Below are 72,089 nucleotides of genomic sequence, written 5' to 3' on the forward strand. Positions count from 1 at the left end.
AAAAACAAAAAAAAACGATGCTTTAATCTAAGTCCCGGTCAGGCGCCCCTGCAACCGTGGCGCCCTGTGCGGTCGCACAGGTCGCACACCCCTAAGGCCGGCCCTGAACCCATCTTATTATTAACAATATCCAACATAATCACAGCTTGAAAATGTTGTTAGAAACAGAATAAATCTTAGATTGTAAGCGCTGTGTAAATTGTTGGCGCTATATAAAGATAATTTTACATTTGCCAGTACACTGATTAACGCATGCCCATGATCTATTTTAACACAACAGTGACCCCTAGTGGTCACGCAGGATCATACAATACAAATGTCATGCAGTATGTATTGTCAACTTTAAATTAGCTCTCAAGTCCTCTACTGGCAATTTCCTAGTATGCTGGACATGCAATTGTATGCCAGTTTCTAAACAACCTGCACTCTTTATTTTCCTTATCATTTCCAGGTAGCATGTAGTAGGAGATGGCTCCTCCTGTCCAGGTAGAGTAGAAAATTATAAATTATTGACTCCGGAGGGGAACAGTTTGGGTAAGATACCTGATATCTGTTTGGAAGTTTATGGTATATACAAGATGTTTTAGCCAGGAACCAGTCATCAAGGTAAAGAATACTTTATATGTCTTCTTTCCTAATCGCTGCTGAAAGGAGTTTTGTAAAGGCACAAAGTGCTGATTTGAAACTAAACGGAAGCTCCTGAAATTATAAAGAAGCTATATAACGATACATTAAAAAAATTCATAAAAATGTATGAACGGCAAGTTTTTGTTCTGAATTTTATCATTACATAAGTTATGGCGAGGCAAAAGGTGATAATTGTTGACCTTATTTGCATGCGCCTACCCAGAATCCCTTGTGGTTGTGGCAGCACCATGATATTTCTGAGGGAAAAACAAGCCTACTGGCTTGTCTAGTGTCTGTAGATGAGCGTTTAATAATGCTTCTACTACCCCAGTAACTTTATCCAAATTCCTCCCAAGGCCCAGGTCCGTACCATCCCTATGCCATGTAGGGGCTTTTGGTTTCCCTTCAAAATTAACTTACCGAGTGTCTAAACTCATTAGGTGATAACCCAATAAACAGCTTACACTTTACCTAGAGAAAACTATTTTTTCATGATGAATTCAACTATTCTAAGATGCCTAGTTTAATGTAAACCGTGCTTCTCATCACTTAATATGATACAAAATGATTATATATATATATATATATATAATCACATATCACAGGCTAGATCTTTTTACCCCATATTCAGCATTAGATTACATAGGCAAAAATACTAATTACACATTTTTGCAACCCTGCTCTACAGGTTTTTGAGAGCTCAAGAAACCCTGCGACGTACAAAAACTTTACCTTAAGAATATTCAAGTCAAAAGGGGCTTCTGCCATTGCTCTTTATTCAAACAATTCATTGCAATGGTCTTCCTCAAAAGTAGCGCTGCCAATATAAGCAGTTTAAGCAGCTGCTTGGGGAGCCCAAAACTCTGATTGTATTAAATGTTTTACATTTCTTAACCTATTTGTCACCGAGTATATGAAATGTGACACTGCCCTTGGTTATATATGTTTAAGACTTTACTGCCATGTATACACACACATCAGCGTTCACTCCTCACGATGTGACTGATGAGAAATGAAGAGACAGTAAACGGCCATCCATAAATAATAAAAAAAAAAAGTTTATTTTCACTTCATTAGTTAGAAATACTATAATGTTTCAAATACCACAGGACACACACTTATCCAAATGGATATCTTATCACTGTTTCCCCAATACTGGATTTTTACAGTGCATTTAAAAAGATACCATAGACAAAGTTCACAAATCCACCATATGTGCCACTTCGGTGTATGTTCTGGTTTTCCGGAAAAATAAAATGTAAGCCTTTCAACCCTCCCATAAAAAATGGCAATTAAATGCACATATTTGGTAGGTTAATAGAAAAAAAACAACATTGTTTCAGTGTGATTAGTCTCCATTTGGAACAGCGAGGCTGCTTTTTAATTGTCAGCAGCTTTTATATTCAGTCGTTTCTTCCATGTGACCACATTTAATGTTACATCATAAAATAGTCTCTGGAACCCACTAACAACATACTGTGTTAGCCCTGTCCAATGTGCCTTAATACCACAAATTTCTGGACTGCGTTCAGAAAAACATTATGTTCATGTAGCTTTATACAAAGGAGCAGGCAGCTTTGACAAAGCAAAGTGCAAACTCTTGGAGTGATTGAAACAAACATATCCTTCATACAACTTATATGTTAATAAATAATATTCCAAATAAAATAAAACTACTGGAAAAATATTCATGGCAGTTCCAGTAACTACTAGAGAAAAAAAACAAAAAACTGTTTGCTTAATATAATAAACTAAATATTATAATAATGTTTAAGGAAGCATTTTCCTTGGAGGCCATTACATTTTAAATCCAATGATAAATTTAGCAAAGCACCATACATGTGTCTAAATACAGGAAGGAAAGAAACAAATAAAAAAAAAAAAAAAAAAATTTAGAGTAATTTTAATTTTTAAAGACAGACAAGCCTGTCCACACTTTGAGCTGATAAAACCAAGATTTAAACACTTAACCACAACACAGCAGGCTGAGCTGAGAACGGGAAATTCCAAGAACCATGGCATTAGAGAGCCCAAGACGGTGGGCAAAACTTTCCATTCCAGAGCAACTTCCACCTAGCGTGCAAACTCTGGACAAGGAAAGACAATTATTACTTCCCATACTGACCCATGGGCTGACGCTTTGCATATAAACACAGCTCTGAAATAGAAGTTCAAAAACCGGAGCTTTCCTAGTGATTGTATTGCAGAATGCCAAGGTTCTGCCATGTCTGACAGAGAGAAGCAAAGTCAACAACAACGAACATGAGGCCTAGGTGGAGGCAATTCTGGTGGGACTTCAGGTTCTGGTTGAAGAGACAGAATACTGTTGGATAATTCACTCCGCATCAGTTCCAGAGGCATCTGAATAAAGAATAAATCGTGTAAGGATGGCATGGCAGTGGTCAAACCCAAATTTAATTTCCCACATGGACATTTTTTTTTTTTTTTTAATAAGAGATAAAGTAAAGCTGTGGTCAGAACCTGTACTGACTTTGCACATTTCAGCACAGCAATCTACTTTAACATAATTGTATAAAAATAAAATAAATTATACACACACACACAATTTTACCTTTTTTAATATGTCATCAACCAGTTTCAAAAATATTTCATCAACATTGAAATTGTCCTTGGCACTTGCTTCACAGAAACGCATCCCACTGATCTGTTGTGCAAACTGTGACATGACATCAAATTATAGACTGAAATGAATGGTTTAAAATTTAAAACTTTACAAACAAAAAAGAAAAAGAAGTAAAGTGGATCTTTTGCAGGAGAGTTGAGGGTTTCAGCTCTTTGGTATTACCTTTTCTCCCTGTTGCCTTGTAACTTCCCTGTCAATTTCACAGTCCAGCTTATTGCCTACCAGAAGAAGTTCTGCTTCTTCTGATGCATACTAGGAAAAACAACAAAAGATTTAATACAAATATTACCTCAGGCAGCTACGAAAACAGAAAATGCATTTTTACAACAATAAGATCTGAAACTGAGATATGTAAAAATATAATTTATATAAAGATATGTACTTTTATTTTATTATATATTTTTGGAAAAAGCCAAAAAATAGCATCATTTGTTTTTTTTTCTTTTTTTGGATCTAGCAGGAAGGATAGGTAGATGGGTAAAAAAAAAAAAACTGTTAAACTGTGGTTATCTGGTCAGTTTGGAGAACTAGGCATCACATGCATTCATAAACACTGGAAGTACGTGTTCAGGAGTGAGAGCAACTACATTCTATATGCATGGTTGTGGTCGTGAAGTTAATTGTGAACAGCACATTCTAATGAGACCATCCAAAACACACCTTGTCAATCATCTTCATCCATTTGGGTAAATCCTCAAAAGTCTCCCTCTTGGTGATATCATAGACTAAAATGATACCCTTGGCACTCCTGTAGTAGGCGGATGTTATGCTATTGAATCTTTCCTGGCCAGCTGTGTCCCTATAAGACACAAAGAAGAAACGGTCATTTACAAATATGGATAACACCACGAGTAAAATCCCCACGCATCCCATCACAAATCAGAACAGCGGTTTACATCATTACACCTACAGAAATTGTTACACAATGCATGTCTGTACAGCCACTACACGGAACCGCTCGAATATCTCTGCGAGGCATAGGAGGAAAGAATCCTATGTTGTGCAGCCTACTGCATATTCAAAAATTAGTACGTGTGGGTGTACAACTGCCTCAAGAACCCCCGACTACTATAATTACTACCAGATCTGTAAACACAAACTAGCTGCTACAACAAGAGCAAGGGTTAATCAACGTACAACAAGGAACCTGGATATAAAACTATAATGAAAGCTGAATGAAAATAATAATAAAAAAACAGGACATTTAACAAAACATTTCCATACTGACCTGTGAACATTCAGATTGCTTATCGATATAATGTAAACCTATGTGGCATAAAATGTGCTGTGCCATAATTTTTTTTTAGGAATGACGCACACAGGAGCGGAAAGGTCTCAGATCAAATATATGACTGCTGTTATTGCCATTAAAACCCAGTTCTCATCGACACCTGAGATTCCAAATTGCTATTGTAAAGTTTAATCATTATTATTATTTATTACTCTATTTCCCAACATGCCTTTGATAAAGTATCAAGAAATGTTTGGGATAAGCTTCTATGAGCATGCCCCCCCCCCATGCTGCAATGGACAGCACACTGGATACCTTAACCCCTTCACGACAAAGCCCGTACATGTATTTGTGACAACCATACACAACTTCAACGATTACCTCTCTCTCTATGCATTTAGCACTGGTCCCTACCCACCAGCCGCCATCCCTTGCAGCGGAAGCATTTGCCTAAACTCATCTCCTTGCTCAGGACTACATGTAAGGCTCATCTCCATTAGCGCTCGCACAAGATTTCCATGGGGGTAAAATGAGACCCCCACATGCATGTACCATTGGCCACACCCACCGCATGGATTTTTTTTTTTTTTTTTTTTTAAACTACCACAGAAATAGAACATGTATATTAAAGTACCTACCGAGTGTTTTAATATGCATTTATGTCTGGGGAGGCTGTTTAGGGCAGTAGACTGTCCCTTTAATAACCATGTTGTAACCAGTATACATAACCCTCTACAGCACTAGTGTATAATATCCTGTATAATAAACACAAAAACATAGTGATAATGTTATTTGCATGCTCTGTAACAGTCACACAGAGGTTAGATGGAATGAAATGTCATATGCATGGATTTACCTCCTTTTTCTGCCCACGGTCTCTCCTTGAAAGTGATGTTAGACAACCAGGCATGAAGATGCAGCTTTCCAAACAAGGACACAAAGATGACGGACCAAGACACGCCACATGCACTCAAGCTATAGATGAATGATGAAGCCACTGAGTAAGTGCCACTTAAGTTAATCGGAAGCCAAACAAGCAAACAGGAAGATGAAACAAAAAATATGCACAGTGAGTGAATGAAAAAGGAGCGTTAGTGAATGAGATGAACTATATAGACATTAGCTTTCAAGAGATGCATTATCTGGATTAGTTATAATGTCATACAATGCAAGACAGTGGGTGATACACACAACACTTACATGTCGGCAAAGCATCTCTACTACTTTTATGTTAATTACAATAGCATTGCAAAAGCCAGTATCATCAGTGTCATGCATAGTTAAAAATAAATAAGGACATAAAATGTAGCCCCTCCAGCATTAGATGATCTCATTTTGGCTTATCTTAGTAGTAAATAACTGTTTTGGGTTTTATCTCAGGATGACAGTTCCTCTTATCATTGGGATAGCAGGTGTATTGCTGGCACAAGCTACTCCCCATCCAATCATTTATAAATAAGTGCCTACTACCCAGTGTAGATCTTAATATGTCCGGAAGGAATGGAATGTTCCACTAAAGTAGAGGGGTTTAACACACAACAAGTCTACTACAGAAGAGAAGTCGAGGACACATTTCCTAATGGTCAAAAAAAAACTCACAAGTACTTTGCAGTTATGCAACAGGCAGATCAGGTAGCTTGTTTTCTTCTTATTTAGGAGATTTGTTTTTTTTTTTATATATATAAAAACCGATTACTCCTTTCTTGTTGTCTCAATATCAAAGTAATGTATCGCAAAGAAAGAGACTGACAACCCAGCAGCGTTCCTTCATAAATCTCACAGAGGACATGCAAACTGTTTAAAATAAAAAAAAATGGGGCTGACTGTCCCTTTAATGTTAGTTTGGACACATGAGATTATCTCCAAGCCCATGTTGGAAACAAAAGACAGTAATATAACCCAAAAGATTCCAGCAACATTTAGGATTCCATCCCAGCTTACCTACCTTTGTAGGCTCAGGAGGAGACTCTTCCCTTGTGGTCCCACAAACAAAATCAAATACAATTATGCAAATAAGATCATTTTCACTATATACTTACCATATCTGTAATCTAATTTTCTTCCCTCTTAGTTCCACAGTTTTTATTTTAAAGTCAACTCCTGAGGAAAAGAAAATACAAAAAATTAAATAGGAATGTTTATACTTAGACTCTATGTAAACATCATATAGCTATAAACCCTACTGTTTACCAAGCACAGGTCCACTGCACATACCGTATTTTAAAACGTAGCAATAATAGTTTATTGTCTACCAAAACTTGGCGCCCATGATGATCGGGATCATCATCTTTTCAGACATGTTTTAAATTGCTTTCAGATAGCTTTGGATTATTCCACATTAGCGACAAGCAGAGCAACATGCAATAACAGAAACGTTACTCTTCCACAACCTCAAAGTGTCCTGAAATCTGTTCATGAATACACTCAGCTTGTTGTGGCATCAAACCTATGGCATTACTGGTGTACAGCGTGAAAACCATCTCATTATTTAAATAGAACTACTATATACAATATATTGCGCCCAGCAATCAGAATAAAGGTGATTGCTGCCAGAACAAGGATTCTTCATATTAATACCAAGCATAATGATGGCAATAAGGGTTCAAACGTTGAGAGCAGCTTAACAGAATTAGGAGAGCAGCAGGAGGATATTTAATAGTCTAGAACAATGATAGGAGCTTCTTATGACTATTTGTCTCTTTAGAAGCTGGCAGAAGTTTGAATCACATAGCGTGGTATTTGTACACATTAGTCTCTTGCTATATAAATCTTTTTTTTTACTGTAAATATTTTTATAGAAAAAGTGTTAAATCACACACAGGAAACCCAGACAAAATTCAACATCCAAGTATGATGATTCCAGAGGCGTCTTATACCGCGAGAATCACTTTGTGAATTCTAATTCCCTAGATATACCTAATCAGGTACGATGGACCATGTGCAGGGGTAAAGTACCTTTAACTTTAATATGATACCATCTAAATTAGTAGATCTGCTCCTGTATTATTATAAAGCCCCTAATTCTAATGTTTCATAGAACCATAATGCAGACAGATGCTGTTAAAAAGACCACATTGTTGACCGTCCGACAAACTGAGCTGTAATAAACTTCAATATTTTCTAGTGCAGAAGATCAATTATATGAAGCGGATCCTACCAGTAAATGAACTCTCTACATTTCTTCAATTTAATTACAGCTTAAATGAATGTAATATACCGTACTCATTAGGACATTATGAATGACACATACCATATCTATAGTACACTAAAGCTCAGCAAGGGTTATCTATTACCATTCAGATTCAGACTTTATTGCCCTGAATGTCTCTACACACTTTACTCATGGCTGCTGCTGAAAGGAGAGTTTCATCCAAGTGGGACTGAGAAGGCCGTCATGCACGGGTAGCAGTCCTTCAGAATCTCAGAGCGCTTCCTTTACTCTAAGCGCGTCTCCATTCACTATCAGCTGGGACAGCCAAACCGTTCTCTACGGGGAAGCAATTCTCCCCCCACAGGAAGCAGCATTCCCCATTCACAGCAGCAGCATGAACGCCTTCTATTTTAAGCACATAATACACAAGAGGGATTCATTGTATGAAGACGGAGCACACCACTCATAACTTGACATTGCAGGCTGCTCCTATTCACTGCACAAACGTGTGACCATCCTACCTGGGATTGCCAAATACATACTTTGCGGTGGACATTTAACTGAAAGGCTACACCAAGGACTGCGGCGTCTATCTGTGCATGATTAGTTTTAGATGTAATGTAAGGATGTTTTAGTTCACTGAAAGAGTGGTAGGTACATGGAACAACCTCTTAGCAGAAGTGGTAGAGGCTAAGGGAATGTAAACACGTATGGGATAGGCGAAGCGATGTAGAGTCTGAGTCTCTACATTAGGAAAAATGGGCAGAGTAGATGGGCGAATAGTCCTTATCTGCTGCCAGATTCTATGTTTCAATGCCACCCTGATCAATTGTGCTGCTGGTTTTGGGGCACGTTTTCACGTAGACACCTGCTTCAGATAAGAAGCCCAGCACCGCTGCAGCCGTTGTTGTTTAAGCCCAGACTTCCTCCACCATTACAGATACTGAAACTACTACAGGAGTCAAGTAACAATTTATAGCAAGTTTTCAAACTCTAATGCCCAACTCGCCACACCATCTGCCAATGGTAAATCAAGACAGTCACACAGACTAAAGGCAATAAATCAGACAGTGTCACGTGAGCTCCGTTGTCGCTTGTAAGCAGGCCAGCCATTGAGCCTCCCCTGCCCAATCTGCTGCTTCCTCTGCCTCCGACTGCTTATTTTGGGAAAAACACAAAAGTTTTATCTAGTAATTTTACCACCAAATGAATTATAAAGTAAATAATTCAAAGAGATTAAGTGTTAGCTTAGAAAACCTACTGCTACCTCCTTTCAATATACCCTGAACAGGTTTAAAGACATACATGAGGCTGTAAGGGACATAACCAAAGCTTTAGGAAATAAAACACATGACAGCAACTTGGACAAAACAGGTTGTGGTCTTTTATAGTTAGTTTAGCAACAAAAAACAATAACAAACTTATCAGCAGATATATATTATATATACATTTGAGCTCTTGGCCTATACCCAAAGCGCCCAAACTTAATTTTAAGAACCTTGACAGCCGCCTGATAAGCCAGAAGGCTTCAAATTACACCTTAATAGTTCACCCCCTGTCTGATAGGGTAACTTTACCCCACAAAATAATACCTCACGGGTGGGTGTTCATCAGTTCTTCCATTACGCCTTTAGCTCACCAGACTCAAGGTCAGTGCAGCGGTTTGCTTTACGCAATTAAACTATCTCATAATACTCATATTTATATTCTATCATCCCGCCAATAGAGCGTCGCGTTCTAAAATCCCCCACAACCCCATGTCACCCTGCAATAATGGTGCAGTAATTTGTCATTTCTAAGCAAGAACAGTATTTTTTTGTTTTAATACATTAAGTTGAGCAGCATTTTCTTATCACAGTATTACTGAAATATTAAATGTTATTATTGGTAGAATCGGAAAGATGAATAAATAAAGCTTAGTCTTATTCCAATGAAAGTATCATAGGAGACGCCAGTTTATGTTTAGAACAGAGCATTTCACCTGGAAGCTTGCGGGCCCCGAATTGTTTGTGAGCCTGGAGTCTCATAGGAAAAGCCCACAGCCTACATGTTAATGTCTAATTCTGTATGTAGAAGCAGAGACACTAGTATTACTTTACACCATGCCCTGCTTTGGAATCAAGCGAAGGGTGAAACAAATACAAGGTTACACTGCTGTGTTTCCATGAATAATGATACAATTATTAAATGAATGATACTATCTGAACCAGACTTTAATTGTTGTGATTTTACCTCTGTCTGCCTGATTTCCTGCGCAAGCACAGTTTTCAAAGTTTACAGCCTCCCTTTCCTTATCTAGTTTGACTCACATAAAGGAGGCATGTGTGAAGTATGGAAACATGATAAGATAACAGATAACGTTTCCTGTTTCGGAGGCACATGTAAAACCCAACGGATTATTGCCCAGCTGCATCATTCACATACTAAACCTAGGCAATCGGAACACATGCACAGAAAGTCTGTGTTCAGGCACCAAACCCAGGATTAAGAAGCCACTGTCAATAAACGGGTAAACAATTGGGGGGGATCCCATACTTGCTTAAACTCATTCAGTGTATTAACCTCCTCTACTTCTGCTGGAGGGCTATTCCATACATCCTCTACCCTCTCAGTAAGTAATCTTTCCTGATATTACTTTTAGACCTTCTATAATTTAAGACTATGTCCCCTTGTTGTGATACATCCTTCTGGAGATATGGTCTCCAGTACTGTACACAATACTCCAAGTGAGGTCTCACCAGTGATCTGTACAACGGCATGAGCACTTCCCTCTTCCTACTGCTAATACCTCTCGCTATACAACCAAGCATTCTGCTAGCATTACCTGCTGCCTACCTTTAAATCCTCAGAAATAATTAGCCCTAAATCCCTTTATTGTAAAATAAATAAATAGAGCTTGTCCAAGAATGCAGGAAGCTGAGGAAGAATGAGTCGTATGTGTCCTATTACACCTCTGCTAGGTTACAAAAACATATAGTGTAAAACCTGTGAATCCCACCTAAAAGAAAAAAAAAATCAAAACAATGTTATTCTGAAAATGGAACAAAACGACCCCTTACATCTTTTCACAATTTCATTATTCATATTACATGTGCCGAGAAATACTTTGTAACAGTGCAGTGTATGTAAAAAGTTTCTTGCTCGCATAATAACGTGTAGGCTTGTATTGTAAATGCCTTGACCGTGTAATAAGTAGCCCTCCGTGGCATATCTGCTCTAACTGCTGGAAAACGCCTTGCCAATGTCCGCATGTTGCAGCTGATTGACAGATGAATGTTGTGATTTGGGGGGAAGGGATTCTAGAGCCCAGCTGTGAAATTACATCTTGGAGACCATGAACAGTACATTCTTTAGTAGCCGTCTCTCCGAATAATCAGACACAACAACGTGACTTGTACGTTCCCCGAGCAAAGCATTATCAAAGCCACCCTTATTTAGGTAGAGCCCAGCAGGTGCACAGAGCTTTTGGGGTAGGATGCTAATAGATTTTGGAGCGCTATTACAAGGAGACATGAATAATTAATAACATTAAGACTAGTGCTATAACAACGTGTCTAGCCCAGCAGATAAGGAGAAGATCCTGCCTTGTGATCTCCAATTGTCGAATAGTTTACTAAAGTAAGAGTTTCCCCCGGGGCTGTAGGAAGCCACCTGTGACCCCCAAGACCGGGACTTGTAAACAGCATTGGGCAAGCTAGCTCGCTGTCCCGGTGCTTGACCCCTCTGAGAAGACAGGTCCAAAAATACCCAAAAGACAAAAATAACAAGATGACTCGAGGCTCTTCTAACGTGCTGGGCCGGCTAGTGTCCACATCCGCTTGCCCGGCTGAAATCATAAGGCTTTGCCTTTATAATGTACACAGAGGCGAGGCAGGCGGTTGAAATGTTTAACTACTAAATGCATATTTACTAAAAGAAGAGTTTCAGACTTGAAATTATGAAAAGTCAAACCACAGTGAGCTTCTGCCTCACTGGTCCCGTATAATGTATAGTTAAATCAGACTGCTTACACATTGAATTAAGCGAGGGAGTTAAAGAGGTAATTTGTCATCTGTCACATTGCTGCACACTGGTCTGCATTACCCTGTGAGCGATCCATACACCAGTAAATAAGGCCAGTCACAGTAATAACCCCCCACTACACGGGCCACGTCTGGGGCTCCCCGGCACCCCCGCTACTCACCCACTGTGGATTTACAAGCCTCGCAGAAAGTGTCGTCTGTAAACCTCTCCATTAGGCTGGTTTTGCCGACTCCCCTGGAGCCGATAATGATAACCTGCAGTTTAAAGTCCGCCGGCCGAGGGGGTTGCTTCCGCCGCCGGGCCTGAGCCGGGGAGCTGGAGGATGAGCCGCCGAAGGCATATATATCATTGCTGTTTCCCCCGCTACCTCCCAGCCCTCTCTGAAAACCAGGCCTGGAATCCATTAACACATCCGCGGCTTCTCTCTCGGAACCTTGTGACAATAGCGCCGTATGACGTCACCTGAGAACGCCGCGTCCCAGGTTCGGTCCGGCCCGGAAATGCTGCGAGAACAACCGGGGCGACCTACAGCTAGGAGGAGGATATACGGGGGGTGAGAGGGAAGAGCCGTGCCCTCTGTGTGTATCCCTCACAAGGAAACGCGCGCACAACGCCAGGCAGGAGAGGAAGCTCCCTCTATGGATGTGGAAGACTCGCTGCTCCGAAAACTACCACATGGGAGCGATTTGTGCCAAGGCTTCCAACGCATGAGAGATATATACATATACACTCACACTCCGGCTCCAATTACAGAAAGGCTATGCTGTTAGAAATGGATTTATTAGTGAAAAACACAGCAATATATATATATATATATAGATTTATAGATGTGTGTGTGTATATATATATATCTATATATCTCTCACACACACACACACATATATACGGTATATTTTACACACAGTTGTGGGCGTATTTCAGAAACTACTTTTATAGGGCAGAGGCACAGAAGAAAAAGTGGTGTGGTGTTGCGCTTTGTGATTTACCAGTGTAAGCGCGTACCTCCAAGTCCCGGACCCGGTCGCAGTTGCTGCGGGCTGCAGCTCCATCAGCCCCTACGTCAAAACGGCCCTGAGCCGCCCTGCCCACCGGGCAAATGGCCGGTGTGCCCGATGGCCAGTCCGAGCCTGATTATACCCACGTGTTCACAAAATCCTGGCATATTTTGTTTGTTGTGTGCAACCTTGTACTCTTGCTCTTGCTTCCAAGGTCGATTAAGGTAACACTCAGATTTTGAAAAAGCTGCCTTATAGAGGAACCCCTCACGATTGTCTGCCATATGTGTATCCTCTCAAGGGCTAGAGAGCACATAAAGTGGGGGCGCACTGTCCCTGGTCCCGGGCACCTTCATTCTTGGACAATGTAGTGTCCCTGAACAAGTCTCCCTACCCAGGGGCATACCTAGAGTACCTGGGGTGGATCCTGTATGTGCCCCCCCCACACACTTTAAAACTGCATAGCTTGTACTGTTAGGCAAACATTGACAGGGGTACGGCATAACTGTTATCATTATATACTGAGGCAGACATCGACAGGGGTACAGCATAACTGTTATTATATACAGAGACAGATATTGACAGTAGTGCAGGATAACTTATCATTATATACTGAGGCACGCACTGACGGTGGTACAGCATGACACCTATCACTATATACTGAGGCACGCACTGACGGTGGTACAGCATTACACTTATCGCTATATACTGAGGCACGCACTGTTCTACCTTCGCTGACAGCTTCTGTGTCCTTGTCTCCTTTCCCCAGTTCCACTTCGCTAGCCTCTTCTTTCTTCATCCGTTTCTCCCCAGTATCAGCTTTGTTGACCAGGCTTTCAGGAGTGTTTCCACATAGGGGCCTTTTTCCCGCCTTTTTTGCAGAAGTGCACTGGGAGGCCTCGTTCAAGGAGAAGCAGATGAAGAAAGAAAGAAATCACGGGGAGAAGCGGCAGAGGCAATAAAAGAAGCAGAGCTTTGGGAAAGGAGACAGGAATGTGGAAGAGGTCGGCCAAGAACAGAGAGAATGTGTGAGAAAGTGATATTTATTTATATAGCACCAACAGATTTTGTAGCGCTTTACAATCAGAGGTGGTAGAATAATTTTAGAGTCAAAGAAAGAAAGAATGCAATGTATGCATAAAAAGTGCAAATACAGTTACCACACACTTTGGCAAATATTGCTGAATAAATCACTACCTAAATATTCTGGGTTGTCTTCTACTCATAAACATATATTTTTGTTGGGGTAATTCGAATTTGAGGGCTGTTAAACTGTCCCAAAAAGTGCATTGGCTCTGTAACTGTCAAGTTTGAAAGCGGAAATGCACATGTTCCATTTTTGGCCTCAAAGCTTCCCCAAAACATTCGAAACCAATGCATGTGCGGCATTACTGTACTCAGGGAGTGCTGATGAATACAAATAGGGGTGTTTGTGCAGTCGCACATATGCTAGGTGGGAAGCCAATTTTGCAAGAGATTGATGGGGAAATGGATGCATTAAATATATCAAAATGAACATAGTGGAATACTCCAGGTTGTCTACCTTTCAGAAACATGTCGTTTTATGTAGTGGTTTTCAGATGCGTGAGCATAGAGCAATATGCACAGTTTTTAATATTTGCCCATATAACTGCCAAAATAAATGAAGACCCTTAGCATATAAGGTGAAACTGTAAAACAATGGTTTTTTTTTGGGAAAAAAAATATATACATTTTTTTATATACTAAATGGTGGATTATAAAGATAAGTATAGATTTTCATTAAAAAAATAATAAAAATTGTGTGGGTATGCTAAAAGGGTAAAATGACAGTTGAACAGGGATGTTGAAGAAATGTTGAAAATGCTATTAGCACCTATTTTTGGAAAGGCCTTTGTTTTTAAGGGCTTAAAGAATGTGTATTGGAGTGCTTACAAAGTACTTTAATATGCATTTTTTCCAGGAGCCAGCCAGGGACACTGAAGTATCTTTTTAACAGAAGCGTCACATGTACAGTTAAACACAGAAGACTTCTGATGGGAGGGGAAGATCGCAGCTGGTCAGCTCAGCAGCCCCTATACATAACAGTACTATAAAAAGGTAAAAATCACCAGTCACGTGAAAGTAATGTGACAAATTTATCAGAGAGAGTAAATACTTCCCAGATAAGTACTGCCGCAGCCCAATCAACACTCAAAATGTTCAGGATACAAGTACATCAGTATTGGGGCACATGTACATGTGGGAAAAATAAAATAAAAGCTACAATGATGTAATAAACACACTCACAGACTATAAGGAGCTCACCCGGAGTTAAAATGGTGAAGTTTCTTTATTTCTTCTTTAAAATCTATAAGACAGACAAAAGCCCAAATGGTGCAATATCTTCATATGTCTCTTTAGTATAAAAACTGAATGCACTTACAGTAGTGGTGGCATAACCAAGACGTTATGCATATGCGCTTTAGAGTGGGTAAAAAATCCAATGGAATCTGGATGGTGATGTCTATATGTTATTTCATCTGTATCTCAACACGTTTCGCCAAAGATGTTTTCCTCAGGAGAATTGCTTTAAAATATCCGAGTACACATAAATGATAAAATCAAATAAAGTTCTGCAGAGTCCATATGTCAATGTGCCGCTTTTTCTATAAAAAAGAAGCAGATGGGCTACAGCAGCAGAAGACCACACCGGGTGCACAGGCTCACCAGAATTGGACAAGGTAAGACTGGAAGAACGTTGCCTGGTCTAATGAGTCTCCTCACCTGTTGTCTCTGTTAGTCAATTTGTTATGTTACATACTACTTGTTATGTCCTGTCTACCCATTGTACATCGCTACGGAATTTGATGGCGCTATATAAAACAATAAATAATAAATAATAATATTTTACTGATCACAGAGGATCAGTAAGCAGGGTTCCAATGCCCTGGATTGCTGATTGCATTACCTGTGATCAGCCTGCAGGGGGAGCTCAGAGGTTTCAGGAGAGTCTGGACAGACTCTCTTGGAACCTTTTTACTGTGATTGCTTTTGGCCAGCAAATGAGAGCCGCCATGTTGTGAAAGGCATGCTGCCTTTCAATATGGTGAATGCGCCATGAGCAGTGCCACTGCTTATTTTTTGGTGTTGCTGAATGCCTCGATATTGAGGTAGTAAATAAAAAGCCTGAAATGTATTTTTAGATAATTAGTCATTTTGTGAGAAACCCATTTACTCTGTTTTGAATGGAATAATCAGTGTCACATTAAGATCACATAGATAGTATTCGTTTCATCACGCGTAATGTGCAAAACTAAATAGGGTTTCTTGCATACAGTATCTTCAGTAGTTTATGGTTTAAAAGCTAGAATTTGGTGATGCTGATTATCTGCAGCAGGATGGCTTGATATTTAAAAATTATGTGGCCTGTCAAGATGGATATGATATTTAACCATTTTCATGTGAACAGGCTGTCATTGTAATCAGTCTATTGTCAATAGACCAGGATGATGTCTAAATAGCCATCTAAAACAGAGGCGGACAGGAACAGCAAATATAATGTGGTCTCGTTTAGTGCAGTTTTGATGAGCCGGTTGGTATTGAAACAAAGCTTATTTTATGTGCTTTGTGTATATTAGATCAGTGCTAATCATGATTTTAATTAAGAGACCATATAGCATTCATAACACAGGTAGAGTTAGACCTTAAACCAGACAGGTCATACAGTAACTGGTTTGGGTTTTTTTCTGACAGGCTGGGAGCTGCAGAAAAAAAAAAATAACGGTAGCCTGCAACTAATGTTCCCTCACACAGCTGCCCTAAAATATAATAAAATCCTCATTTTTTACCTGTCATTCCACAGCTTATGATTATGATCTCCTCAACACATTTAGGAATATTACTGTCATTCATTTTGAAAAAAATCTAGCATATACCCTTAATACAATCTAATGACCTTCAAAGATCTTGCACAGAATGATAGAACTGTTATCTGAAGCACAAGTGTGTAGGTTAAAGGTATTACATAACACTATGGGTTTTGTTCTTTTAACCCTGGACACAGATGACTGAGCTGTTTCTTACCACAAGTTGTCTTCTGATGGCTCTCCATTTAGTGAATAGACCCCAATGTGTATAGTTAAAAGTTAAGTTATACCTACAAGCAATGGCACAGAGCCACACCAAGGTAGTTGTGGGAAAGGCGAAATATCTTCAAACCTTGTTTTATTGTTGTGCTACCATGGTAGTTGCACAGATTTCAATGGGATGTGTGTATGTGTGTGTGTGTGTGTGTGTTGGGGGGTGTTCTTTGGTTACAGAGCCACCTAAGATTATATGTGGGCTAAAAGCCCCTAGCAGAGGACAGTTGATGACAAACATAGAAGCATAGAAAGTGATTTCAGAAAAGAACCATTCGGCCCATCTAGTCTGCCCAACCTCTGAATACTTTCCTTAGTCCCTGGCTTTATCCTATATCTAGTGTAATCTTATGCCTATTGCAAATATGGCCATCCACTCAGACTGCAGTTTAAGTAAGCATGCAAGGTGCACAGATCACATGATGAGTGGAGTTGGTCGAGTCTGATCATCTGTAAGCCTTAGGATGGCTTCATCTGTACAATATATAGAAATGGCAGCAATTTAAAATGAACCAATAAGAAGCGAATTCTGGCATGTTGAACAGTCATCCACAGCAATGACGTATGTATCAGATAAACCCTAGGACCTTATGCTAATGCAAGTTTGTGAAGGTTTAGTTTATCATATGGCCATCATCAGATGTAAGCTTGCCACTACTTCATAGTACACCAAAAATAAACAGGGAAAACAGGACCAGGGTGCCTAACCTTAGCACGTAGTGTAGGAAACTAAGAGATGAACAGGGTGGACCAGGTTAAAAACAGAGAACACTCAAATCAGACAAAAACATTTAACAAACTATTGCTGAAGCACATGAAACATGGAGCATGACACAAATAACAGAAACTGTTCAATGAGAGGGTGGTGGATATGTGTCGCTGGTAGAGAGAAAAAAACAGGAGCGAAAAGGGAGGAGGAGAGGAGAGAAGAATGAGAGAGTAAAGAAGAGAAATGAGAGACATGAGAAAAGTTGGAAAAAAAACATTAGAGAAAAGGAAGAGATAGTGGAGAGTGAAGAGAGAGAGGAAACAATAAAGAAAAGAGAAGAGAAAAAAGGAGAAGGAGAGATGAGTGAAGAGGTGTGAGAGGAAAGAGAGAGGAAAAAGATAGAAGCAGCCAATCAGTGACAGTAAAATGCTCCAATTAAAATCAATAGGAGAGCATTTTATGCATGAACATGGGGGTATTTGTTAGACAACCTGCAAAATTCAACGAGCCAGCACTGGAGTTGACTGGCAGTAAGTATATCACATGCATGGCCAAACACATCCTGCTGCACAGAAAATAGCTGGGGGTGGATAAAAAAGGCAAATGCATATCGGGGATTCTGCAGAGAAGTCTGGGTGGTGTGCCACTTACAACCACAAGATGACACTCTCACAATATCGGATATTTATTTAAACTCAATTGCCTTGCATGAACGGTTTGTATGGCCATGACTTTGGTTAAAATTCCCTTTTCATTCACCATTTTTATTTTTGCATAGAATTAGAAATATGCACAAAATTATATCTTGTTGGTCAAGAACAAAAATTCTTTGTATTCTACTAAGTGAGTGATTAGACTGGGAAAACACTCAAGAATGTGACCTTGTCAGTATAAAAAGCATTTTGTTTTGACTTTCTTACTGATTTGTGACTGTCGAGATAGTATCCTTGTTAGAAACTAAACTTGTGTCCTGCAATGACTGAAGTAAGAAAGAAACACAGGCAAAGCCGTGTGTGACTGGTATAAGAAATTTAATTAAGGGAAAAAAGTGAAAAAGGCCTTCATGCTTTTAGTGTCCCACGCTTTTCATTCCATTTCTCCTGGTGGGATTGTTGGTGCAGTAGAATACATGCTGTGTTATGTGTACCTTTTTTCTGACTATTTTATGTGACTTATACCTGTAGCTTTTCTTTTTTGAGTTGACTCTGTATCTGTAATGAGCCTTTCTAGTCTGTCTCTACCATGACAATCACACGCTGTCTCCTCCTCTATCTGCCTATCTGTCTTTTGTGCTTGTCTGTCTTGTGCTGGTCCCTTGTGTTCAGGGTCATTTCCAGACTTTTAGGTACCCTAAGCAAATATACTTAAAGGGGCTCCATCTTAAATCCAAGTGATGAAAATATTAGTTATACATACACCAGGTAATGCAACACTTGTGATCATGCCTGTTTAAAACATATATTATAGGATTATATTAATATACATGTGTAGACCTTCTCATGTATCCTGTGAGGTGGTCATTTGGAGCAAATGGGGTCCCTAAGCATCTGCTCAATCTGCTTATATAATCGTCCCTGGTCCCTATCAATACAAAACAGACACTTTTATTTAGTTACTTATAAATGTTCTGGTGGAACAGAATAAATAAAGAAATGTGTAACTGTAGCACTTAACAAATACATTTTAAGATGGGAATAGACTCCAGAGGCCTATGAGCTAGCAGAAATGCATTGTTTGATGATTTGTTATAATGATACATTAGGAAACGACACAGGGCTAATTATACTTTAATACTTTAAATGAACAGAATTTGGATAAATAATTGCTAGAATAATGTAAAAGGATGCAAAGCTTACATCTTTATGTCTTGTCTTCTTCTCATTCCTTTATGGATATAATAATGGTACATAATCCAATGACAAATACCTGAATGGTCTTTCAGTAATGATCATGAACACATTTATCGATTTAGTTTCCAAATCCAATACCCGCACTTAATGATATTCTTACATTATGTAAAACAGCATTTTGCCGAACCATGGATTAGCCAAAGGAGTGTTATAGGGCACCCGTTAATGTCCTGCATGCATGTAGATGGAATTTGGTAAAGGCAAGACTTGGTGGGACCTTGACTATAGGAAGATTTTATGCTTTTATATGTTGACATATTCTTGTTATTATTCATATGGACACATTACCATAATCCCTAAATATGCTTGGACTGGCCATAGGTCAGACTGGGCAAATGCTTACTTTTATTGACACTCATATGGCCAATTCTGTGCTTTAGTGGGCAACCTCCTGCTGGATATACTCACTGCAAAAGTCTAGGCGGATAATGTAAGCGTGTAGAACGTGGCCATGTGTTTCCAGCAAGTGATTGCTTGTATGGCATTTACCTGCTGCGTCTTTTACTGCCCAGGGATGAGCTTCAATCCAATCCATTCCATATACATATACATTTATATGTATTTTGTTAAAATGAAGTGGCACACATAGTAGATTGGATATACAGCAAACTACATGTAACCCTTTTTTTTACCTTGCTCCGCTGTCAGGCTGGTAGTTACAAATTTCAGTGACGCTGGTGACAGGAAACCTGAGCCTCCGCAATTGCTGGGAGATCGGGACATCTTCTTTCTTTATGCAGTGCCTCCACTCAGTGATTTGTACTATGTTGAGTAGGGGAACCCACCCACTGAGAAATGGCCCCTTTCACACAAGAAAATAACACACACAACTAAAATGCAAATTATTTATAGACTATATTGAAATAAACAGGTATTATAATATAAAGACCCAGCTGCTGTGCCTATTCAGTTCAGTTCTAGCAGTGGGTGAACAGTCCTGAGAATATATATATATATTTAACACAGATAACTGCCAACACCCGCTCCCCCACCCCAAATGTAGGTGTTCTTCCCACCCAGATGTCCCAGTGTTGGTGCACTGTTGGGGCCCTTGATGCAGGTAGCGCTACCCGGGGAGAAAAGTATATATATGTTGATATATATTAGTTAAGTACCTCTCCTTAGTGTCTTCAGGCAGCTCTGGGATGCTGCCCCTTTAACCTCCTGGCTGAGAGTATAACTGTCTTCCCACACAGATGTCTGTCTGCAGCTCTGCTTTCACCTCACTGGTACAGGATGCAGGACTTGGACGCTCTGGGTACTTGCAGTCTCTCACTCTCACTCAGGAACATACAGCACCATGCTGTATTCTCTGCACACTTCTACTTCAACTTCAGTGTACTGCTTGGATGTCAGCAGTACACACACTAAAGGCAACAGGTTTACTTCAGGCTTGCGTACAGGGAGGGCAGTGTGTCTCTCTTCCTTCTTCACTCCCCTGCTTAGCTCTGCTCTTCCAGAAGTTTCTTCCTAGACCCTCTCCTCTGATAGGCTGAGAAACATTCCCTAGCTTAGGAAAACTGACAAATGTCCCATAGAGATACTGATTGGCTCAGAGGAGACAAGTAACCTGGTGCTGGAAGGAAAGGTCAGTATCCATGACAACCCAGCTGTAATGTTATTAAACAAAATAACTGCACTGGGTTACACCCTCCACCTCGAAAAAAAATATCCTGCCTCCCACTGGCAGGAACAGAACATCTTAGCAAAGTATAAAACAGTAAAACACAACATGGTGCGTGATACACGAACAGCGACTTAGAACAGTAAAGCACTCTCACCAAGAATTTCTGTTAGAGCGTGCAACACATTTATCAATTTATTGTACATGGGTTGGGATTGAAAGTAGGTGGGTTCCCCAATGTTGTCATATGTTAGAAACCTCGGTGGCCTTCTATTTCTCCTGCTGCGACCCAGATTCCTCTGAGGAAGTCCTCTGGTATCTTCAGCACAAGGTCTTCCCCTTGCACTGTTGGGGAGGGGTCCAGTCGCTTGAGGCTCTGGTTCTCCCATAGTACTTAAGTCTCTTTCAGAGGAACCTGGGACAAAGCTAGGGCTTTCAGGATTCAGACAATTTGGAGGAGAATCGTGGACAGAAGGTTGGGGTAAAGTCCACCAGTCTTGTTCACAGCCAGATTCAGCAGCTCCTCTGCTAACAGGAACAACTCCACTAGAACCTTCTCCAGGGTCAATTGTTGATGGAGGTTGCATACTAGGGCCCTCATTTCCATTACTCTGACTATTTTCAGGAAAAGCCACAGGTAATAAGTGATTCCTGTGCCATGCCTTTATCCGGCCTTCAGGCCCCTTGATTCTGTACACGGGAATCCCTGGGATCTTGGAAACAACTTCAAACAAGATGTCTTTCCAACGGTCAGCCAACTTGTGTTTTCCTGGAATGCCTAAATTTCTCAGTAGGACTTTGTCTCCAGGCTGAATGTCCTTATAACGTACTTTAGTATCATACCTTTGCTTGTTATCTTCATTCAGCTTGGCTGTGGCCTGCTCAGCCAACCCATAAGCCTTTTGTAAGTTCTCCTTTAATTGCCTGACATATCGGTAGTGAGATCCATGGTTCATTCCATCTGAGGACACTCCCAGACGGATGTCAATGGGCAATCTTGCTTCTCTTCCAAACATCAAAAAATATGGGGAGAAGCCAGTGGATTCATGCCGTGTACAATTGTATGCATGAACCATCGCTTCTACATGCCGACTCCAGGACCTTTTCTCACAATCTTTAAGTGTCCCTAACATATTAAGCAGCGTTCGGTTGAACCTCTCAGGAAGAGCATCTCCCTCAGGGTGGTATGGGGTCGTTCTAGACTTTTCAATCTGAAGTAGCTTCAACATCTCATGAATAAGCTTACTTTCAAAATCTCTACCTTGATCGGAGTGCAGCCGGTTTGGGAACCCATAATGTACAAAGAACTTTTGCCATAATACTTTAGCAACAGTGGCAGCTTTCTGATCTTTTGTTGGGTATGCTTGGGCGTACCTGGTGAAATGATCAGTAATCACCAAAACATTGCTGGTGCCAGTAGAATCGGCTTCTAGAAAAGACGAAGCCTTTAACACCCAAAACACGTGTGAAAATCAATGTGTGAAGAAAAAAATCGTAAAGAATACTTCCCCAATGTATAACTGCCGCAGCCCAACAACAACGCTCCTCTCAGCGTTCAGATACGAAAACCAATAGAAATCGGGGCGCATATGTACATGGGAAGAAAAAATATATATAATAGTGTAATATGATCAACAAAAATAGAAATATGTAGATGTGTAAAATGCACTCACAAACGGTGCCAGCACAAGAAGCTCTTCTGAAAAAACTGTTCTTTATTCTTTAAAAGCTAGAATGGTTGAGTTCAAACGGGTCAAATATTTAAAATGAAGAGTCCAACGGAGTGGATCAGGAACATGCAGATCAAATCTTCTATATCTCAACGCGTTTCGCCGTTCTCACGGCTTCCTCAGGAGAAATAAAGTAGAAAATCGGTGTAATCCGCAGTAGTAATCCGTAAACGTGGTGTGTAAAAATTGATTGCAGGAGTCCGCTTTAAATATCCTCTAAAAATGTCTCAGTGCCGGTGCGTGTCGGGAGAAACGTCATTCCGTTCCTGCGTCGTAACCTAGCAACGAACGGAGCTTCTATGTTCTTCCTGAAGGGGCGTGATTCTTATCCGAGTGCTGATGCGTCTGGGGGAGGTGTCTTCCGATGTTGTGTATATGACGCGGCGTATCTCAGCAACATCGATACTGCAGGAAAAACTGTCAGCTTTTCCCCTTCATACAAACTTGGTTCGATCTCCACTTGTGGGTATCGGATCTTGTAAAAAAATTCTATGGGCTATAGGGGTAATCCCCAGCTCATAGAAAAAGAGGGAATAAGAAGATTGGAGAGTTTATTCAAGACAAATATTTATAGTCAATGTATATCACGGTAAAAAATATGGTAAAAATTATGGTAAAAAAACGTATGGTAAAAAAACGGAATCTGAGGTATATAGAACAAATAAGGTAAGTATACAGATGTTAGATAGGAATATAAGAGAGATATAAAGTCCATCTGAACGTGCATAGAGGGTACCATTAAAAATTATATGATAAAAAACGGATGTTCCTACTTAAAAAATGATAAGAAAGAGAGAGAAAAAAAAAAAAAAAAAAAAAAAAAAAAAAGGAAAGCATGATCCAATTGGGTATTACATGGAATAGGACTAAAATCAAATAAAAGTGATAATATCCAAATCTGTGTTAAGGCCACCTTTTTTGTATGTTTGGAAATTAAAAATCCATTGGGTTTCTTTTTTTGAGAGGGTGGAGGTGGTGTTGCCTCCTCTCCAATGGGATGTTACTGAGTCAATCCCTATGATTTTAAATTTTGGTAATGAGAACGAACTACATGTGTTGCAGTGTCTAGGGACACTGTGTTGGGTATTATTGTTGCGAATCCCTCCTAAGTGTTCTAGTGCCCTGACCTTGAGTTCTCTTGTGGTTCTGCCGATATATTGTGTTCCACAGGAGCATTGTAACAAATATATAACATTCTTAGTATTACAATGTATGAAGTTTTTTATGACATATTCTTTGCCAGTGATTGTGCAAGTGAATGATGTTGTTCTTTTAGATTGTATATGGCAAGTTTTACAAACTTTACATATGCCGCAACGATAAAAGCCAGGAGGTTTTGTGGCAAGGAAGTGGTTGTCTATTTTTTCTAAAGGTGGAAGGGCACTCGGGGCCAATAATGTTTTTAAGTTTGCTAGCTTTTTATAAATGATTTTGGGTTTGTTAGGAAGGTGTTTACCTAAAACTGTATCTTCTAGAAGTATGGGCCAGCATTTATTGATGGCTTTTCTGATGTATGGGGCCTGGTCACTAAATTGAGTGATAAAAGAGAAGTCAAAATCTCCTCTATTTCTCTGTTTGTTGTTGTGCACAAGGTCCTCCCTTTTGATCTTGTGAACTGCCTCTAAACTGTTAGTGAGAAGATCATTCGGGTACTTTTTTTCTCTGAACTTATTTAGAAGATGGTTACTTTGTTCTAGAAAATCTTGATCTCTAGTGCAATTTCTACGGATCCTTGTGATTTGTCCTTTTGGAATGTTTTTTAGCCAACTGGGATGATGTCGGCTCGAGAAATGTATAAAGCCATTTCCATCGGTGGGCTTAAAAAATGTTTTTGTATGAATCGTATTATTTTCAATGAATAATGTAAGATCTAAAAAGTCTATGTGAGATTTGTTTACAGAAGAAGTAAAATTCAAATTATATTCATTTTTGTTTAGGTATGAGATAAAATCTTGTAGATGATCTTCCTGTCCTTTCCATATTATCAGGACATCATCTATATATCTCTTCCAGAGAACCAGATTCGCGCCAAAAGGGTTGTTATTCCAAATATAGTTGGTTTCCCAATCAGCCACATACAAGTTGGCGTAACTTGGCGCGAATCTGGTTCCCATAGCAGTCCCGCATGTCTGTAGAAAGAAATTACCATCAAAGGAGAAGAAATTATGTGTAAGAATAAAACGGATACAGTTAATTATGAATTCGTTCTGTAGTGGATTAATCTTTCTGTCTTCTCTTAGTGCCTTTTCAGTAGTTTTTATACCTAATTCGTGTGGTATTACTGTATATAGTGAGGCAACATCAACAGTAGCCCATATGTAATCTGTGGACCATGTTATTTTTTCTAGAATTTGTAAGACATGTGTGGTGTCCTTTATATATGAACGACTTGTAGATACTAAAGGTTGTAAAAACATGTCAACGTATTGAGAGACATTATTTAACAACTTCCCGAAAATACCAATTTTTTATTTCCTACCCAAGATTCACAAAAACTTAAAAAATCCTCCCGGACGCCCCATTATCAGTGGGATCGACTCCCTCACCAATAATGTCTCTCAATACGTTGACATGTTTTTACAACCTTTAGTATCTACAAGTCGTTCATATATAAAGGACACCACACATGTCTTACAAATTCTAGAAAAAATAACATGGTCCACAGATTACATATGGGCTACTGTTGATGTTGCCTCACTATATACAGTAATACCACACGAATTAGGTATAAAAACTACTGAAAAGGCACTAAGAGAAGACAGAAAGATTAATCCACTACAGAACGAATTCATAATTAACTGTATCCGTTTTATTCTTACACATAATTTCTTCTCCTTTGATGGTAATTTCTTTCTACAGACATGCGGGACTGCTATGGGAACCAGATTCGCGCCAAGTTACGCCAACTTGTATGTGGCTGATTGGGAAACCAACTATATTTGGAATAACAACCCTTTTGGCGCGAATCTGGTTCTCTGGAAGAGATATATAGATGATGTCCTGATAATATGGAAAGGACAGGAAGATCATCTACAAGATTTTATCTCATACCTAAACAAAAATGAATATAATTTGAATTTTACTTCTTCTGTAAACAAATCTCACATAGACTTTTTAGATCTTACATTATTCATTGAAAATAATACGATTCATACAAAAACATTTTTTAAGCCCACCGATGGAAATGGCTTTATACATTTCTCGAGCCGACATCATCCCAGTTGGCTAAAAAACATTCCAAAAGGACAAATCACAAGGATCCGTAGAAATTGCACTAGAGATCAAGATTTTCTAGAACAAAGTAACCATCTTCTAAATAAGTTCAGAGAAAAAAAGTACCCGAATGATCTTCTCACTAACAGTTTAGAGGCAGTTCACAAGATCAAAAGGGAGGACCTTGTGCACAACAACAAACAGAGAAATAGAGGAGATTTTGACTTCTCTTTTATCACTCAATTTAGTGACCAGGCCCCATACATCAGAAAAGCCATCAATAAATGCTGGCCCATACTTCTAGAAGATACAGTTTTAGGTAAACACCTTCCTAACAAACCCAAAATCATTTATAAAAAGCTAGCAAACTTAAAAACATTATTGGCCCCGAGTGCCCTTCCACCTTTAGAAAAAATAGACAACCACTTCCTTGCCACAAAACCTCCTGGCTTTTATCGTTGCGGCATATGTAAAGTTTGTAAAACTTGCCATATACAATCTAAAAGAACAACATCATTCACTTGCACAATCACTGGCAAAGAATATGTCATAAAAAACTTCATACATTGTAATACTAAGAATGTTATATATTTGTTACAATGCTCCTGTGGAACACAATATATCGGCAGAACCACAAGAGAACTCAAGGTCAGGGCACTAGAACACTTAGGAGGGATTCGCAACAATAATACCCAACACAGTGTCCCTAGACACTGCAACACATGTAGTTCGTTCTCATTACCAAAATTTAAAATCATAGGGATTGACTCAGTAACATCCCATTGGAGAGGAGGCAACACCACCTCCACCCTCTCAAAAAAAGAAACCCAATGGATTTTTAATTTCCAAACATACAAAAAAGGTGGCTTTAACACAGATTTGGATATTATCACTTTTATTTGATTTTAGTCCTATTCCATGTAATACCCAATTGGATCATGCTTTCCTTTTTTTTTTTTTTTTTTTTTTTTTTTTTTCTCTCTCTTTCTTATCATTTTTTAAGTAGGAACATCCGTTTTTTATCATATAATTTTTAATGGTACCCTCTATGCACGTTCAGATGGACTTTATATCTCTCTTATATTCCTATCTAACATCTGTATACTTACCTTATTTGTTCTATATACCTCAGATTCCGTTTTTTTACCATACGTTTTTTTACCATAATTTTTACCATATTTTTTACCGTGATATACATTGACTATAAATATTTGTCTTGAATAAACTCTCCAATCTTCTTATTCCCTCTTTTTCTATGAGCTGGGGATTACCCCTATAGCCCATAGAATTTTTTTACAAGATCCGATACCCACAAGTGGAGATCGAACCAAGTTTGTATGAAGGGGAAAAGCTGACAGTTTTTCCTGCAGTATCGATGTTGCTGAGATACGCCGCGTCATATACACAACATCGGAAGACACCTCCCCCAGACGCATCAGCACTCGGATAAGAATCACGCCCCTTCAGGAAGAACATAGAAGCTCCGTTCGTTGCTAGGTTACGACGCAGGAACGGAATGACGTTTCTCCCGACACGCACCGGCACTGAGACATTTTTAGAGGATATTTAAAGCGGACTCCTGCAATCAATTTTTACACACCACGTTTACGGATTACTACTGCGGATTACACCGATTTTCTACTTTATTTCTCCTGAGGAAGCCGTGAGAACGGCGAAACGCGTTGAGATATAGAAGATTTGATCTGCATGTTCCTGATCCACTCCGTTGGACTCTTCATTTTAAATATTTGACCCGTTTGAACTCAACCATTCTAGCTTTTAAAGAATAAAGAACAGTTTTTTCAGAAGAGCTTCTTGTGCTGGCACCGTTTGTGAGTGCATTTTACACATCTACATATTTCCATTTTTGTTGATCATATTACACTATTATATATATTTTTTCTTCCCATGTACATATGCGCCCCGATTTCTATTGGTTTTCGAATCGGCTTCTATGCAGAGAAAATCCATGCAGACTAAATCCATGGGGCCCGAACTCCTAAGGTGGCCCATGGGTGCAGCTCTGGTAGGTAGGGTCTTCCTCTGGATGCATCTTCTGCACCTCCGGTAATACAGCTCTACAGATTCTCTCATTCCAGGCCAGTAGAAGCGATCTCGTATCAACCCAAAGGTTTTGTCTACTCCTAAGTGGCCATGGTGGTCATGAAGAGACCTCAGGACCATCCCTCTATACCTTTGAGGTAGGACTAATTGTTTCCTGCCAGGATGATCATGGTATTGTATAATACGATACAGGAGTTTATTTTCAATATGGAATCGACGCCACTCCTTCTTAAACTGTTGTTGTAGCTCAGCGGGTAAATCATTCAAAAGCTTAAGATTATTAGTCTTCACAGCTCTTAACAAACGACCAACTACAGGATCTTGGTTCTGGGCTTTTTGCTTTTCCTCTATTCGAATCATGGACCACAGGGGAATTGTGGCTGGAAGGCACATAGCCTCTGGAATGGCTTCAGGCGTACAGCTGAGAGAGTCTATACACCGCAACTCTGAGAAATGTATCCACTCATTTTCCACTGTTGAGGTTTGGCAAAGGGCTCTGACTCCTGGGCCAGGGATCTCAACCCACTCCTCTTCATCTTTCACTGCAGGCAATCCAGGTCGTCTAGATAGAGCATCAGCCCCCACATTCGTTGGTCCTGCCTTGTATTTCAATGAAAACTCATAATTGGATAACGCAGCTAACCACCGATGACCTGTAGTATCCAACTTGGCTGTAGTCAAAATGTAAGTGAGAGGATTGTTGTCAGTTCGCACCTCAAACTTAACACCATACAAGTAATCATGCAACTTCTCCACAATAGCCCACTTAAGGGCAAGGAACTCTAATTTATGTACTGGATAATTCTTCTCACTTCCGGTTAAACTCCGACTGATATAGGCCACTGGCCTAAGCCCTTCAGGATATGGTTGGTGTAGGACACCCCCAAGTCCTTCCAAACTCGCATCCACGTGTAAAACATATGGCTTGTCAGGATCAGCATAAGCTAGAACGGGCGCCTCAGTCATCTTCTGTTTAAGAAGCTGAAAAGCCTCTTCACACTCTGAAGTCCACTTTTCCCCAATAGGGTCTTTGGGGTGACGAATTTTGCGCCCCTTTTTAACAGGTTCCACTTGCAGAAGATTGTGGAGACTTCGGGCTATCTTGGAGTAGCCTTCCACAAAACGCCGGTAATAGCCACAAAATCCCAAGAAAGAACGCAACTCCTCAATGTTACTTGGTTTGGGCCAGTTAACAACTGCTTCAATTTTGGCAGGGTCTGTGGCCACTCCTTCAGCGGATACGATGTGTCCAACATATGTAACTGAATTCTGAGCAAATTTGCACTTATCTAATGAAAGTTTGAGACCTTCAGCCTGTAAACGATCTAACACTTTCAGCAGCCGCTTTTCATGCTCTTCGGGATTCTTTCCAAATACAATTATGTCATCCAGGTAGACCAGACACTCCCTTGGATTCAGATCCCCTAATGTCTTCTCCATTAGTCGTTGAAAAGTGGCTGGAGCTCCGGTTACACCTTGTGGCATACGGGTAAATTGGAAAAACCCCAAGGGACAAATGAATGCAGTCTTCTGCTGATCTTCTTCTCTCATAGGCACTTGATAGTATCCAGACCGTAGATCTAAGACACTAAACCACTTGCTCCCGGTTAAGGCATTCAGGAGGTCTTCTATCCTTGGCAGTGTATACTGATCAGGGATAGTTCTCTTATTCAATGTGCGATAATCAATGCACAGGCGCACTGAACCATTCTTCTTTCTCACCACGATTATGGGAGAAGCATACTGACTTCTGGACTCACAAATAATTCCAGCCTCTTCCATTTCTTGAAGTATGTTTCTCACATCTTCAATATCTCGAGGAGCAATTCGTCGGGATCTCTCACGAAAGGGAGCAGGATCATTCAGCCTAATGCTATGCTGGGCACTTTTGGCACAGCCCACATCCATATCTCCTGTAGAGAAGGCCCCTTCTCGGGATCTAAGAGCCTTCAACAGTCTCTCTGTCCATTCTGGGGATAGGTGGGACCCATCCAGATTGAACTTTAGGTCTCTGGAAGAATTTTCTTCACAATTTACTGTCAGCATCGTGAGAGGGGTTATCTCTTCCAGAAGGTGGATAACTCCCAACTGCTGACAATGATCTATACAAATATCAGTAGCAGATCGATTGAAGACAGTTACTGCAAATATGTCGATCTTCTGACTTCTCCAGTCTTTCACTTCTGGCATAATAGTCCAACCTTTAATGGAGTCTTCCTCAGGAAGGGATTCCAGGCAGAACTGACAATCCCCAGAAAACATACCTTCTCCCAAGACTGCAACAGCTGTAACAGACTTAATTTCTCCAGGCTTTAGAGAAACAGGTTGGGGGCCCCAATAATGAAACTGTCCAGTTTGGGTCTCAAGAGCCAATTTATGACATTCTTGTCTCAGAGCTGGTTCTAGTTCTTCCATCCTTTTCATATAGACATCTCCCACTTCCTTAAGGTAGGTTTGCAACAGACCTCGAACCATGTGAGTGTTCGTCCCAAGTATAATGGGAATACCAGGCCGACCTAGGTTTGGACACACTAAGGCTTCAACATCCATAGGATACACCATTCCAGTGTCCAGCTGAGGAATCACAATCTGCACCTTGACGACTCCTTCGACAGGATAAGCCTGGGAACTCAACCCCCACAACTTGACATCATCTGCTGGCAAGATAGGTAAATGGCTTAGATGCTCATCGTAGAATGGACGGAAAATTATAGTTACTTGGGAGCCTGTGTCCAGCAATGCTGAGGCATGAATCCCTTCAACCATAAGAGATATGAGAGACTTTGGGCCTATCCTAATATCTGTAGACAGTTCATCATTACTTTTACTAGGTAGCTTTTTCCTTTGCTTCCTTTGCTTCTTCTTCCTCTGATATTTAAGCTCTGCAGGACTCTGTTCAATAGTTAGGACTTCTACATTAGCAGAACCAGCCTTAAGAGGGCATTTACTTAGCAGATGTCCCTTTTGTCCACAGTTGAAACACTTAAATTCTCTCCTCATCTCGGGCTGTGGCCATCCTCTGTATCATCATCTCCATAGACTTCATTCAACACCTCAATAATATCATTGGCTGTTGAGTCAGGGTATAGCAAGAGATGATGTCTCACTAATTCCAATGCTGGAGTTTTCAAACCTTCAATGATTCGTTGACGTTTAACATTCTCAACACAGGTCCACTCTTCTAACATCTGGACTGCATTACTTTTCCAGGTAGAGAAATCCTCCTCACCTGTGGGCACAGGCATAACACCGGAAAAAGGTTTTCAACTTCCTGTAGTGCTGTTCATGAGATGCTTGTACAACACTTTTAGACAGCTGAGCCAGTACTTCAGTTAAGGATGGACTTGTCTCATTTCTCTGAGTAACAGGGGTGGTATGATACTTCTTTCGAGATCTGTCTCGCGTGGGCAGCTTAAGATGCTTCCTTACAGTTTCACAACCGCTCTCACTGTCACTATGGATTTCGGTATCAGAGTCGGGGCTGAAAATGTTGTCATTGTCCCCATCGTTGACTTCACCGTCATCGTCGTTATTTTCATAAGCGTAAATCAAAGGACTGCCAGGTATATGTGTCCCTGGCAACTGTATACACATAGGACCATCTTCCTTGTTCAGAGGTCCATAGCCTCTTACTAGAGCCACAGCCAATCCTGCTGTTTCATCCTTCCGGGTCTGTACTAGACGAAAATGCTCTAATCCTTGTATCTGTCGAATGGCATCATCAAAACTTTTTCTTTTTAATGCAAGAGGTATATTGCATATAGCCACAGCCTGGTTAGGTGGAATAGATTTTCGCAGTGCCCATTCCCGAACTTCTAGGGAGTTGGGGTACGAAATGCTACTAATAACTCTATTAACGTCCCAACTCATCTCAGCAGTGCCTTCATCTGTAACCCTTTTTTTACCTTGCTCCGCTGTCAGGCTGGTAGTTACAAATTTCAGTGACGCTGGTGACAGGAAACCTGAGCCTCCGCAATTGCTGGGAGATCGGGACATCTTCTTTCTTTATGCAGTGCCTCCACTCAGTGATTTGTACTATGTTGAGTAGGGGAACCCACCCACTGAGAAATGGCCCCTTTCACACAAGAAAATAACACACACAACTAAAATGCAAATTATTTATAGACTATATTGAAATAAACAGGTATTATAATATAAAGACCCAGCTGCTGTGCCTATTCAGTTCAGTTCTAGCAGTGGGTGAACAATCCTGAGAATATATATATATATTTAACACAGATAACTGCCAACACCCGCTCCCCCACCCCAAATGTAGGTGTTCTTCCCACCCAGATGTCCCAGTGTTGGTGCACTGTTGGGGCCCTTGATGCAGGTAGCGCTACCCGGGGAGAAAAGTATATATATGTTGATATATATTAGTTAAGTACCTCTCCTTAGTGTCTTCAGGCAGCTCTGGGATGCTGCCCCTTTAACCTCCTGGCTGAGAGTATAACTGTCTTCCCACACAGATGTCTGTCTGCAGCTCTGCTTTCACCTCACTGGTACAGGATGCAGGACTTGGACGCTCTGGGTACTTGCAGTCTCTCACTCTCACTCAGGAACATACAGCACCATGCTGTATTCTCTGCACACTTCTACTTCAACTTCAGTGTACTGCTTGGATGTCAGCAGTACACACACTAAAGGCAACAGGTTTACTTCAGGCTTGCGTACAGGGAGGGCAGTCTGTCTCTCTTCCTTCTTCACTCCCCTGCTTAGCTCTGCTCTTCCAGAAGTTTCTTCCTAGACCCTCTCCTCTGATAGGCTGAGAAACATTCCCTAGCTTAGGAAAACTGACAAATGTCCCATAGAGATACTGATTGGCTCAGAGGAGACAAGTAACCTGGTGCTGGAAGGAAAGGTCAGTATCCATGACAACCCAGCTGTAATGTTATTAAACAAAATAACTGCACTGGGTTACATACATATAGATTCTCTTACCGTTTGTATCATACAGATAAATGTTTTCTTTAGCCAATTTAGCACAGACAGTGGAACTGTTTATTTAATTTTTTTCTTGCATATATTGCAAAATATGAAAGAATTCAAAGAGCTATGCAATTATAATTTATAGTGATTGGAATGTTTCGTGTTTGGGAAAAAAATCTGTTTTCAGATACACGTTATATTGTTCAAATGTTTGTTACAAAAATGAGAAGTGTCCTTAACAAGCCACAGAGGATAGTTTTGTGCATTTTAGGTAATCTATAGGTTTTTGTAACTTTCTAAAGTATTTTACAATATCTTACAACACATTTTGGGTACATCTTGGGTGCAGAACCTCAAACAGTGTTGTGGGTAAAACAGATATATATTTAAAAGACAGTTTCACAAACAAAGAATGCACATTAAAGTGCATTAAAGTCAACCGGTTCACTGAAATCAATGGGAACGCTTTCCGCACCTGTCCGCAGGGTCTCAATAGATCCACACCCATAGTGTTTGCTCAGCCAGTGCTAACTGGTGGCAAGTCTATCCCATACAAGGAGATATGTTTCGCCGAACACATGGAACTGCATGGAAAATAGTAGGGGGAGAAAGGGGCAAATGCATATGAGTTAATTCTGCAGAATCCTTCCAGGGACACCATGCAAATTTAAAGGGAGCACTCAGCTACCACAAGCATTAAAGTGCATATGATGGCTGGAGTGTCCCATCAAACTTGCGGTGGTTGGGGCTGAAATCCATCAAGGGCTGAAGTATGCAATATCACCTAACTGGAATAGTGTAGATACTGAGACCTTTCATTTCATTGGCATTCATGTTCTTATATCCCAATCACTGCATACACAGATAGATTAAGTTTCTATAAATAAAATACAGGGTTAGGAGGTACACAGGGCGAGGGGATACACCATGGGAATTAATACCTCTAAACCGCTTGCTGTCCTCTGTGGATGTCTGGACCTTGGCGAGAACCCCACTTCAGCATATCAGCACAAGGAAACGGACTCTGGTTTAGAGCAGATATCCATAAATATACTGTTATATAGAAATATGAACATGTCTTTATAACTGAAACTGAAAATGTGTGATGCCAACAGATGTCATTCAGTCATTTTCTTAGATTATAGTTAGGCATTCAATAAACATTGGGGGGCATTTCTTATGGAGTGTAAACAATTCTGTTTTCTTTTTTCTTGGGGATAAACAGAGCCTCGTCTGTCTTCATAGCAGCATGTAACATTGGACTTCTATATTATTATTATTATTTTTTTTTTTATATAGCGCCATCAGGGTGTATTACACAATAGGTAAAAGTGTCGTCGTTACGGATGGACCAGCCACACTAGTAAAAGTATTGCAGGAGAGGGACATATATAATGTGAATGCTGACAAGTCGGATGGCTTGTGGAGTTTGACCCTGGGAATACTAGGCATGTTATTCTCAAAGAAAAAAAGGTTATTTTTCACCACCAATGAGTTTGGATTCCTTTAAGCAGTTTGTTTTAGGATTTACCATTTTCTGTGTAATTTGTACAAATGGATGCACACTGGGAAGCTAGAAGAAATCTTTTTGTGTTGGGATTAGAACATTCAAGTCAAGGAAACATCATATTTCAGACTTGAAAGAGCAAGGCTGTCTGTTTAGAAAAGCTGTCTAGCCCACTAAGTTAACGCTACATCTTATTATCATGCCCTGTTTGATATCTCTATGAACAAACGTTCCTTTCTTATTATCAAAATACTATAATGTTATTTATTAAAATGTTTGATTACAAAATCATTGATATCTGAAGTTCAATTTTGAATCATTGAATAATAAACATCTAAGTGATTCCATATAAGAAGCCTTTTTTTTCAAGACATTCCTTTTGCAGCACAATGGGATAAACTTTACCTGAGAAAAATTCCCACCCCCCGATTGAAAACTAATAAACTTAGTAAGTGGCCTAGACATTCACTATATGGACAAAAGTATTGAGACACACCTCTGAATTCAGGTGTTTTAATGAGACCCATTGCCACAGGTGTATAAAATCAAGCACTTAGCCATACATTTACAAACATTTGTGAAAGAATGGGTCATTCTGAAGAGCTCAATTTAAACGTGATTCTGTGATATGATGCCACCTTTAGAATAGGTCAGTTCATGAAACTTTACCCCTGCTAGATATTCCACGGTCAACCGAGTGCTGAGGGCCATGGTGCGTAGAAGTCACCAACACAATGCTGATTCCATAGCTGAAGTGGCGGGAGCTTCATGTCATGGGTTTCCATGGCCGAGCAGCTGCATGCAAGCCTCATATCTCCAAGTACAATGCCAAGTGTTGGATCGAGTGGTGTAAAGCGTGCCACCACTGGACTGTGGAGCAGAGGAAACATGTTCTGTGGATTGACGAATCACACTTCTCTGTTTGGCAGTCTGAAGGGCCGAATCTGGGTTTGGTGAATGCCAGGAGAAAGTTACCAGTCTATCTGCATTGTGCCAACTGTAAAGTTTGGTGGAGGAGGGATAATGGTCTGGGGCTGTTTTCAGAGGTTTTCATCATACCAAAACTTTTTGGACAATATTATCTTTCCAAGTTTGTGGGAACCATTTGCGGAAGACCCTTTTCTATTCCAGCCTGACTTTGCTCTAGTGCACAAAGCAAGGCCCATAAAGGCATGGCTGGATGAGTTTGGAAGAACTTGACTGGCCCGCACTGAGCCCTGACCTCAACCCCATCGAACACCTTTGGAATAAACTGAATCGGAGATTGCGAGCCAGGCCTTCTTGTCCAAACAAATACTCTACTGGATGGATGGGCAAAAATTACCACAGAAACCCTCCAAAATCTTCTGGAAAGCCTTTTGTAGAGGAGTTGAAGCTGTTATAGGGGGAACCAACTCCATAATAATGTCTATGACATTTCATTCTAAATACATAAACGTCCCTGTTGGTGTAATGGTCAGGTGTCCCAATACTTTTGACCCTGTAGTGTATTTTAACTCTATACTCTTTCTCTAAGACGAAAAATTGAATTTACAAAATAATTACATTGAGTGCTTAACTCCGCAATGATACCGGAATTGTAAAACACAGCAATTAAAATACTTTCTTCTGAAAAACAATTTTAAAACTAATTTTATTGCATAAAGACCCAGGACCTTGCCTTTTCTAAAATATCTAATGAAAATGCACAATTAAAAAAAATGGATTTACTCATGATTATGTACCATTATGAATCCCAATTACATTTAAATGAAGATTTAATAAGTTAAAAGCAGACTTTTCAAATTATTTAAGGCAAAAGGGCATATTCTTTAGAATTCTAAAATTATAACAGAGACTACAAAAATCAACCTGGGCTGTATCGGTTTGTCTTAGTCTGTCAATTCTCGTCTTGTCATACCCCTTGAATATATGTATGGTATAACTGTTGGCGCTATATAAATAAAAGATAATAATAATAAAATAAAATGTACTTATATTGTGATGGAACACTTTTAGAGTACCTAATGGTTGTGGTTTCAATATGTTGTAACCTCAGCCAGTACCAGCGGTGTAACTAGAGACCCCCGGGCTCCGGTGTGATAATTGCCCCGGATCCCCTGACTTTATCTAGCAACATGTCCCACAGTGCCAACTTTGCCACCAAACAACTTATCAGTGCCATCTTAGCCTCCAATGAGCCTACCAGTGCTATCTTTGCCCCAAACATCTAGTTGTTGCCCCCAAATAGCTTTTCTGTGCCATCTCTGTCCCTAAACAGCTTGTCAGTGCCCCCAAACAGCTTGTCAGTGTCTCCAAATAACTTGCCAATATACATTATGAAGATCCAATCCCAGGGAACTTTGGCTGCAGGAAGAGCTTGGCTGGCCCTGTATAATCATACCAGGGTAATCTTTGCTTTCCTCTGTCTCCAGGTGTAATGCCTACCTGCTCCCTGTGCCAGCCTACCCCTGGATCATTTAATATTCTACTTTCTGTTCTAGGCATACAGGCTCCCTTGCTTACCACATGATTTTTTTTGCTGAAAGTGGTGAATATTTGCCAAAACAGCTAAGGAAGACTAGATTTTTGTTCCATGTTCACATGTGTAGGCATTCGCACAAACTAAATTAAGATAACTGATGTTTAGGTGTTTCACCTCCTCACTTTAAAATAGCCTTTGTGAATTTAACTCACCCTCTCACTATGCAATTACGATAGCTCAGATTAATATACTGAATACACTGACAATTATCACATAAAGAATATAAGTTAAACACCTCTCTGGCATGCAAGAAGATATTACCTATGGCTCACTTAGAAAACAATATTTTAACACAAATGACACAACACTAGGAATGGGGATGTTTATTTATTGCAATGTTTCCAGAAATTCAAAATGGAAATTGCAAATAGATTTCTTGTTAAGAGTACAATTTATTCTTAAGGTCTTTTATAAAATACTTGATTATTATGTAGGATGTCCCAGGACAGTTCCTGCTTAAGGCCACATCTCAGAAAAGGCTATTTCTGAGAACTTAATTATAGTCTCAAGAGACTCTGCTATTCTGGAATACCTTCCTGGACCTAATTTTATGATATCTGAAGGCACTCTTTAATCTTTATTACATTGATTCGTGGACATAGATCATTGGTTGCTAGGGGCTGTAAATTAACATTTCCAATACAAATCATTAAGCTCTGGGAATTCTTTCAAAGGAGCACAACAGGAAAGCATAAGATCAGGAATTGTATCATCAGGAACCATTATCTGCTAAAAATCATTATCTGCTCCTTATTTTTCTCATTACTTTTATTTTTCCAAAAAAGTTACACACCTCTTATAGGAGCTAAATATATGATGCATTTAAAAGTGATGTGCTATTACTGTTTTTTCAGTAAATATTTGCTGATCATCATACGCCTGATGGTGGCACTATTGTGCTACCACATCTTTCTGTTTAGGTAAGGAGGGCATTGATTTTTCCATTGGATTCTTTAATTCATCTTTAATTGTTGTAGAATTGCAATTAAGTCGATTCGGAGCATGCTGCTCTTTTTATGGTAATCACTTGTCTATAAAGCTATAAGTCATATGACTATTAACCAGTGGCGACTCTAGAAACAATATATAGGGGGGGCACACAAGATACCACAGTCAAACTGGGGGGGCATTAATAATTTCCACCATTAAATCATACCACTGAAAAAACACACACACATATATATATATATTGCCAAAAGTAATGTGCTATGGAATGATACTTTTGTTATTGGACAATACAATACTTGATCATTCAACATGGGAAGCCTGAAGCCACAATTTAGTACGACTAATCCTTGAAATCCTTTAAACAACACAATACCTTAACTTTTGCACTAAATGATTTAAGGGCCTAATATTAGATCCTGCTGCTGATATATATATATATTAGCCCCTGCTGCCCAAATATATTAATATTAGCCCCAGTTGCCGATATATAAATTAATATTAGTCCCTGCTGCCGATATATATATAAATATTAGACCCTGTTGCCGATAGCAGGTATAGATCAACACATTAACACACAAACCCAGCTTTGCATGTATAGATCAATTGAAATTCACTTGTGATCTCAGCACTGAAGGTATATATCAAATAAACAGAATCAGACATACAAATCCTGTATTTGCAGGTATACAATAATATATGAAACGTAGCATCGCAGGTATAGATCAAATAAATACATGGAAACAGCATTGCAGGTATTAATCAACTGAACAAGACATACAAACCCTGTATTTGCAGGTATACATAAATAATGTATGGAAACATAGCATAGCAGATATGGATCTACAGAAGAACACACAAACCCAGCTTTGCAGCTATAGATCAATTGGAATTCACATAAAAACACGGCATTAATGGTATATTTAAAACCCCCTAAATTACAGGGATAGATCACAGGTTGCACACCCAGATAACACACATACGATTTGCCATCTTTGTCCCATATACACCCTGCCTGTGCCATCTTGGTCCCCAAGGCTCAAACATCCTGCTAGTGCCATATTTGCCCTTCCACAATTATACATCTATGATACGCACAATCACATTAACTCATGTTCTCCCTCATTCAGACAAATCATCCACATATTAACACATGCTCTTCCTCATTCAGACAATTCATCCACATATTAACTCATGCTCTCCCTCATTCAGACAATTCATCCACATATTAACTCATGCTCTCCCTCATTCAGACAATTCATCCATTTTAAGAAACTACGCCCCTTGGAGCTTCAAATGAGGGGCTACATGTATTTCTAGGACAAAAGTTGAGTGCACAAATAATGATGGAATATGTCGCTTTGGCTAGAAAATATGTTTTTCTATCCATAGCGACATGTTCATTTGTGTCTTGCGCACTCCATGTTTGTACTAGAAACACATGCAGCCCCTCATTTGATGCGCCAAGGGATGTCGTTTTTGCAAATGTGTACTTTTTGTGCCATAATTTAACTTCCTACGTGAGCAGTAATGCCACGTCAAAGTAAAAATGCAAGGCGCTCCAGGGATGATATGGTTACTCACGTACCGCACAGGCTAAATGGCTGATTTTAATAATATTTGCAGTTCATCAGGATTTCAAAAATTGCCTCCCTCTACCGTTGGCTAAATTTAACCCCATGATCAAAGGGATCATAGGATTAAAAATTAGTATCAGCCATTTTTAAAAAGGGAATGTGACTTTTTATAGCTATATGATCGCTGTGGTAACATTGGCTACCACAGTGATCATTTAGCTAGAATACTTAAACTTTTTTTTTTTTTTAAGTTAAACTACTTTGTTTAAATAATTTAATTTGGGGGTCTCTAGGCAATTTTGATCTTTTTTTATCTGCCTTTAGAGACCCCCAAATCATTTTTTTTACATTTTTATTTTTTTAACTTAATATTTTTTATTATTTTTTTACAAGCTATATACCGTTGGAAAGGCGAGGCGATTACCTTTCCAATGGTATATGTTGGGGGTATGTAGCTGCTTAGATGCCTGAGATACAGGCATCTAAGCAGCATGCCCCCATACCTCTTTAACTGACAATTGTCAGTTGTTAATAAAGTTGCGCGGTGACGTCATCGCGTCATTGCGCGAGACGTCACCGGGCAGATCGGGTGGCTCCGGTGATGCCCTTCACCGGGGTAGGTGGTGATGGAGGTCCACAGACCTCCATCAAGGTAAGGTAGTGCTAGTGACGGCATGGTGCCGTCATTAGCACCTGACTGGGACTGCTAGCGACGGCACGATGCCGTCGTTAGCAGTCAAGGGGTTACAAATTCGGCGGGGGGGGCAACAGGGGGGGCAAGGAATAACGTAGGGGGGGCAATTGCCCCCCCTTGCCCCCCTGTAGCGACGCCACTGCTATTAACATAAGGCTGAAGCTGAATTTATGCTGAATTTGATAATAGTCTGATTTACAACAATATACAGCTCCAGAAATAAGGCAAGTTAGCCTAACACACAACCGGATGGATTGTAGGAGGATTGTATACCAAAGGGGCATGTCATTCCGGTTCTGGCTCACAACATGCCCCAATGGTAAACCAGGCATATGACTCAAGCCTATGTGTGGAGTGCACTAGGCCACTGTCACAGCCAGGAGTATGACCCTGCGGGGCTAATAAATTGATGCACTTCACACATGTGGAGTGTATGTACCTTGACAGTTTCATGATTTTCAAGCATATAAAAAAATCAGGTATTTTAAGTAAGCTTTATAACAGTCTAATAAATATGCATTAACCGGGACTGTCCCTGAACAGATCCAGAAGAAATTTTGTTATTTTTTAATGTTTACCAGACCATTTTTCCCAGGGGCGTACCTAGAGTGTTTGCCACCCGGGCAGATCTTGTTTGTGGCACCTCACCCCCTCACAAACAAATTAATTTATTTCACAAATTTGTAAACTGTATGTCAACTGGAAAAAACTAGAAATCTGAAAAAATAAATTAACTTAAATATTAAATTAAATTTAATTGAATAAATTAATAAAATTTACTGAACAGATATGGTACAGCATAGCTCCCATCACTATGTACTGAGCCAGACATTGATGGTGGCACAGCGTAGCTCCCATCACTATACACTGAACCAGACATTGACAGTAGTGCAGCATAACCCCTATAACTAAACATTAAGTCAGACATTGACGTGGTAGGCCTCTGCCCCTAAAACAGCCTGCCTGTGCCACCACTGCCCCTAAAACAGCCTGCCTGTGCCCCTGCTGCCCCTAAAAAACTGCCTATTCCACCTCTGCTCCTGAAACAGCCTGTCTGTGCCACCTCTGCCCCTTTAGCAGTCTGCTCGTGCCACCTCTGCCCCTGAAGCAGCCTACCTGTGTCACCTCTTCTTAGAAGCAGTCTGCATGTTCCACCTCTGCCCCAGAAGCTGTCTGCATGTGCCACCTCTGCCCATGAAGCAGCCTCCTTGTGCCACCTCTGCCCCTGAATCATCCTGCCTGTGCCACCTCTGCCCATGAAGCATCCTGCCTGTGCCACCTCTGCCCCCGAAGCAGCCTGACTGTGCCACCTCTGCCCCTGAAGCAGCCTGACTGTGCCACCTCTGCCCTTAAACAGTCTGCCTGTGCCACCTCTGCCCACTAAACAGTCTGTCTATGCCATCTCTGCCCCTGAAGCAGCCTGACTGTGTCACCTCTGCCCCTAAGCAGCCTGCTTGTGCCAACTCTGCCCCCCCAAACAGCCCACCTGTCCCATTTCTGCTCCTAAACACTCACTTACTCGCTCACTCATTCATTCACCCATTCACTCTCCCACACCACCTTACCTCTCTTTCACTGGTCAGGGGCCCGGCCGAGAATCACTTGGTGCGACTAGAGGTCTATGCGACTCGACTGCTGCATAAAGCGGGCCTGCAGCTCCGCACTTCTGTTCTGAACTACATGTTCTGTAGCTAGTAATGAAAGTGTGATACTTAACATATCATAATGACACCCTATGACTTCCACCAGGGACATGGGCCCTGGTGCGAAAATTGCCCTGGGGCGCCAACAGCTGGTTTGTGCCAACACTCTGGCACATATATGTAAATGCACACAAATTACACACACTTACTCATACTAACACACACTTTCACATTTATTCATATCACACACTCCATCTCACCCCACTTACACATATATGCTCACACACAAACACCTACACAATTGTGCTCGCACACACAATTACATCCATGCTTACACACACACAATTACACATCCACACTCACACAATTACACATCCATGCTCTCACGCACACACAATTACACATCCATACTCACATTCATACATACATACATACATACAAACTCACGCCCCTGCTTATTTCTCACCGGCTGCTCGGACACTGTGCAGACAACCTCGGTTTCACCACGGGGTCACGTGACATAACATGACCCCAATAGGCTCCTGTCTCCCTGTGCCGGTCATTCTGACCTGGAGCGGTGCAGCCCATTTCAGAAAGGCCCTTTCTAAACTATTTTGAATTGGTAGGAGGAGACAGGAACAGGGGGTCTCAGGGGTTGCACCCGGCCGCCTAGAGGGACGGGCCCCGTCGCACTTGCGACCGCATTTGTTACGCTAGTGACTTCCACTGAATGCTGTTCATTCTGTGGGGGTCTGAATAAAGACCGACATCTGTAGAGTGTTCTAGTAAAATGTACATGTCATAGTTTAGTCCGAGTTAAGTGTAGCATTGGAGAAAAGTTGTTCTAATAGTGGAACAAAGTGAAAAGTGGGGGTGCGCATACAGTAATGTAGATAATACTTATCTTTCAGGAAGATGTTAGATAATGATATGGCACTTAAAGAAAGAAAATAATACACATAGAAAACCTCATAGTATAGTATGTTCAAATGAGGAGCCCATCCTCCTGTTTAAATGCACTCACGAACATGGGGCATTTTAGATCTAGGCTCAAAGATATCCAGCATTCAGAAGGGAGTTTTGTGATTTTCGGTAATTGACTTGTCGATTGAAACCAGATGTAGTGGATATTAAGAGTGGAGGATGTGACCGATATTCTAAAACAAATAGCTTTAATAAGACACTGTGTCTGATAAACTTTCAAAAAATAAATAAAATATAATTAAAACAAGAACCACTTATCCCACTCTCCCAATGTATATCTGTAGTGTCTGTCGGAGTTTCAGGCTTGTCTGGTGTCTGTAGATGAATATATGAATCTACCGTTAGTTGGGTGCATAATTTCTTGCCTTATTTTCTAGTGTTTGTTTTTAAATCTTTTCTCTTTATTCTTGTTACTTATAGAAAATGACATAGCTCCAATATAAGCCGTGTGGAGAAAAGCTATTTAGAGTAAAAATCTATTTCATTTCACTTTGCCCCAGTTTTCTATTTACATTTTCAATCCCCAATGTTTCTTTATATGCTTTATACCAAAAATGTTAAATGATGTTGATTCTGGTAATGTCATTTTTGAAAATACATCAGTCTACTATGTTTTTCGTACCAATTTTTATATTGATAATATGTTCATCAACCCTTATGTGGAGGGGTCTATCTGTTCTCCCTACATACTTTTGACCACAACTACATTATAGCAAACATTTTTGGCATACCATGAGATTCATTCATTTCATTTATGATCAGCAGAAGGACAGTTTTCACCATGATAATGTATATTTTTGTCTTGTACTTTTTCTGCCTTATGTTCAGTTTGTATGAATCGATTGTTGGTGCCTTCCATTTTTCTTTTCTTTTTTTTTTTTTCTTAATCATGTTGCTGCTCTTCATCCTTCTGAATACCCTTGAAATGTGGATTCAGTGCTCTAATCAACCTGTTATGTACAAATGAAAGCATTAATCGCAAAATAATGATTACTCCATTGCTAAGGTTTTGATTTGATTTGCTGAGATATGGGGAAAAAAGTTTAGGAGTAAAGCAATTTAAAATGTGAAATGAATTTGTTTTGCTGAACTTGAAGACATAAAAAAAGAGTATGTGTGTGGATCAATTAAGAATCCCTTTTCTTGGTTTATGTATATAATTGGGTTCTCTTGACTGAATTTGTTGCTTTCTGCACAAGCAATTATGAAAGTAATTCTCTGCCAAGGTGAGTCATGGACTTTGTTATCACATAGTGCTTGCTGGGGTGCTGCAACTTATAGAAGTTACATTTTATATTCATATCAGTCACTTGTCTAACTTAAGTCTGGTGTGGATTTATCAAAGACTTGACAATTGTCCATTCAACGTAAAGGAGAGTCCCAGATCAGATCCCCTTTTTATGGTCCTTTTGTTTAGGGTAAGTGGTTCTTGTTTGTCCCTGCTCCCGTAAATAACATGCAAACTTGTTTTAACTCAATACACAAACACACACTCTAATACAGTTACTACCACACATGCTATCACTATACACTTACATTAATACACGCTCTCTAACACTACATACACTAAAATGTACACTCTGAGACCATACACTAAGGCACACCCTAACAACATATACTTTTACATACGTATACATACGTGCAAACACGCTCACTCTCTCACATACCCTTTTCCATCTACAAAGCAGCTCACACACTTCTCCTTCACCTCTTACCTCACCAGCAGAGCCGTGTGAGCTGCCACTACTACAGCAGGGTCACGTAACACCCATGGCTCCCATTGTTTCTGTACTTTGTGCTAACAGGGAGTGGAAGTCTAGTTAAGAAAGAAGAATCTATGCCTCTGTTGGCGCACTGATCACAGGGGAACCAGAGTTGGATCATTGAGGTGAAGGAAATAGCTGCATACTTACTAACTTACTTACTAAGGATGCATGACATCCCGTATGGATCTCCCAACGAGATGTAGACATCGTTTCCATGTAATAAGATTTAGATGATAGAGTCTTTAGGCATTCTGCCCATGAAACAGACTATGTCCTCCTTTTCCTAAAATGTGCAGTGTCTGCCGGGGGGGGGGGGTCAAAACTGAATATAGAAGTACCTAATTATTTTTTCTATGCTATATTCCAGTGAGGAACCAATAGCAGAGATCAATTAAAGGATATTTTAGCTTTGCCATCATCATTTACATGACTAACACAGCAGAGAATTCAAGAACAATTGAATACAGGTTAATAAAGCACTTGGGATTCACCCTTGGGTACTTCTGGAGCTGAGCTCAGTAATTAGCAGACTTTATTCATTTTTAAGGATTTGTTGCATCTCAAGGTGTTCCATTAGCCTGGAAATTATAGACCGGGAAGCCTAACATCAATAGTGGGAAAGCTATTTGAAGACTTGCTAAGAGAAGCCTTCCAGGAAGTTGATCTCTGCAACAATATTATCAGTATATAGAGTCACAGGTCATGCCAAGCTTGCACTCTGCTTTGGGTCAGGGAGATGCTGTGTATGAGGTATACCTCAATTCTACAAAAGCTTTTGATACTTTGGATTGTAAGCTCACAAGTGAGGCCCTTATCAGCCCACCTTTATTGCCAGGAAATTTGTATAAAAGCACCAGAAGGCTAGATGGCAAGCTCAGACACTCCTCTTGTGTCAGTATGAGCAAAATAATGTTTGTGTTAACCATCCCATTTAAATTGTACAGCACTACATTATTTGTTGGCTCTTAATACATACTGTGTCACACAACAGGCTCCTTTTATAAATTGAAACATTTGGGAAAAGGGATTCATACAGGCATTGAATATTGGTTGAAAGAGGGTTCTCCCAAACAATGCACACACTCTGCTTTTGGTTAAAATAGTAACCAAACCTGACAACAAACCTTTCAACTAGTTGTATGATAAGCAGAACATCATCCAGTGCCCTGGTCAGAGTGGAACTTTGACTTTAAATAATGTACTATTTAAAATGCAGGTTTTTTAATCACAGAAAAATAAACGTTTATGACATTTACGGTATATTATGATGAAAATTTAGTGAAGCTATGGAAATCAAAAAAATGTCATTGTCCACTTAACATATGGATGTTATACGTGACCATTTTATTAATTCTTATTTCACATAAATGATTAACCCAGGGAGGTATAATAACGATACCTTTAAAGTCTTTATATGTTAATTGCAATGCTGCATGGCCCCATTTGAACTCTGCTAGATGGAAAATGTCAGTGATGTCATTGATATGGAAAGGGAAGTTTTGGAGTATCTGGTGGCTTTTACGTTTAACCTTTTGGATTCCCATAGATACTGCATTGTTAGCTTTCAAGCACCAAATACTTGGTTGCTGTTATCTTGTACTATGTGTAATTAAGATATTGCCAAACAGTTCAAGGTACTATTACTTTATATATTTATATTCTTTAGAGAAGTTGGTAAAACTGATCCAAAATTTGGTATTTTGGTAAGTGAAATTATTTCTAAGTGTGTATATTGCATAGCTCCCAAGTGTCTCACTTTAGATGTTGTAGTCTGTCTTTGGAACCTACAGTAAATCCCTACACCCCTCTTTTTTCCCTGATGTTCCAGTTTTTATGAAGCTTAAAACTTTGTTGTTCACCAGTCCTAAAAACCATAATAACACAAACAAAAGGGTTTATAAATGTCCTACTGTTATCAGGTTACAAAGCACCATAACAAGTCCCATTCAAGGAAATTAGCAGACGAACACAGATTCTTCGTGTTGTTTGTCTTCCTCTTCGTATACGTTTTGCAGCCGCCATGTTTGTTTTCTTGTTCGCCCGAATACGAATGCACAAGTCTAGTAATTAAGTATAATTAATGTAACTTTTTGTGTTCTGTGATTAATGGTACCCAGATTTTGTATTGTGCTTTTGGTGAGACACTGTTTTAAGCCCTTTGAACCCGTAACAGCTTCTTCTCTTCTGGGAAGGCTTTCCACAAGAGGTTGAAGTGTTTCTGTGTGAATTTTTGTCCATTCGTCCAGCAGAGCATTTGTGAGGTCAGGCACTGATGTTGGACGAGACCGTCTGGCTCGCAAGCTCCAATCCAGTTCATCGCAGAGTTGTTTGACGTCCCCTTCAGCATACCAAGTCATTTTGAACAATGCTATACTTCCAACTTTGTGGGAACAGTTTGGAAAAGGCCCTTTTCTATTCCAGCATTACTGCGCCCCAGTGCTGTATATACTGTATATATACATACATACACTTTGTTTCTACAGAAAACACATACACTAAAGCTTTCTTAATTGTCTAAACTTTATTCTTACCCTTCTGGAGAAATCTATTTTTACTGAAAGAGTGACCTTCTCTCTGGAATTCCCCCCAGAGATTGTCTTAAATAGCTATAGAAAAGCTTTCTTGCCATAGTCTATAGACCTTGCCCTCTGTGATGGTGATAAAATGATTAGATAGTAGTTACTTCAGCAGTGGATTCCAATGTTAATCCTGTTTAGCGTGTAAATTCAGACTGACCATTCTTTTTACTGTATAACCTTCACTTGAAACATGAAAACTGAAGATCATTAGTTGTAAGTATTCACCTGCAAAACCCCAAAAGTCCCCTGAGTCCCTGTTTTGTATAACGTTCCTTCCTCCTCCTTTTACAAAGTTTCCATCATCAACTGTGTTTGTCTGTGTTGAATATATTGCTCTTTCAGGTGACAGCTAACTTGCATTAAATCTTTGTAGTCTAACCTTGCCTAAACAATTGATGAAATGCTCTCGGCACCTAACAGGTCCAGCGGTGAGGTCCAGATACCCAAACTTGCACACTGTAATTACTGTACAGGGTAGTTTTTCTTCCTTTTTTAAATCTGAAGTTAAAACATTTTAGTTGTGGGATCACATATATGAAAATAATAGAAATATTTGTATTTGTTTTGTTGATTATGAAGAAAGTAGTGTGTAACATCAGATCTATACTGCTGGTATTATAATATAATAGCTATTTATTATAGAAAGGAATTTGGACAGAGCTGACCAATGGAAGAAAACTACCAGGAGAATCCAATGGTTGGGATTATAGTTATTCATATATCATCAATACTTGCCTTTGTGTGCCACATGCCATCAAAAATGGAAGTGCCAATCAGGCAGGAGTTACTGTTCTAGGAAAAAACAGGGGTATTTTACACCCATCAAACAAGTGAAAATGTATCTGGTTTTCAGTGAATCATTTGTTTAACATAAAAAAGGTTATAAAATGGCACTGTGACATTACTGTTTTATTGCTAATTTCATTGCAATAAAAGTGCTTTGACCTTATTTTTGGCTCATTAGTGTTTTATATGCATATTCAGTATAGTTTGCTGTGTAGCGCATGCAAAAGAAAGTCATGAGAGACAGATCCCCTTAGCACCAAAGGCATTCAGTTAGACAAACAATGGAACTATAATAGATATATTTACTTAAATAGTTAACAATCTAAGTTCCAAATATGTGAGCATCTTTGGAAGTCTAATACTTTAATTTCTGGATAATTTTAACATTGCACTGTTTCAGGGGCAAAAAATCACAGTTAAAAATAGTGATTAGACAATTTGGTATGACAAAGAACATTTTCATTCATTTTGCTTGACTCTACAGGTCAATGTAAAAAAGGTACAGGAGAGAAAAGGTAAGAGAGAGAATAAAGAAGAGAGAAAATAGAAAAGAGAGAAGTGCGGATTAGCATGATATCACAGGAAAGGGGAAAAGGAAGCATGCCAGAAGAGACCCATGCCACCGATCAATAGAGTCGCTTATACGGACCTTTAACTCCTGGAACCTCCCCAGGCCGAGTTTCGGTGTCAAGAGTTAAAGGTCCATATGAGCGACTCCATTGGTCGCCGGCAGGGAGCTCCTCTGGCATCAACCAATGAAGGGCATCCGGCTCCCAATTCTAGTTAAGTAAAAATGGAATGATCATGGAAGCTGAGATCTGTCTCGGAGTGAAGCAGGCAATATTATGGAATTAATTTCCAGTGCTGAACTCATCTTCCACCTTCTCATCCACCATTACAATGGCTGCCTAAATCAACAACAGACAGCCCTCATAATAAGAATGTATCATTATTACTATACTTTTCCCAGTGGCATACACATAAACTGAGTTTTAAATTCATAATTTGCGAAAAACTGCTTTAAGAACGGACCCTGCGTTTGTTCCACAAATATTGCTCTTAACATGGCAATGTTTATTGAAGTTTCATTCTGCTGAAACCACTCGTAAAGTTTGTAAAGTGAAAAAAGGCTGTGTTAAATCCCTTTAGAAGCCCTTAGGTATTATATGTGTACTTATTGCATTGCTTGTTTTTATTTGGCTCAAAAATAATGTAATACAGTTTACCACATGCCTTAAGGGGAGAGAAACAATGAAAAAGTTGCTAAAACATTATATAACAATTTTATCTGAGAGTGAGCACTTTTATTAATGCTGGTAGATATGTCCTTACTAGTTTCACATTTACAGACGTTATTATGTAATATTTGAAAGGGGAATAAAGAAATATAATGATAGACAAACGAAAATACCCACCTCTATAGGTGAACAAGATATTTGATATTTTGTTTGTTTTATACAAGCGACCACTATTTTCACTTGAGACTAAAGGGGAACGCCCAACTTTTTTTGTTTTCTGTAGTAGGGTACCTAGCAATGTGTGCTAAGTAGGATGAGATGGGACACGAAGCGGCGTTCCGATTGGCTCCTGCGACATGTGGCAGTCATTTTCCCTCACTGACACTGCCTAACAAGAAGTGTGTACTGGGTGCATGTGGGTGTGTATGTGTACATATGTGTATGTCTGTGTGCATGTACATGTGTGCATGTATGTGTGTGGGAGGGGCAGAATAGAAGTAAGAAAGAGGGTGAAAAATGTAAAAGGCAGACGATGAGCAAAAGATGTTAGCAAGTGAGGTGCCAAAAAGCAAATATGGCAAAAGAAATTGCCAAAGAGGGAAAAAGAATAGAACTGAATAAAGAAAGACGGTAAGAGTCAGAAGGCAGAGAAAAAACGGGGAGAACACACTCTGTGACCCAAAACCCTCCCAGTCTTCCTGCCTTGGTACAGATGGACATTGGGAGAGGGGAGATGGCTCTGTAGGGGATTAATTAGGTAAATGCTGTAGAGCCGGCGCCTCGCTGCTAGTGTCTGACAACAAAGGATCAACTCAGACTGCTAAAAATCAAGTAAGTCTACTACATGATGGGGGGGCAAAGGGCCCCCCTACCATTTTGGGCCCTGCAGCAATTGCTACACGTGCTCCTTGTTTAAACCAGTCACAGAACCAGGACATATACCTACTTTGGAAAATAATTTCAGCCAGTTTCACAGTTTACTGCATTTAATAAGAAAATCGAGAAATTTTGAGCCGTGCTCATTTTAAAATCTCATCATCTCAAACAACTCATTGCACAATAAGCATTATATGAATTATAATATGTTTTTTGACGGGGTTAGGTAGTGGTTTATAATAAAGCAATTAATTTCCGGTGAAATGAGTTTGGTAACATTTAACCTTTAAAGAAGACAGACTGCGGTGTCTCAGGTTTAACAAATTAACACTCCCCAGGACACGGTTTCTGGTGCAAAGTTCGCCACACTTAAATTTGCTCCAAGAGGCGTTCAGAATTATCTTATCTTTTTTTGAACCAGCTTCTAAATGAGGATAAATAACATATATATGGGTTATGCATGCTTATGTGTGCTCCTGCCATATTTTTTTTTAGTAACTGTTATGTTACCCATACAAAAATGTGACCACGTATGATGCTTCTTTCAGTTAGACTTCTCTCCTGTTGGTTAAACCATCCCAAAGTAAATCATGCTCTAATGAAAGATAGGCAAAGGGACATTTAAGACTTTACAACATTTTATTGGACCTAATTGCCAGAGGGTGCTGTATGTCTGTTGTCCAGTGGACCTGGTCTGACAGGCAATGTGTTGGATGTGCCTGGCGTAATATATATTTACTTAATGCCAAGAATGTGATAAACATTAGTGAAACCCATCAGGTGTGATGCCGTTGACTATTTTTGCTGTTAGCTAAAGGGAGGTGGGCCATGGTCCAGCATGCGCTGTAGAACAACTTCTGCAGACAGTCCTTAGGCAGCATAGCTTCTGGATCCATAATGTAGGCGTCTGGTTTCTTGTAGATAACACATTAATATGATGGTTAAAAAAGTTTAAAGCTAGAACATGTTTTGTCTTTATACCGTTGCAGGTACATTAGTTCACATCAAGGTTTACATTAACCGCGAAATAAATAATATAGATAACCTGATTCAATGAATAAGTAAAGAGAAATGTGGATTAAGTATAAAAAAAAAAGTGAACGGAAACATTTTAAAAGCATTATCGGAACATTTCAGTTAAAGGTGATAAATATGCTATGTAAAGAAATGCAAATTATGTCATTCTGTGATTACACTAATTATTATGTAAAAGGTTTCATGTACTAAACTGAAAGTTTGGTTTAGATCATTACGTGAAGCGGAATTGTCTTAGATTTCTAAACCTCAGACACTTGCCAGAGGGGCTAAATAAAGCCCTTGATCTCAATGTCTTTTGATAATATACGTTCCGTTTAATATTTCTAGCATTTTCTTTTCTTGTATTTAATGTGATTGATGTACTTACAGTAGCCTCTTAATTTCTATGTCTTTTATTATTAATAAGGGCTACAGTACAATAACGGTGTATGTGAAACTAGCATTATGGCTTTGTTATTTAGGATTGTATTATCTTTGCTTTTGTTATATGCATGATAAGGTACCATGGAGGGTTCATTTATCTTTTATGAGATCTGGCACTTTTTCTAACATTCATTTCATTTATAATACTCAACAATATTTGACAATATTTTGTCAACACTATAAATAACATTAAATAATTTTAAAAAATTACCATGAAAAAGTCCCTTTATCAGATTGATGAATAGGAAGCTTTTTTTAATAAATGTAAATATACCAAAAAATACATAGTTAAAAGCCTAACTGTGCATATTTCCCTTAATTGTGATGGGATATGCTCAGGTCACTTCTACTGAACTATCTATACCAACACCGCACAGATCATTTATGGCAATTACCCCATTATGCCAAAGGATACCATTACTTTAAAGGTTTAAATGTCTCTTGTTATGTTTGGAGTACAGACAATCGGGGTTGCTTTTATTCATTTTTTCAAAAAACATTTTTGTAGCATAGGATTGTGTAATAGGACTGTGTACGCACCAATCAGTAATGCACTAACGCACAAAGCTCCATCCTGTACTGCTAATAAAAACAGACGCATTTATATACTATAGGTAATAAGTATAAGTGAATGTATCCCTGTGATAGCTAAGCACTTTCAGAACGAGCAGGCTGGTAATCGAAATAGGGTGCCAGCCCACTGCCGGTTTAGATAAGTGACGCAGGTCCCAGGACCCAGTGAAGCCAAACTCACCTGGAGTAGTGACTGCTCTGTTTGAAAGCATTAAATAAAGAGCCGTAAGTAACATATCGCTACATGATAGCAAGCTTGATCACTTACACTCTAAGATTACTGCTGAAATATATTGCCCACTTGAATGTACTATCAAGCAAATAATAAATTTAAGAAACATATTTTAAAAAACATTCTCCGGCATTAACAACACTGTATTGAACACATGAATCTATCAATGCTCCTACCACTCAGCATTTATCAGGCTGCTAACCATTTTCCACAGTGCTTATTTTCTCCCATCAGGCACACCTTCCAAAACATCATTTTTCATACTTTCATTACATTGTAAATTATGCTTGCATAGGGTATATTGCGATTTTCATACTTCTCGAGTTCAATTTTTCAAGAGTTGAGCCGTATTTAGGTAAAAAAAAAGTGTTTTCAAGATTCATTGTCATTCAAACCATGCCTCCTTTAGATTGAAAAGAACATATTTATTGGTTATTCAATTGATCCTCATCTCTTCCTGTAACAAATGCGATTGACTCAACTTTTTATTCAAGGTATCTTAGCCACATTGTCGGAATTTATTCAAATAAAACTTCAGGCTCTCGGAAGTTTAGGCCTTGATAAGGGTTCTTATGTTCTACCACATCAAAGTATCTATTATATGTATTTTAAGATATGAAGTGATTGATTGCTATGTGAATGGTTCTCTTTTGCCAATTTATTACGGTATTGTACTGAATATTTCTAAAGTTAATCCACATTGTTTTTTTTCTTTTAAGTTTGGAAAAGTAATACATAAATGGAAGTGTGAGAAAACTACAGTTTGATTACCTGTCACGATTAGGGCAACCGTTAATTCTGCATTGTTTCAGGAGATTCTACTGAGTAATGTAAATTCAGGAAGGAACAGAACTGAAGCTCTAAGAAATGCTGATTTCTAAATATCAGGGCTGGCACCTTCCGACCTGGGGGGCATGTAAAGCCAAGTGGCACCCCATCTTAAGCATCGGATCTTAAGCACAGTCTTATAGTGCAGTGAGGCTCAAGAGCAACATATTTTAAGCAAACTGTGTGTTTTATTGACAAGTGCTCATAACAAACACCCAAAAACAAAAGCATAAAAAAAGCCTAGCTTCCACTGGTTTCCTTTCTGGATATACTTTGCTGGCCCTGCCAGACTCAGCTAAGCCAGGATCTGGAAAATCCCCCCCCCCGCCCCCGACAAAATGCACAAATCCAGGCAGGTAGTGCTACACTTAGCTCAGTGATATTCTCGATCCTTGCCCTGGGAGAACAGGGAAACTGCCTATCCCCACAGTCTTACTGCACATGATGCAGTCATCAAAGTCCTGGAGTTTAAAAATCTGTTATGGACTTCCAGTCTGTTGCTTCACTGGAGTCAGAGCATTGACCTATCCTGCTCTCCAAATGCTCCACCCCAGATACCTATACACAAATTGACATATGATTTGTTCATAGAATCTGCACAAAGGATCTGCCTGGGGCTGTTCAGTGTCACAGTATGTATGTATGTTAGAGTGAAACCGTATGTATAAGTGTATGTGTTAGTATGAATGTATATGTGTGTGTGTGTGTGAGCATGAATGTGTATCTGTAAGTGTGTGCTAGCATGAATGCATATGTGTGTTTGTGTGTTAGCATGAGTGTGTTTGTGTGTGTCTATTTGGGGTTTTACAAAATATTAAACACACAAGAAAACAGAACAAATGTGAACAAATTAGACAGGCCAAGGGACCATGCATGTGCAGTGTATCATTTCCTGGGTCTCTGGGTTGTGTTTTAGTAATACACTTACACAACCAGCACAACCAGCAAAGTTATTTTTGCACAAAATAAATAAATATGAAAATATTGTTCACAAATTATTGGACTGTGTATGACTAATCTGTCATTTCTTGAAATACTGTTCCTAAATTGTGTTTCAGTAATTCATTTACACTAGCAGCAAAGCCTCATATTTTTGTGGAGCACAGAGCAGGAGCTTTGTGGAGCCGTAATTATAAATAGGCAGGCAAGGTAAAGCAGGATGCTGTTCACCTGCTGTGTGTCCAAGTAGCCCTTCAACTGTACTCTTATGTCCACCTGAGCCAGCTCCACCATTGTACACTATCTGCAGTCAGACAAATTCAGTTTTGTATTGTTCCTGGGTTGTGTTAACAATCAAAGTTATATATCTTGAAAGTCAATCTGCTAAAATTAGGTTACCCAGCACTAAACATTTGAACCGAGCCAGGTTCTAGTGCTGCTGTTCTATCACCTTTCTGAGGGATCAATTCATCAATTAATTTTTGATGTTCAGGCCCATAACATGTATCTGGATCTGTATGGCTGTGCCCGCCAAGCCCAACTCCACCTTCTTTAATTCTGATCCATTCATCAATTTTTGGGATTTCAGTCCCATAGCATGCTGTTAGCCGTGTCTTTCCATTGGTGTAGTGCTGCTGTTGGTGGTGGTCCTGCAATGCAACATCAAGTCTGGATCTCTTCCTAAGCCCTACAATTCCTTAAGTGGAAGGTGAGTCTGGAAGCTAGGAGGGACCTACTCACTTGGAAATATTACTCTAAATTTCATTTCTAAATTAAAAAAACCCTTCCGAATTTCATTGTAACTGAACGGTCAGCAAGCAAACGAATGACAAAAACTAAAATTTGTTTTTTGACACCAAGTCATGGCAAAAGCATTTAAAAAAACAAAAACTTTTTAGATGCTATGTTTTAATGCATGTTGTAGTACATTTTGCATGGACACCAGTGAATCTTACTGCATGCAAACTGGAGTGTGCAATGTTTAGTTATTGAACTATAGTTAGAACATAGGACTTTAGCTTCATTTAAGTTCCCCTCTGCCTGCTTCAAATGAAACCAAAACGCATGTATGTAAACTTCTTGCACATGTTCAATAGCATTCCAATTAAAGTTACCAAAGCAGCATTAAATTGCATATTCGCTAACAAAAGATCAATGTTCAAATTGCATAAATGTGATTGGCTGCTGCTACTTATACTGATTTCAAAGGGAGCTCAGATCCCGTTGACTTAAATGGCAGTTTTACCGAACACTTGTAAAAAGCATACTGAGGTATGCTCCCTGCTGTCAATATAGGAAGTTGGGGGAGTAGTTAATGAGTTTTTGCAGCATGCTTACACCTGTTTGGTAGGCCTCGTATTATACATTTGTATTATTTGAGCCTGTGACTAGCTTAGCGCACCAACATTTTTTCTTTTCCCTGTTTGCACATATTTGAGGTTGTTGGCTCCTCATCAGTCTGGTTGCAGCTTGCTGTCCAGGGGTTAATAGGGAGGAGGTTTAATTGCACCTCCCCCAACACATTAATAAGGTTTTGGTAGCAGTATAAACTGCTTTGTGTGCCCACTATGTAGGAGGTGAGAGTAGGTTCTCACCCTATTGAGAGTGTGCCTTGACATGGCGGGTGAGCTTAATTATGCTTTGGCCAATTCATATAACCAAAACCTCTCATTTATATTATGTTTATATATTTGTTGCCAACTTTATTAGGGTAAGAAGCACAGACAGTTTTTGTTTTTTGTATACATTGTACAGCCAATTCACTGTTTTTGCAGCATGCTTACACTTGTTTGGTAGGCCTCGTATTATACATTTGTATTATTTGAGCCTGTGACTAGCTTAGCGCACCGACATTTTTTCTTTTCCCGGAGTAGTTAATGAGACAATAATTCTAATTTTTAACACCAGTAACGAAGGAATGAGTGCAAAGATGCTTTGTCCATGCAAAATGGACTGGAATATGCATTTACAATGAAAATAGGGCTGGAGAGCATCTTCACATAAGTGTCCATATAACACTATACTTCAAGCCATTTTCATTATCTCCAAATAAAACTAAAAGTTTCTCCTGATATGATTCATAATTAAATCATATATACTTGCCCAGTGGTGTATTTAGGTCTAATCTTACTTTGCTTCACACCCTTCTGTCCAGGCCACAACTCTTCCTGTTTATGACTCGCCCCTTACGCAATAAACTCACGCCCTCTTTTGTTCCCACCTGCTCCTCTTTAGGCTCCACTTCTTTCTCTTTGTATATTAAGCATGGAGACCAAGTACCTACTTGTATATTGTGTTGTTTTGTCTATTATTTTAATAAATAAGCCTTAGATGAAATAATAAAAGGTGTGGCTTGCTGAGCATAATGTGAACTGTGGTCCATAGTAGCTATAGTGTCAAAGTTAGCCATTAGGGTTGTCACCTTTTCTTAAAAAAAATACCAGCCATAGTCACAGGTCATGATCAGTCCACAGGAGCAAAGTCAAAATGGGGCAGAGTCACTCGCCATTAAGTTCCCCCCTCAAAATTAAACGGTAACAGCCCCGCTACAGGTGTCTGGAGCTTAATTCTTGCCCGTTTAGACAGTGTATGTAAACATACATAGTTTAAAATCAATCCAGCTTGAACATTTTATTTACTCCCAAAAAAATTGTCACTTGCCAGTGCCATCTTTATCTATGAACAGCTTAACAGGGCCATCTTTGTGCCAAAAAGTCTTGTTTTGCCGTCTTTGTCCCCAAACGTCTTAACAGTGCAATCTTTGTTCCCAGCTTAACAGTGCCATCTTTGTCCCCAAACAGCTTGACAGTGCCACCTTAGTTGCCCAAACAGCTTGTCTCTGCCATCTTTGTCTCCTAACAGCTTAACGGTGTTAACTTTGTCCACAAGCAGTTGTCCTTAAAAAGCTTGCCTGTATTCCTGGCTGAAAACTTCTTGCTCTTACTGTTCCTGGTTCCCTCCATGGCTCATGATGACAACTTGCTTGCGGTTACACTGGTTTCTCGGTGCCCCTACCTGCCTGTAGAAAAATTGAGCCCACCCAGCCCATTGAGCTTAGCCGCTCAATAATCTTTGTGGGCAGTGCTGCCCATGAAAATTAAGCGGGCTGGCTCAGTTCTTTTTAAGGATGTGTAGAGGATTTTTTTGCCACCCCTGTAAAGTGTCAGCCTAGGCCAAGATACAGCCCTTATGTAGGGCAATCTTTTTAAAATTGACATAATTAAACTTATTCATAATGAAAGTAACTAGAACTGCATATTTCTAAGTGTGCTTGTGCTATGTGTTTGGGAGAACTGCTTTTAATATGCCTATTTTTGGATCTTGAACTTCAATTTAATCTAAGGGTAAGCATCTATTAACCGAGGATAGAAATATTTGATTCCGGCCGACCACTCAATTTAGCACTTCTTAACAAAGGTTTAGAACTCTTTATCAAAGGTTGAGAATTCATTATCTAAAGTTCAGCATTTCTTATTCATGGCTGAGCACTATATTTCTGAGAATATTAGTTGTTTGTGGAGTTCCTGTCTATGGCTTTGAATTCATATATTAAAGATGGTTTCAAAGTAAAATCATGAGAAAGCCTTGGATATTTATATTTTTTTATTTATATCATATTTTTTGTTTGGTTTTTAAATTTATTTGAAATGATACAAATAAAGCAATTATAACGGAACCAAAGATGACCTATCAAAACGCAATTTAAAAACAGATAAAATACATATATTGTGTTTTTGTTTAAACACCTCTGGGGTACAAATATAGTCAAAATAATGTGTTTTGTCATTGTGCTGGACTGCATTTTCCACGGAACAAAAAAAAAATTAACACTATTGTAATAATTAACAAAGGCGACCCAATGAAATAGAAGAGTACAAATTCCTTCAGAACAATGTCATTGTGCTCTTTCATTTGCCAACTGATTATGCTGCTTCTTTGAGGCCACTTGGTATTTGTGGATATTTTACCCATAAATTTCAAGATGAGTCTGTGTCAACCAAGCAGCAACACAGTGGAAAAAAAGGCAGTGCAAGCATTTTCCAAAACACTTTTTTTCTCCAGCTCTTAAAAGAGCCAATTATACAAAAGCAAAATAAGCAGAACACTGAAGTTTCCATTTTATATACACAAATATCAAAGAACAATTTGCATTGTTCCATGGTAAGAGATGGAGGTGAAAGTTTGTTTTTTTGTCTGTTTTCCTTTGCTTATTCAAATCATTAGTGCAGTCATCCGGAATTTAAATATTCCAACGCCACTTCATAGCAGAATTTGTATTGATCCTGAAATAGAACAAAAAAACCCAAAACAGTCAGATTAGAATAATAGATTCATATAACTGCAGTAGGTAAGCAGGATTTTTTTTTGAAATGGTACCACTTTAGGAATAATTTCCACTTGTGTTAGGTCAATTTCAGTTGGATGGAATAGCAAATTGTTCCACAGTGGGTTGATTAGACTGCATTTCAAAAGAAGCAGCGATTTTAAAATGTCCTAGAAATATTTAAGCACTTCATAGAACACTTATTTTCATGAAGAAAAAGAAATGTCAGTGTACATTTGTAGCAATCAATGGGGCAAAAAAATTTGATGATTTGTCAAATGCAGTGTCCCCAGCAGATCCCCATCCATATCATATTTTGAGATTATATTTAGGACCTCAAAAGTCCCCAAAAGGTTATGTAATGTTGCATCTTAGTCTATGTTGGTCCAATCAACTTCAATTAGTGTACCTTTTCATAAAACAACCCATGAAAGTCAATATTACTAAAGATTTTACCTATCAGGGAGTTATTATCCACCAGGTCAATCCTAATTCTCAAAATAGGGCCATCCCACTCACAGAGGTGGTGCTCGGTGTTTTCAAGAGATGTGAGCTGTAGATGCGCTCCGTGCAAGGTGAGTGAGTGTCTGTTTCTGTTTGTGTGTTATTAGTTATGATGGGGGCCAGAGGCCAGAAGGTGCTTGCCTGAATGTGCAATGTATAAAGACAAGCATAACCTGTACCCAACTTTGTTAAAATCAGTTTGCTGAAAAGATCTGAGGTGGACATTTATGGCTAGAGTTTAAAGGCTTTTTATACAGTTAAGGGTGTGAAAAGTAATTTAAAGGTATAGCTACTTTTTATCTTTTTCCTTGACATTCAAGTTTTTTCATGTTTATTTCTCATCTGCTTAACCGTCCAAATCCTAGCAGCTTTATTTCAGAATATATGGCCTCAACCTTATTTTTGTACCCTATTTTATTTTTCAATCTCTCTGAAAATCTTGATTTTATTCCGTGATTCTCATCATGTTGGGCAAATATAACTAAAAACCAATTCCCCATGTTCTAACACAGTTCTACTCTTGGATGGTATTTATGCGCCGTGGCCGGGGGAATTAAAATGTATATTCTACCCTCTAAAGTTTGAATTGTAACTACAAAATTGATTTTGAGATTATTTTACAAATCCTGCCTCCAAACCAAACAAAATATTCTCTTTTTCACTCTCGGTGAGTTAACTGCAACATCCCACATGATTTTAGTGAAAGTGCGAGAAAATACAACTTAATGTGCTGACATTCAAAATAAGGTTGAAAAAATGCTTATGTGATATGAGAACTAAAAACTATAACACTGAATAACTATTAATAACAAACGTGATAGATGGATTCAATCTCTGATTGAACAGTTCCTTTTTAAAGAAGAGGATTACATGCTGAAGTTTTGGTTGGGGTTGGACAAATTAATGAAAAATGGTTACATCCACACTGGTGATTCCTTTTACTGGGACAGCATAGATTAAAGATGGCTTCAACTGAAGAAAAGACCGATGTGATGCTATGTATTTTTCTATGTTGGTCTAATGTGAGCTATCACCTTCCAATAAAGGCTCTGAGTAATTGATCAGCTCCTGGTATAACTTGAAATAGAAAAGAACAACATACCAGTACATTTATCTCAATTAATGAATCTTGGTCAATAGATCTTCTTAAAATTAAAATAAATATTGGAAAACTCAAAACTTTTTAATGTTTGTGAAGATACATTCATGCACACACTGGCAGAATATTAAGAACAGTTCACAAATGGAAGTTATTTGCATTTATGAGAAAATATTTAGCACAGGGCTTTCTAGATAAGACAATCAGAGGGTCTAAGAACAGGGGGGTGTTCCTGTAGGGTTATGAGCAGATGCGAGTTTAACAGCGGTATTGCGATAATCAGCGACTAATCTATTGTCTACTCACTGAATTGCATTCAGAGTGTTATTAAGGGAACCAAGGAAACAATTATTTGATTTTTGGAAGTCTGCCAAGAATGTAAAAACATTGTGATATATTAGCAACGCGGTAGACTTTTTTCATTTATTTGTTTACAAAATTAACTAGCGGATTCGTAATCTGCGCAAGAACTTGGCCCATTCCACTAATAACATTTGAATACAATAGCTGCTCTTTTGCAGATGTAGATCATAAAAAGTTTCTTATTTACAGCTTCATCCATTTTTAAAGCAGCAGAAATATGCAACTTTCAGTAGTGAAATCACTAGTGCCTTTTGATAATTTAGCTTTTTTCATCTGAAGAGAAAAGATACAACTGTGGCTTAGTTCACTATAAAATATTCTTATGAAACCAGATGAGGATCATTGTCTAAACATAGCTGAACTCATGATTAGCTAACAAAGTAGTAATGTGGTTCTAATGACGGCACATAACATGAAGGTGAATGCAGAACAAGAGCTGACAATGCAATTCTACTGCTAAAAGCGAAAAAGACCATCTTTGAAAGAACTTTAGTTAACTTCTGGTCCTTTTTTTGTGACTAACTGTAGACTTCTATTTATACAGTAGATTTTTTTTATCCTTGACATCCTGGACTCTCCCCTGACATCACTGGCTTCTAGCAGACTGATTGTGTGTGACAGCGCTCACTGCAAGCGCTGGTATACTATAATCCAAGGAATGCCTAATCACGTGATCGGGCATCCTCTTCTGGAAGGTGTCACTGCTAACACCCACCAGAAGTTCACTTGAGGAGAGGAGAGCCTTCAGCAGGGTCTTTCTAGACCATTGCTCCTTCTGTCAGCTAACTGCAATTCATGCAATCTGGAATGCAGGGCTACGGAGCTTTGCTTGTTGATCACATTGTGTTCAGCACAAATGGATATGGAGGAGGAGAGGGAGAGAAATAAATAAAAAAATAAGGAAACAAAATAAATACACATGAAATAAAAAAAAATTAAATCACATAATAAAAATATTTGTATCTAAAAAAGTGCCCCTAAGCCCAAAATGTAAAAAATCACTACACCTAAACCACTTAAGTGAATTGTATTAATATATAATATGGGGCAATATGTAAAGCATGGATGTGGTCCTCTGGAACATAAAAAATATGTATGTTGGGTATGACTGTAATCAGAAGATGTTGCTGATTATAAATTGGGTCATTGTTCAACTGTGGCACCTACAGTACAGTAAGCTAAAATGTATTTTTTTCTATTTCAGTATAGGTTTTGTTTATTTATTATAACTAATAATTATCCTGTTTTATGTATTTCTATGATTTTAAAACAAGGCTCTACTACTGCTGAACAAAATTATATATAATTTGCGTGGGTTCATCAAACATGGAAAAGGGGTATCGTGGTTTAATTAATATATGGTAAAAATGACAATAAATATTTTGGTCCTTTGTTTATGAAAACGCCCAGAACTGAAGGGGTTAATATGCCTTATATGTTGGTGGTGCATGCATGGGGCAGACCCCATTTTAGGCCCTGTAAATATGTAATGGCTTTTATAGCTGATCATCACGCCGTGCCTTTTTCGCACAATGTTGCCATATTTAAATAAAAGCAAATATTTACTTTGCATCTTCTGTTTTGCTGCTGTAAGTAAATTCTACCAGACCCGAGGAAAAATCCCACTTGTTTTGTGAAGCGTTTCCTACTAGACTGTTTGCCACAGCTGTGATAATGAGGCATTTATATTCAGTTACAAAATTAGAAAGACATACCAAAAGGTCCACCATGTTAGGCTTATTGTTCCGCAGCGTCTTCACAGCATGAAATACATCAACCGCCCTCTGGTGCTGGAGCATTTCACAAACAATACTAATTGCACAAAATGTACCACTGCGCCCACCTCCATTTCTGCGAAAAACAGAGAAGAGTTAAAAGTGATTTAGTCCGTGTAACCCAGTGCCTTTCTGTGGAACAGCAATCACTTTAGTGCTGGGGGGGCCACAATAAAAATCGACATGAGCTTAAATGATCTACAGTACTGGATCTGGGCACTATGTAACGATTATATGGCTTGGCGTTGTTACGCTAATAAAAAGGAATTCAAATTTGCAGAGAGGCTTCTGTTTATCATTTGCACAACTCTAACACTAAAAAAGGATAACGTGCACCAGTTTCTAACCCAGTGTCACATGCATTTTATATATATACATATAGGAGCTCATACATGTGCACAGAGGTGACAGATGAGTCTTTATACTTTGTCCTGGCCTAGGCTAAATAAAGGAATTATTTTCATCCTCGATGGCCAAATATCAGTCAGTTTTCTGAATCAACCTTTCAAAATCTAACTCCTCCAAACGCCTTCCTTGTTTACCTTTTATGGCTCAATGACAGGGTAGGTTTTGTTTTTTCCTGGTAGTCTTACCAGTACCATTTACCAACTATTATGCAGTATTATCTTGTTAAAAAAGTTTCCTATCATAGATATGTTGGAGAACACAGAGGTCCCCAAAATTTACGTATTTTACATAATTTTCTGTGCTGGCCCAATAAAATGTATCATCTTTCACTAAAGACTACATATTTTAGCAACTGTAAGCCAAATACTAGCAGTCATTTTCCAGAAGAATGTCTTGTTTGGAGGGTCCATTCAGATGTTCTACATCTGATTTTATATATATATAGCCGTTTATCACGCGGCATTCTATGTTTATGTGTATACACACACAATGCTATGAATATACAGTAATAAGATGGTACCAATATACAATATACTCAGGTTCTTCAAGCTTAATGCCTAACATCAGACTTTTTTTTAGAACAGCCATGTCCTTTCTATTATTTAAATGTACGACTCTTGTTCTTTAAATTCTGCTAAGTCATTAACACATATTTTATTTCCTTCCACAGGAGCGATAACTCCAGCATTGCATTGATAATCAATCTCAAGCGAAAGACATTTGTACTTAAATCTGATAAAAGCAAACAAACAAAAGGTTTGCAGTATTGTATATTCTGAGCACATACCAACAAAGTGAAATTTCAGCTTTAACATTATGCAGGTTTAAATCTAAATGGTAAGAGACAAAACCAGCCGGATACCAGTCCGGCTTCTCTAGTGTCAGGCTCTCATTTTATTCCTTTTTTTTTTTTTAAAGCGTTCTTTTTTAAAGGTTACTTCAGTCATCCTCGGCAAACCAGAACATACTTCAATCTTACTGGAAGGTTAGTCACTTACATGGAAGAAATTTCAACCATATTCAAAGCTTGTTTCAGAGCTTTCAATGCAAAGGAAAGGTCATGTCTGACCTTAAGGGATACAAACTTGATGGAGCCTTCTCAAATCTGAAATCACTTACATAATCCATGAGATTTTCATGGAACAATAGAAGATGCTGAGGAAGCCTCCCACTGGTTGTCACACTGTGAAGAAATAGGCTGTGGGCCTGACTCTTCTACAGCGTGAACTCTGATCGCGTCAGAGAACTCTAGCAAGCCATTGATGCGGGTGCCTCCTCACTGACAGCCCTATTTGCTTGAAAAATGTCATTTCCACTAAAATACTGCTTTTATGGTAGCTTTTAACTATAATGTCTGTTTAATGACTGCGAAATAAACAAATGTCATTAAAATAAGTCATTTTTTATCACTCTGTAGAGGATTTCGGAGCTCAACGAGACACTTATAAACATTTTCCTGGCTGTATAAAAGAAAAGAAGAACGCCGTTTTGGTGTTAAAAAAAATCTTTTCTATGATTAACCTGGAAATCGTTTCTCTGGCTATACAATATATTATATAAGCAACCAGTAGATACAAATCGCTCATGATAGATAAGTATATGACGTAAGATATATATATATATATATATATATATACAGAATTACTTATTCTATTATATAATAAGATATAATAATAAAGATATACAAAGTAGAGATATTCTTCCAGTACAATAAGATATAAGAATATACAAGATGGATAGATAGATAGATAGATAGATAGATAGATAGATAGATAGATAGATAATCACACAATGAATTACTGCTTATTTTTGCTTTAATAAATGTTCTAAATTCCACTAGGGGAAAAATGGAGATTCTTTTTGTTTTTCATTTACATAATTAGATGGAATTTTTTAAATGCACTACTTACAAGCAGTGAACAACTGTTCTGCCTTCTCCTCCATTGTATTCTTCTTGCCACTTGTCCACTTGGCGAATGAGCTTTAGGAAAGATCGTTTAGAGACTGGGGTGTCCCTGTACATAGGCCAACCAAGGAACTGGAACTGCTGTACCATTCGGTACCCGTCCTGAGGCTAGATTCAAAAAAAGGACACAAATTGTGTGATAATGTTGACAAGACAAGCTCAAGTAAATCTTACTGATTCACTAGCATAGCTTACAGGTAATATTTTATCCTTGACTTGAACCCTTTCTCCTTGACTTAAACCCTTTCTCCTAGTGTTATTCTTACACACTATAAATCCACAAAAATAGAATGTTCTAAAAAATGACTCTTCGGCAGTTATCAAATCAAGTCCTTATCTGCCCAAAATCTTTAGTTTAAATTGCATATTCAATACCACATTTCTGTTACAGCTATTATTCTTACCCTTGAAGCATTGTAAATCCGAAATATTCGGCTTATTATGTCCTCTTCTAAATCAGCAGATACAAATTCCACTTGAATAGGGCCGTGCCTGTGTACTCCATTTTCAGGCCAGTACTGCGGACACAGCTACATAAAAAAGATAGTTAATGTGTATATTTATGCATGGTGTCAGTTCAAGGTGCTGGGCTTTGTTATCTACACAGGTTTATGAGTAACAATATCTATTGACAAGTAACAGATATCTCAGGAGATTTAAAACCCTGCTTTCCAAAGTTATTAAATCTAAGAAGAAGAGAACAGAAGAGAGGCCCCGAAAGCTTATGTAACTTTACATATTTTTCTATGCTGCCAAAATAAAACCCTCAACTAAAGTCTCCATTTGCTCTTGGACTAATACAGCTTTGTTCAGTTTTATCAACGTCATTGTAACCCTTTTTTCGTTGTAAGGTAAGAAGTACGAGGCATTTCCCATCACGGTTAACATTTCTAGCATCTCTAGTCCGATTATGTCATTACTAGACACATTCTAAGTGAGCGTGTATTGGTTTGTCCCTGTATGTAATATGTAGTTTGTAATACCTGCTTATCAGTTATCGCAAGACTTGACTTTCCTAAATTAACATAGGGGTTCAAACCAAATAAATTTTACTTAAATCTCTGTTTTCACCCAGTTTGATCTTTGAAACTTCCCCATCCCATAAGGTCTTTAATATAGAGTGCTTGTTCTAGTAGCTCTGCATGCATGTCATTGGCCACGAGTGCCCGCAACATCAGCCCCCATAAGATGTCCTTATCCATAGTAAGGCCAAGCTTTTCTTTGGTGATGTTGAAACATTTACAAGCTTGTTTGATTAGCACACACATTTTATTGCTATTTGGATCTGTTTCCAAGTGATTAAATATGACTCTTCAGATGTATGTACAGAAGTGTATTTTCTATTATGCAGACTAGGCATGTGCTTAGTGCCTTTTTTAGCTGCACCAAAGGGGGCAAAAAATAGATTGGTACTTAACGGCTGCGCTGGATGAGCCAACATTGGTTTGAGCCCAATGCCAACTGCAACTCTCCTACAAACTCTTCCATCAACTAACTCTTTAGTGAATATGCTCTGATGAATGTTGCAGAACCTCTTGTATCTTTTTAACATACAAACACAAGCTAGTATGCTTTTATCAATATCTAAAATAATGTGATACAACTCTAAAAATAGTACCACCAATGAATGCAGCATGTCTCTGGATTAACGTACCTGTGCAGGATCCACATCATTTAACATCACTATCGATGTGCAGTGATAGTCAAGGACTAGTCTCCAGAAGTCTTTCACTGTGTTTGGTAAGGGATGTTGGGTGACAATGAAAGCTGATGGTTGAACATAGCTCTAAAGAAATGAGAAAGAATTGTAATGATGTGAAGGAGATTTCGTATTCTGCAGGAAAATGCCAAAAACCAAAAAAAAAAACATTGTTAGGATTGACAAAACGCCCAAGGCTCTTTTATAAAACATTTCTGTATTTAATAAATGCCACCTATGCTCCCATCCGTCTCCAGCTTCAACCTTCTGAGTCTCTTGAATTCTTACATAAAGATAATAGCTTTGTCAGTTTTGACTGCTTGCAATAACAATATAGAATTATCTTTAAAGCTAGCCTACAAAGGGTTTCTTTCAGGCCATTAAGGCATTTCTGTATATATTTTAGGTACAATTCTGTCAGTATTACATTCTAAATAAATTAGGGAAAGTTTAACCTTTCACATACATCTCATTTAAATGAAATACTCAACGTATAAATAGCTTTTATTCTATTGAATGCAGAATAAAATAACGTGTGCTTCCAGTTAAAAGAAAATTGCACATAAAATGATTTTCCATACCTTAAAAGAACAATATAGTTTGAATTGCTGTGCTTTTAAAAATGTGTTTTTATTGTACATGAACAGCTTTACTTGGTCTGGAATAGGCTATGGCACTTCAAAGAAAGTGCAAAGATAAAATGCGTTTTCATTCCTGTAACACCATTTGTCATTTGTAAGTTCCAGGCCTCACTGACTATTGGGCACGCCGGACAAATATCCAGTGGGCTGGTGCTGACACTGCGACATATCTGTCATCTATCGACCATTGGCCTCAAAGCGCCTATTTTACTGCTCCATTCTGGTCCTGTAAAGTTCTTGTAAATTACACAATTACTTTACACTTATATCACATGTACTCTACATTGTACAATGTTGCTGTACATCTGTATGTACCATGGTCATCTCAAACAACTGTTTTTTATAAAATATACTCTGAGAAACATAGAAAGTCTACCGAGTCTATTAATTGTAACCAATATAACATAAAGGCAAAAATAGAATTTTTTATAGACTGACATCAATGTGCTCCTGTGGTATTATCCCACTTTTTATCATTACATTTATACACATGAAACGTGCTTAGTCTGGAATTCTCCAGTAGTTGCATTACAGATTACGTCCTTATCGGTATTTCACATGGGATCAAGCTTACATCCATCAGTGCTGCATTGATATAGTTACTGCTCTCGCCATCTATGGTTATAAGGAATGGAAGGCATCTGTCGGGAGGTAGGACATCCATACAGCGGTTCTTCTCGTGATTTCTGGGCAAAAGTGCGATACTGCAGTCTTCTACTCGTAGTGTTGGTGTTACCATGTTCAATGTCTTAAAAAATAAGTGCATTGTTAAAACATAATAAAAAATAAGTACAGTATTAACGCTGAAGCAGAGAACGTCATGATTCATTGAACCTTTGAAAAGCGGTTTTATCACCATGGCAACCAAAGGAATAATAATACACTGGTTGGTCCGAATAGCGAACAAACATAAATTAACTAGTAATTAATTAAATACATTTACCTTTTAAAGGTATAGATTTAACAATCAGGAAAAAACCCAATATAGTATCAACGATGGCACCAGATGATTGTTATGTAGCTGAAAAAAATCTATTTTTTTTATAATCCATATAAAGATTGCAGTATATTCGAATCATATAATGGATGGTTTACTAAGTTTTTACACATACCCTGAATTCTTCTTTAATTTGGCTGGAGTTTGTTTGAGGGTCAACCTTGTTCATTTCATAATACACAGATCTGACCTGAGAGGCCAGAATTGATGTATCTCCACAAAGACAGGCCTCCAATATGGCATCATGGATGAACACGTATTGCTCCTATAGCGTTAAACAGAAAGACAGGTTAGTTCAGGTAAGTTGTAAACACAAGACCCCTTTTTTTCGTTTTTTGAATAAAATGATAGAGGCCAGAACTCTTGTTGCAGTGGTTGATTGGGTAGATTTAGTATCATTATCAATGTAGCCTTAGTAGCAGGACCGAAAGCTGGACAAATTGCCCCCCTGGCTATGCTGCTTTGAAGAAATTAGTATCTCAAGTAAGATGCTTCTGGGGCTACAGACAACATTGCTTCCTCCACTGGATCCTTATCTTGTCCCCGTATACATAGTGGGTTTTAATGCTAAAATCGTGCAAAGCATTCTTTTCAGTTGATAATAAGCACTCCAAGCCATAATAGTGACATTACCTCTGTCTGTACCATATTAACCCGGCGGGACCGAAGTTCTCTGACACAGTTGTAGATATCTACGACACCTTCCCTTTCTGCCATGTCGAGCATGATGTCAATGACAATAAAACAGCCCGTTCTGCCAGCACCAGCACTGGAAGTACAGGAAACACAATTACCAAGGTCCCCAAAGCTCTAAAGAGTATACATTTCATAGAGCATAACCAAAAAAAATGTTACCATAAAGAGAAGCAAGGTTCAAAACAGGCCCTTAGACTTTGAGGGCTACATACAGTTTTCTAATAACACTACATTAATATATTAAATACTACAGCTTACCTGCAGTGCACAACCAATGGGCCAGCATTGGATGGATTCTTGGATTTAACTTGCCGTACAAATCCCAAAAGTCCTGTGGCATGATATGGCACCCCGTGGTCTGGCCATCCTGTAAAGTGGAACTGGCGAATTTCACGGATCTCATGTACACCTCTCTGTCATTGTATATAATAAAACAGCAGAAAAAATAATTAGGAGACAATGATTTACAAGTAAAACCTAATATTCTGTTTAAGCATGTCAACAAAAGTCTAAAATTGTTTCTTTTAAAATGCCCACTGTATCCTTGAACATAAAAAGAACAAAATATAACAATTAATAAACTATATCTCAGGTTAAATACATGTGCCTGTACATAATAGCCGTTTCTGCCAATCTGACACCTGCTTTGATCTGCCCAGCTATGCTTCAGAGAGGTGAACACATAAAACTATGATATCATTAGCATGAAAAAAAACTAAATAGCATTCCACAAAAGTAGTATCTCTCCATTATATAGCAGATTTAACAGTATCATGCACTTATAATTGTGTCAATACTTAAACACGCTGCATTACATGTAGTACAGGTCATTTTTTTTCAAAACAACATAATTACACAAAATGTATCTTATTGCGCTCAAAAACCGTACAAATACACATATTAAAAACCTAATTTTGAATGTCAATGAAATAAGGAACTGTGTTCAGAAACAGCATGAACCTTTTTATTGCTAAATCTAAATGTGTGGTCTACAAAGCATTGATGATAAATTTAATACATCTATTGCATAAACTCAGAACATTTCAAACTCTGAGACATTCCATGGAAACTAGAATGTGTTGAAACCTCAAAAGTGGTAAATATTTTACATATGAACTAAAATCATCCCGCTTCTTGCTATTTCTCCTTTTTTTTGCCAAATAGATAACTTTAAAAAAAAAAATCATAAATTAATTTGATGCAGTGCTTCAAGTACTTGATGGAAGTCCATCTGTTCACCAGACAAATAGACTGTGGAACGCTTAATAAGAAACATCACGAATGAAAGCCCTTCACACTTTCAATGCAAACATATGCTGTGTAGCATAACTTGCAAACTTTAGAGGGATGGTGAATGTCTTCACACTAACTTTTAATATTATGAATCTGCTTTAATGATACTAGACACAGACAGAATGTGCTGATGACTGGGTGGTCTTTACAAAATATATAACCCATGACTGTTTAAAAATGTAACGATTGATGTCATTTTTTATAAAACTGATTCAAACAGGAATATGGCAGTGGGTCTGTAAAGTAGGACTTCTTGAAAGATGGAAATTAACCTAAGTCAATTTTCTTTACTCAATAGCCTTAGTTTCTTTAGTAAGAACCCCCTTGTCTGTTTCCCACCTTAAATTTTGCATGAAACAGGTCTTGTAGAAACACAATGGTACCTCCTCTTGAAATACAATGGCCGAAATAAAGTATCCATATCTTTTTGTCTAGGTCATACTTTATCTTTTTACCTATCTCAATAAAATGTATACTGATAAATAAACATTTGGCCTTTTCAAACAAATGTCATGTATTTTTTTTTTACAAGAAATATACATTACAGCTCAAACCTTTGGGGTCACTTAGTAATTTCCTTGTTTTTGAAGAGCAAATGTTGTCCATTGAGTAACATGAAATAGATGAGAAATACAGTGCAGAGGCTGTTAATGTTGTAAATGACTATTGTAGATGGAAATGGCTGATTTTTTAATGGAATATCTTCATAGGCGTACAGAGGTCCTTTATCACTCCCATCACTCCTGTGTTCCAATGGGGCATTGTGTTCACTAATCTAAGTTTACGTTTAAAAGGCTAATTGATTAGTATAAATCCCTTTTGCAATTATGTTACAGCTAGAAATGTCCTTGTATTCCATGAAAACAGCTAAGTGACCCAAACTTTTGAACGGTATATTATAGGTGATGGTTTCATTGCAATTTTGGAAGAGTTTTTCTACAGCAAAAGCAGAAATGTGATCACATACCTTTTCCACTGCAAACGTTCTAATGACGTATTCTGCTAATAGCTCGGTTTCAATAAGTGTCACTTTGATATCCTTATAAATCTCTGTATCATCTGGCCAGTATTTGCAGCACTTAACCTGTTTAATACAATACAATGATACATGAAGAAAGATGTAATTAAATGTGGTCATAAAATGTATTTAAGGATTCTAAATGCAAACGTTATATAATTCGGAATTCTCTGTGTTTCACAGTTAATTCCAGGTATCACAGCCTATCACATAACTGGCCTCATGAGCACACAGGTGCGGGGCAGTATTCTCTAACTATGCCACGTGGCTCCCTACATAGTTTTGCTTAATTCCAGTCCATGCCCCATCTAAGAGCTGCACTGGGATGGTAACCAAACTTACTCGGTCTTGGTTCCATCCGCTCTATCTGCTTCTGGAGCAGAAGAGGAAGCCTCCAACGGATCCTGTGTATGGCTATATGCACTAAATGCATATACCACAAAAGAAAATGCAACCTTTAAAGAATTTACCAGTATAATGTTTACATATTATTGTTGCTCAATCATTAAAAAAGGAAATATAGAAAATTTCTGAAAACAATACAATCTCCCATAACATATACAATACACGTAGAAAAAACATCGAAAAAATGTTCGCCCCATCATGTCTTCCTATTTTCCCTATGTCTTTGGTCTTGTCTTAGATTCAAGATGGCCGAATGCCTTTCCTCACCGTTTTAGGCTCTAACACTTCTGATGGCAGGCTGCTCCGTTTATTTCTACCACCCTCTCAGTAACAACCACTGAGTTACCCCTCTTCCTTGCATTATCAACTTACATCTAAACCGCTGCCCCTCTAGTTTCAGAGTATGGCCTCTGGTTCTAACCTTTCTCCTCCTTTGAAATGAACTTCCCTCGCTTAGTTTGTCAAATCTCTAAATATTTAAATCTCTCTATCACAACTCCCCTCTCTAATCCTCCCTCCAAGCTCCTTTGGATTAAGATCCCATTGTCTTTCCTTAATATTTTTCATGCTGCAAACCACTTGCCATTTTTGTAGCCCTCCTCTGAACTCTCTCCAATGTGTCCATATCCTTCTAGAGACGGGGTCTTTACCACTAGTGTACTTTAGGGGACGCAACTATTAAAGCATTTGAAGCATGAAGAATATGCATTAACTGGAAGAAAACATACCAATTCCTCCTTGGGCAAAATATTTTTATATAATTGTTACCCTTCTCTCTTCAAACTTCTAAGAGTCATGC

General features: G+C 38.8%; 2 protein-coding genes across 6 annotated transcripts in view; both read right to left on the bottom strand.

The window, feature by feature from the left end:
* Positions 1-1,670: 1,670 nt before the first annotated feature.
* Positions 1,671-12,224, bottom strand: RAB12 (RAB12, member RAS oncogene family). Its single transcript, XM_053466473.1, has 6 exons — positions 11,837-12,224; positions 6,542-6,602; positions 3,932-4,070; positions 3,434-3,523; positions 3,200-3,304; positions 1,671-2,988 (listed from the first exon to the last, which is right to left on the bottom strand). The coding sequence occupies exons 1-6, from the start codon at positions 12,078-12,080 to the stop codon at positions 2,875-2,877; spliced, it is 753 nt and encodes a 250-aa protein (XP_053322448.1). The 5' UTR covers positions 12,081-12,224; the 3' UTR covers positions 1,671-2,874.
* A 46,059-nt stretch (positions 12,225-58,283) lies between these two features.
* Positions 58,284-72,089, bottom strand: part of PTPRM (protein tyrosine phosphatase receptor type M) — a 321,476-nt gene continuing 307,670 nt past the window's right edge. For all 5 annotated transcript variants that reach the window (XM_053468204.1, XM_053468203.1, XM_053468210.1 and 2 more), the window contains 10 exons: positions 70,835-70,951; positions 68,833-68,987; positions 68,512-68,647; positions 67,994-68,143; positions 67,456-67,629; positions 66,196-66,327; positions 64,946-65,071; positions 64,486-64,649; positions 62,108-62,243; positions 58,284-58,385 (listed from right to left, as the gene is read on the bottom strand). In XM_053468204.1, the coding sequence (XP_053324179.1) occupies positions 58,332-58,385; positions 62,108-62,243; positions 64,486-64,649; positions 64,946-65,071; positions 66,196-66,327; positions 67,456-67,629; positions 67,994-68,143; positions 68,512-68,647; positions 68,833-68,987; positions 70,835-70,951 (1,344 nt within the window). In that variant the 3' untranslated portion in view covers positions 58,284-58,331. The remainder of the gene's footprint in view (positions 58,386-62,107; positions 62,244-64,485; positions 64,650-64,945; positions 65,072-66,195; positions 66,328-67,455; positions 67,630-67,993; positions 68,144-68,511; positions 68,648-68,832; positions 68,988-70,834; positions 70,952-72,089) is intronic.

Source organism: Spea bombifrons, chromosome 5 (genome assembly GCF_027358695.1).
Source record: "Spea bombifrons isolate aSpeBom1 chromosome 5, aSpeBom1.2.pri, whole genome shotgun sequence".
NCBI classification, from domain to species: Eukaryota; Metazoa; Chordata; class Amphibia; order Anura; family Pelobatidae; genus Spea; species Spea bombifrons.

Excerpts from the sequence above, each read along its gene's own strand:
- RAB12 (XM_053466473.1), bottom strand. The coding sequence starts at position 12,080 with ATGGATTCCAGGCCTGGTTTTCAGAGAGGGCTGGGAGGTAGCGGGGGA. Across the intron at positions 4,071-6,541 it reads AAAATTAGATTACAGATATG|GGACACAGCTGGCCAGGAAA; the intron begins GTAAGTATATAG and ends TGTGTCTTATAG. Across the intron at positions 3,524-3,931 it reads GGATGAAGATGATTGACAAG|TATGCATCAGAAGAAGCAGA; the intron begins GTGTGTTTTGGA and ends TGTTTTTCCTAG.